The sequence below is a fragment of the Benincasa hispida genome, chromosome 4, assembly GCF_027475165.1.
Source record: "Benincasa hispida cultivar pf3 chromosome 4, pf3_genome.v1.1, whole genome shotgun sequence".
In the NCBI taxonomy this organism is placed as follows: Eukaryota; Viridiplantae; Streptophyta; class Magnoliopsida; order Cucurbitales; family Cucurbitaceae; genus Benincasa; species Benincasa hispida.
In genome coordinates this window covers 41353572-41425660 of record NC_143481.1, presented here as the reverse complement: position 1 = coordinate 41425660, position 72089 = coordinate 41353572, and the positions used below count along the sequence as shown (strand labels likewise).

The 72089-nt window shown below is 35.7% G+C and overlaps 2 protein-coding genes across 6 annotated transcripts; one reads left to right on the top strand and one right to left on the bottom strand.

Annotated features, from left to right (window-relative positions):
- Positions 1-38748: 38748 nt before the first annotated feature.
- On the top strand, positions 38749-39549 carry LOC150036708 (uncharacterized). Its single transcript, XM_090313217.1, has 2 exons — positions 38749-38771; positions 38931-39549. The coding sequence occupies exons 1-2, from the start codon at positions 38749-38751 to the stop codon at positions 39547-39549; spliced, it is 642 nt and encodes a 213-aa protein (XP_090169343.1).
- Positions 39550-54268: 14719 nt separating this feature from the next.
- LOC120076660 (core-2/I-branching beta-1,6-N-acetylglucosaminyltransferase family protein) lies at positions 54269-67022 on the bottom strand. 5 transcript variants are annotated; one of them, XR_005481596.2, is made up of 3 exons: positions 65589-66958; positions 61880-62004; positions 61491-61785 (listed from the first exon to the last, which is right to left on the bottom strand). XR_005481596.2 is itself a non-coding variant. In XM_039030544.2 (2 exons), exon 1 carries the CDS (start codon positions 66684-66686, stop codon positions 65616-65618), a length of 1071 nt encoding a protein of 356 aa, XP_038886472.1. In that variant the 5' UTR covers positions 66687-67022; the 3' UTR covers positions 54269-54632; positions 65589-65615. The 5 variants fall into 5 exon arrangements, 4 of the variants coding, with proteins under 4 accessions (XP_038886472.1, XP_090169412.1, XP_038886473.1 ...); XM_039030544.2 differs by lacking the exons at positions 61491-61785; positions 61880-62004 and adding an exon at positions 54269-54632 and having other exon boundaries at positions 65589-67022; XM_090313286.1 differs by lacking the exons at positions 61491-61785; positions 61880-62004 and adding an exon at positions 57331-57756.
- Between the last annotated feature and the right edge of the window lie 5067 nt (positions 67023-72089).

Here is a 72089-nt window from a genome sequence, read left to right as displayed (position 1 = left end):
ATTGTCCACATCGTTCATGGTCTAATCAAAAGACAACGGATCCTCTAAACCATCATCTGGTATGATGACTTGAGTTTCAGTTAAACCCATGTACCGGTCAGGCTATTGCACAACCCTCCCACTACAATGAGGCATTCTCAACTCTTGAGAAGGATGTGAAGTATCAGTTTCATCGACAAATCTTGTTGACGGGCCTACTCTATCAACAACTCTTGTTGAAGGACCTGCTCGATCAATAACTCTTGTTGATACATTTGTCGTTTCTTTGGACATTTCTTCTATTACTAGCTTACTGCGAGGTTGATGGTTCTTCATATAACTTTCCTCCAGGAAGGTTGCATTTGTTGATTCAAACACTTTATCTTTTTTAGGATCATAAAAGAGACCACCTTTAGTTTCTTTTGGGTAGCCTACAAATAGACATACTTCTAAATGGTGTTCCAACTTTTTAGGATTCTGCACCTACACATGTGTTGGACAATCTCAAATCCTAAAGTGACATAAATTTTCTTTACGTCCCATCCAGAGCTCGTAAGGCGTTTCAGAAGTGCTTTTCGAAGGAACTATGTTCAAAATATACACCGCAGTTTCAACTACGTGTCCTCAAAAAGAATTTGGTAACTGAGCGTAACTCATCATAAAACGAACCATGTCCAACAAGGTTCTGTTTCTTCTCTCTACCACACCGTTCTGCTGGGGTGTGCTAGGGGTTGTGAGTTGAGACTAAATTCCATGTTCTATCAAATACTTCTGAAATTCTATGTCTATATATTCACCACCTCGATCCAATTAAAATGTTTTAATCTTTTTACCTAATTAGTTCTGAACCTCAGCCCTATACTCTTTGAACTTTTCAAAAGTTTCAGACTTTTAGTGCATTAGGTAAATATGACCATACCTGGAATAATCATCTATAAAACTGATGAAATATTTAAACCCTCCTCTTGCTCTAACATATAGAGGCCCACGAAAGTCTGAATGAATCAGCTTTAGGGGTTCTTTGGCTCTAAGACCTTTTCCAGAAAAAAAATCTTTTTGTTATTTTACCCTCAAGACAGGACTCACATGGTGTTAATGAACTGTCTTCCAACTTATTTAGATGACCGTTCTTAACGAATCTCTCAATCTTGTTGAGATTTATGTGACCCAGTCTCAAGTGCCAAAGATAGGCATTTGGAGAAATTTTCCTCTTCTTATAAGTCTACACTTTTAAAATAGAAATGTTAATGAAAATAGATTTGACCTCAGTTGGTTTTAACATGAACAAGTTATTTTCTAATGTTGTAGAGCAAATCTGTTTATTTCCCATTTTGATGAACACTTCACCATTTTCGAAATAAACTTTATAATCTTGTTCTAGCAAACAAGAGACAGATATTAGATTCTTTTTCATAGAAGGAATATAATATACATTTTTCAAATAAATGTACTTATCTCCTATAAATTACTTCATATCTCCCACTGCTTTGGCCGAAAAAATCTCCCCGGTCCCTACCTTAAAGATTGTTTCACCTTCTGTCAACTGTCTCCAGGAACTTGTTTCCTGTGAGATAGTACATACATGATTAGTAGCACCTGAATCAATTATCCAGTTTTTATCGTTTTCCACTAAACATGCTTCAATAACATGTAAATCACATTTATCTTGTTGTTTGAATTCAGCATCCTCGTCTACATAATTCATAATTTTAGATGAGTTCGGAGATAAAGGACAGTCCTCTGTTAAAACTTTGTTGATATAATCAACTCCTAGTAATTTGTTTGTCGATTTGATTTTACTGTTATATACATCGGAAGTGAGTATACTAGAATTCGTCATGCTGATAAAATTCAAACAAATTCTAATTAGAAAATTGTAACTAAATCCAAAGTCAAGTTTTAGCAAAAAGTAATAATGTACCCATAACCATTATTTATTTGCAACGATATTTTAGTGAGTCAGAATATGCGCTACCGTGGAGCAGTTAGATACTCCTTCACTAAAACAAATAATTTTGACAAACACTATCCCCGGAACAACTCTTATTCCTATAATCGTTTAGTTATCGTTTTCGGTCAAGATCTTTACTAACAACTTAGTAATTCTTGTAAGTGTGACCCGCCATTTTCAGATCCTATAGGACAGTATGAATTTGTCTTTGAAATAGAAGACAACATCCCAGATGGAACTATAAGACCCTATTTATTTTATTTAAGTCCGGGTTGTTCCGAATCCTATGTTACAACCCTCCGCGGGGATAGCCGTTGCTAAATGACTAGCAAAGGGTCGTTTAAAGCTAACTAGCAGGCGCAACATAAGAATCTCACGATTCAGACTAATGGAGGAGATTGTAGGATATATTGACACATATCCTTCACCAACTTACTATGAACTACTTCCTCCGTTTACCTTGATATTGACTTATACATAACACTCTCCGTAGGGAGGCCACTTCTAGGGTGACACGAAGCGTCATATGAATCTCACGGTGTAAACTATATTGAGACGTGGCAGTTGAAATCTATTTATCATATAATAGACTTATGTTTGAATAACTTCCTCTTATTCATCAAAATCTAGATTTAAGCTAAAAATAATTTTCGTAGGGAGGCCAATTCCAGGGTGACCCGAAGTACCGCTTAAATCTAGATTGTGAACTCTTAGAGACGTGGGAGCTAAAAATAACGTATCATATATGTTATTAATCTCCAACTGAAGTTTTCTAATAACTCTATCATATAGAAGTTATTAAACTACCACTGAAGTATTCTATTTTGGGTAGATTTATACTTAGGTTCTTTTCGGCTAATAAAACAACCCTAAGTCTATGTGGTTTATCCAAGTATAACTCTTATAATTAGATTTTAACCTACGATGCCTAGGTGATAAACCATTTTATTACCTCGCTTCACTCACGTATGCTCATAAAACCAATTACCAACGCTCAATAATTCGACCATAATCCCCAGGTAGGAGGTGTTCCATAACCCGTCAACTTAAGTACCCACAGCCTTAGATAGGATTATATACTGATTGAGTTTGTAACCTTGGTTTTATAAGTTTTAACAATTAAAACAGGTGGTCAACCTACGTGAGCATGCAACTGTTGTTTATGGATTTTAAATGTCTAACCCAATTTTATAACAACTTATAAAACTTTAGACATGCTAAACATCCATAACATACATGAGGCATTCAACATTTAATATAACATTTATATTAAATACAAGAAACACTAACATGCATACTATATATTATAATAATTATAACATACTTTCAATGCATATTACATGCTTCCTATGGTGGGATTTTAAATCTAAATGGCATACTATATGCACATACAAGATTTATTTAATTATAACATACATCAAATGCATAAATAATTAAATACAAACTAATATGATTTTAGTTTTGACAAAAAAAAATAATCAAACAAAATCTAATTACTACAAAACAGCTTCCAAACTGCTCCCAGACTGCTCGAACCGCTCCAAAACAAACTCAAGTAACTTGAACCAGACCCGAATTGTCTGAACTGAACCAGCCAAGTCTGAACCAGACCAGCCAAGAACCATTCGAAGCTGAACCGGACAAGACCACAAGAGAACCAGTCGAACCGGCAGCCCTTGCACATGTTTAACATCTCGCTATGTCTCATCTATTAGGGTTTAAGCCCTAAAGTCTTGTGTCCAGTAGTTTGAAACAACTTTGTACAAACACTTATGATGTATAATATAAATGATATTTACTTCACTACTTGACTTTGCACATTTTATTTTACCACAAACCAATAAACATAAAATCCCTAGTTATCTGTATGTGACTCAAGCATGTATGTGGTAACGCTACGGATGTGGCGCGCTTTGTGGAATGGTCATAAGTGTTGTGACTTGTCACAAATGGTCTGATCCTGATCATTCGTGTAGCGGACATGCGAGCGGGAGCGTCCTATACAAAGAGTTTTTATAAGACCTGACCACGAAGTGTTAACATCTCGTTATATAACACCGTTCATAACTGAGACTTCACTTCACTAGGATGACCATAGTTAACATGACCTCAATCCTGAGTGAGTTGGGAACTCCTGCCATTGAGGGCGGTCCTTTAATTTGCATGGGCGAGTGGCTAGAACGCCGACTCAAACCTAACATTTTGGGGATCCGTCTGAATTGTGAGCTGGGAACTCAGCTACACAAGATGGAATTCACTCCTTCCCCGAGGCAGGGGCAAGTAGATAGATAGCTCCCTTAAGGGCTGATTCAATGGCTTGAACAATGTGGCGCCACACACCTTCTCATGGCCCGAGAGGGATTCACACATAGTAGGACTATGTTGTTTGTTCATTAGAGGGATCAGTGGTGCTTAAGGAGGAAGATGTAATTACAGGGGCAAAATGGTAAATTGGCCTGTTGTAATTATGAGCATCTGTGAAGGGTCATCGTACTGATGATTGGTTATATCCAATGGATATAGAAATATATTTATGGCAAGAAGAATTCAACTGTCGGTCTTTAGTGGAATGTCTGACACTTAACGGATGGTGGATATCGTGACTAAAGAGTTTAGTCAGCTATTCACGTACTGTTGGAGCTTCGAGCCATAGGTCCATAAGGTCCCCTTGGTAGCTTGAATACAAGTTGAGAGTTAGTTTTTGGGTCAATTTGAAATGTTCAAACTGACAAGAGGGAGTTTGATTATATATGATATAATCGAACGAGTTAATTAAATATGATATAATTAACTTTATATATGAGATACATTAATTTGGAGGAAGTTAGATATAAATATGATTTATATCTAGTAGAGGAAAAAATATTATAATTAATATTTGATATTAATTTATAAGTTATGAATGTGATAAGATCACATTAATTGGACAGTTATAAAGGAAGTGGGAAGGTGCCTCTTTGTTTAAGATAACAGATGAGTGCATTATAAATAGCAGATGGTATGTTGATCTCGGTGTACGTGGTATTGTGAAAAAGATAGTGTCATTGTTTAGAGAATTAGTGCCTACGATAGGATTGCACGATCGCTTACATATACGATATTGCTAAGCGATTGCATATCGATTACACCATCGTGCGCTATTATCTAAACAATCATTTATCTTTTTCCTAATCAATCGTTTAGCTCCTGGTATTTACTAAATGATCGTATAAACGATCGCTTAGTTTTTCCTATGCGATCGTTTTGGACGATCGCTCACCCTTTTTCTGCACGATCGTATAGACGATCATTTACCTTTTCTTACACGATCGTTTAGACGATCGCTTACTTTTACTACACGATTGTACACTTTACCTAAACGATCAAGCATATTGTCTATGCAATAAACGACCGCATCTCCCACTTGCCAGTTTGAACATTTAACTCCGATGGTGTTGTCTTTAACTAAAACCGCATCTCGAACAAAGCCCACACTTTGGATTCTCACTCCAAGAATACTAAGGGCTCTAAGTGGTGTTGTCTTTTCCGATTCCTTCTGTCTGAGTGGTGACTGTTCGAGGTAGACATTTGGGCTTTAGACTCAAGAAATCTTCATCTGGTATGATTTCTTGATCCCTTTACCATTATAAAAATATGTTTGAATGTATAAGCGATAATTCTGTCACAATGAATTGAAAAGATCCGCTTCTGCTTGTAGGTATTTATGAATAAGAGTTCCTTCAATTGATCATGTACCCCATCGATTGCACGATCGCGTACCCCTTCCTTCACAAACCCCAACAATTGGTAACGGATAGTGGATAACAACTTATAAAACTTTAGACATGCTAAACATCCATGACATACATGAGGCATTCAAAATTTAATATAACATTTATATTAAATACAAGAAACTCTAACATGCATACTATATATTATAACAATTATAACATATTTTCAATGCATGTTACATGCTTCCTATGGTGGGATTTTAAATCTAAATGGCATACTATATGCACATACAAGATTTATTTAATTATAACATACATCAAATGCATAAATAATTAAACACAGACTAATATGGTTTTAGTTTTGGCAAAAAAAACCTAATTATTACATGACAACTTCTAAACTGCTCCAAAACGAACTCAAGTAGCTTAAATTGGACCCGAACCGTCTGAACCGGACCAGCCAAGTCTGAACCAGACCGACCAAGAACCATTTGAAGCTGAATCAGACCAGACCACAAGAGAACCGATCGAACTGACAGCCCTTACACATGTTCAACATCTCGCTAAGTCTCATCATTTAACAATGACAACCATCGTCTTGCATTTTGCCTGATCGTTTAGTAAATGCTTGATCGTTTAGCGTGCACAAAAGGTAAATGATCATTTAATGCCATCCCATAACATTCAACGCATCGCCCAGCTACCGCACAAAGGTATGCGATCGAGTAGTGCTATCGCAAAGCAACTCGACGCATCGCCTAGCTTCCACATAGAGGTAAACGATCGCGTAGTACTATCGCATAGCAACTCAATGCATCGTTTAGCCCCCGATCAAAGATAAATGATCGTAGTAAGCGATCGCTCAGGGCTATCGTATAGCTCTTCATAACTATCGCTTAGTTCTATCGTATAGAACCAAACGATCGCTTAACACCATCGTCTAGCACTGAATGTCATCGTTTAGTATCCATCGTAGCTAAACGATCGCTTAGCTCCATTGTATAGAACATCATTGCGTCGTTCAGCATCGTAGATAAGTGATTTATTTAGTTCCATTGCATAGAAACTTCAACGCATCGCTTAGCACTTTGTCTACACGATCGCTTAGCTTCGCATTTAAACGATCACTTAGCGTATCAGTAGCACTTCATCGCATCGCTTAGCGTGCATCATTGCTAAACTATCGCATAGTACCATCGTATATTAATTTCAACGTATCGTTTAGTTCCCACGCCAAAGCTAAACGATTGCTTAATGCTATCGTATAGAAAATTGAACGCATCATTTAACTCCCGCAGGTACATGATCGTCTAGTGCAGGATACCTCAATGATCAACGCCTAAAGCTACACGATCGCTTAGCTTTTCTTCACATCATCTAACGCATGAAGCTAAACGATCGTTTAGCTACTGAAGCTCAACGACAATAAGAGTAGAGGCTGATTTTCTGGAACTGCAACTCGGCCCCTTCGTTTGTTTCTACAATTTACAGCTTAATTTCAACCCTAATGACTCCAAATAAATTACAGACTCTTGGGAACACTAAAAAGCTCATCAAGCAAGAGCAAATTACAAATTTAAATGAGAAATTAAAGAGAATTAAACAGCAAAAACTCAGAAAACCATATCAGTTCACCAGTTTTATATTTCTCATATAAAACACCCACCAAACCAAAATTAAACCGAATTGAATGCTTATTTGATGCTCTGATACCAATTGTAGGATTGTATCAATAGCAACGAAAGCACAAGGATCATCTAAGCATTCAAATTCACTAATTTTGGCAAAATATAAAGCATGCTTTTCCAGAAAAAATGAGTTTCAAGACATACCTCTTGTAGAACTTCTTCAAAGCTCCATCTCCAGTTGCTATCTTCTCCATATCTTGCTGTAGACCACCTCAAGATTTTCCCCACTATTCTCTTAGTGCTCTAGATTGAGTTGTGGGACTCAACAAGCTTGAATCAAGGGATGGAGGAGAAAAGCTCATTGTTGCAACCTTGTTGATGAACCTTTCTTCAAACAAGTTTTTCTCTAAAAAACTCTATAGATTACATGCCCGATTTTCACTACAATCTCTTCATTATATTGCAGATCAACATGCAAAGAGAAGAGTTGCATGAGTTGCAGGTCATGCTTGGAGAAGACAACGCAATGTTAATGCTTCATGTGTGAGCTACTTAGGTGATGGATAATGGAAAAATCCATTTTTCCATTTTGTGTTTTTGTTTTTCAATTTTTCAATTTTATCTAAAAATCAAAATTTGATTTTAAAAATGAAAATTTAATAAATTAATTATAAAATAAAACTTAATTAATTTAATATCAAATATTAAATTAATTTTAATATATATCCATCTTTATATATTTAAATCACATTTAAATATATAACTTCTCCTATTTCGTTTAATTCTAAAATTAAACATAATTATATCTCATATAATTACCAATTCCCTTTATTCTAATTTGAACGTTTCAAATTAACTTATCACGCTATTCTAGAGCTAGTCCGTTAAGAGCTAGTAAGGGAACCTCGCAGACCTACAGATCATGGGCTCCAACGATCCGAGATTAATTGGCTAAACTCATTAAACCAAATTAATCTCCATTTGTTAACTAATGGGTCATTCCACTAAAGCCCATAGTTGCACTTCCCTCACTGTAGATATATTATGTCCACATGATTTAACCATAATCAGCAAGTCGAACCTTCACAGGTTATTTGTAATAATGGTTAGGTCAAATATCTGTTTTACCCCCGAGATTACATCTTATTCCTCAAGTCCCTACTGATCCTCTAATGAATAACTGGTTTATGATCCAATCACTAAACCAAACTCTCTCAACCTAGTGAGAAGGTGGGGCCCCTTGTTCAAGACCTGGATTTAGTACTTGAGATAACAACCTTTCTCTTATTCCTAAATAAGGTAGGCGTGAACTCCGTCTTGCACCCTATGACAAGTACTCTTACAATAGTCATGGGTCTTAGTTTATTCGATTTAGACTTTCACACAATTTATGAGATCAATAACAAGTTTATTGATTATAGAAAATATTTATCATTTTACAAACTGCGAGTTTTTAGGACATAAAACCCAACACTATCGATTTCTGGGTCGGCATTAAATTCTGGATCCGTTCCAGTACTCATACACCGTCAGCTGCTCTTCGCTTAAGCACACTGTACTCCAAAAACTTATCCTGCACAATATCACAAAAATATCAGCACTAAAGTCGCTAATCCCCGGCAACGACGCCAAAAACTTGTTGTTGTGTGGAATGACACCAAAAAAATGATATACGATGTCTTAATCACGCTACTCGATGATATATGCAATGCTACAAAATTTACTGTAGAAAGCCAATTAATGCGTTCATATAGTTTATATGTGTCACAAGTTTTCTCGCAATGAGACCAAGTATAATTCCACTGCAAGTTTCTCAGAATGATCTGAGGTCGAACACGAGGATTTGCGATGCTAATGCGACAACGAAGTGATATATGCGACCGTAGACAAATTAAGATTGTGAGGTGCAGAAGAGTAAAATGTGATGATAAATGAACAAATAGGTAAATAAATCTGAAGTTGTGCAAGTTGTGTATGAGAGAATGCGATGGCAAGTCTTATGGATAGAATCAGAGTGAGAACGGGTTTAGGGAAAAGAATATCGCAAGTTTGTCAATCCTATTGAGGACGCAACTAAGGTTCTGCCTCCCCTTGGCTTACACCTCTCGGTGATTGCCTACGTCACCATATCTCTATGATGATCAGGGACGAACGTTTCCAAATGCAAGGTTGTTTCCATCTCTAGAAATAATTCTTGCTTTAGTTAACACATTTTATCAACCTTCTTTTGAGAGGTGGATTAGCATCTTCACTTCTTCTCTCATAGATGAAGATGCCATTGAGCATACGTTAAATAAACTTAGCTGACTTTTTCAACATAGATTGGCTACTCGCTCAATCCTTCCCACACACCCTGGAGGTTTAGTGACTCAAGGTGAGAGAAATGGAAGATGAATGCGTTATGGTGACTAGAGAGATGAAGATGAAAATGATAATGATATTAATTGGTAAAGATAAGGCGTTTATTATAGAGACATGAATGAAAGACGGGAAATGAACAACAATCGATGAACGGAAAGTAAGAACAGTTGAGAGCAGCGTGTCAATGTCTTGGCATGGATCCTGATCAAAGCTATTTGCTTGTCGGCGTGATGGAGGAATGAGGTGGAGAACTTCCTTCTCAGAAGATTTCTCGAGGGAAGAATGTCCCTTGCACAGAACTTCTTTTTCGTCTCTCTTTCTGTGTGTTTCTCCTTTTTTTGCTGAGTGTTGATGTTGCTATTTATATACTTTAGCACCTCTTGCGTCAGTGGTCCCACTCTGAAAAGTTAATTTTTCCTGTCGAGGCTTGGTGGGAATGTCTGTTCTGCTCCACATTCAATTTGTCAGGTCGTACATCAGAAAAGTTGTACAATTTCCGAAATCCCTGAGAATGCGTTGATCTTTTTGTCCACGAGCAATCGTCGCATGCGGTGATACCTGTTACCTGCAAGACAAAGGTTTGGATATCCTTTTTGCCATCATAGGTCAGCAGGTGTGTTTCCGATACTTTTACAATCTTTGTGTTTCTAAGCCAATTTTACTATATTTGACGCAACATTTCCTTCCTATTGTCGCATATTCTATGTAAGATGATATAAATAAATTGTATTTCTACCAGTTATCACTACTCTAGAGCTAATCCATTTCCGAACTAGTAGGGGGACCTCATGAACCTAAAGATCATGGGCTCCAACGATCCGAGATTAATCGACTAAACTCATTAGACCGATTAACCCCCATTCGTTAACTAATGGGTCACTCCACTAAAGCCCATAGTTGAACTCCCGTCACTGTAGATATATTATGTCCACTCGATATAATCATGATTAGTAAGTTAACCCTTCACAGGTTGTTCGTAATAATGGTTGGATCAAATCTCTGTTTTACCCCTGAAATTACCTCTTGTTCCTTAAGTCCCCACTGTTCCCCTAATGAATAATTGTTTTGTGATCTAATCACAAAACTGAGTCCCTCTCATGCCAAATGAGAGGGTGTAAAAACCTTGATGCATTATTTTATAAAGTGAAATTATGGAGGAAATACGATGGTGAAAAATGCACTGAGCACTCAAGTTTTCTCAGCGAAATCCAAGTGTAAACCCCACTGAGTTTCCTGGTAAGTCCAGGGTCGAACTCAAGGAATTGGGAAAACAGGTTGCAGTGGTAATTTTTAGGAAAAATTTGCAGTAACCAAATAAATCAATAGTTGTTGAGGTTGTTGTTTGCGATACTGAAAAATAAACAAATGCAGCGGATTTGAGAAAAGTCTGATTGTGTGATAGAATATGTGATCATGCAACAACCATGCATAGCAAGTCATTTTCCAATGCAAATGCGATGCTCCTAAGTCTAGGACGCAGTTGAATGCAAAAGTGTCCATAGAGCTTATTCCTAAGTCTCTACTCTTTTCCTATGCGATGATGCATGATGCACAAAGGAAAGGTGACCGCACACAATCATATCCTATCTCCAGGATGCATGAGATGCATTAATAGTAAATAGTGCTTATTCCTAAGCTCCTATCTCTTGATTATGCATTCTAATCTAAATCTCTCGAGCCTAGATTCTAACCTGACTTTCCCAAGCCTAGATCCTGTCCTTAGACTACTCTCCCGAGTATCTCTAATGGACGAATGAGCATACATAATACAAGATAATCACATAGAATAAAGATTCTCAGTTGTGCTAGCTAAATGCTTCTCAACCCATTCAACAGATTTAGCTACTCATGCATAAATAACAGAGAGTGAATAGATATAGAGAAGTAAATTCCATTACGATAATGAGTTTGAGTACAAAATAACAATGGAAGATAAAGGTAGAGAGCCTGGTAGAAATTCCTTGCTGACCGAGGCTTTTACACTGTCAATCTCTATTCAGTTCAAAAGATATTCCTGCTTCCGCATGAGTCGTCCCTCTCTCTGTTCTTGAAGCTTCCGACGCTTTCCCAAGCTTACTGGAACGATCTGTCGGCACAACCTCCTTCTCTCGCATCTGCCTTAAAGTAAAAGAAAATCTAAGAACAAGGCTAAACTATGAACAGAACTTGTGAACTCGTGAGATGGTGAACCCCTTTTCTAAAGGATGCCTTCGGTATTTATAGAACTTCCAGGGTGAAAGGCGACTTTTCTCTCATCATTGCACAGATATGACGACTTTAATTCCTTTACTGATACGCCGAATATTTGTCACCGAAAAGTTGAATGTACTTATTATCATTAGTGGCTGTCAACTTAATTTGAATTCGACTGTCATCAGCTTTCTATCCCATCGTGATTAATTATGCCTTTCACCCAGATGCGCCCACCAAGTTGCGACAATCCTTCTTGAGCAAATGTTTGCAAGCACAATCACCGCAAAGCCTTGTGGTAATGCTGCACTCGACCAATGATTTCCTATGATCGCAATTTTCGCCTTGCGTCAACGCATATTCTGCATAAAAATACAAAAATCAACTATTCCTATGCGATGAATGCATGCGACCGCAATATTATAAATTTGATGCTTTTTGGACGAAATTTAACATGTGTTATCAACGCAAGCCAGTATTGTTTAAGAACTTAGCACTATGATAGTGTTCATTTCTGCCCGTTATCAGGCGGGATCCCTTGTTCAAGCCCCAGAATCAGTACTTAAGCGAACAACCTCTCTACTATCCCTAAAGCGGGTAAGAGGGAATTCCTTCTTGCACCCTATGTTCCTAGCTATCTATCCAGTCTTACCCCTGAAATAGCAGTCTTATTAAGTCGGCGCTGTTGAGCCAACCCTCAACTATGAAAATCTAAGAGTAATTCCAGATAAACAGGAGTTCAAAGTTAGCTCAGGATTAAGGTCAAGTTACCTAGGTTATCGCTTTGAAATAGTCAGTCTTAAATAGTAAACAGCGTTATAAAGTAAGAGTGACTCATTTTGTGGCCCGATCTTGTACACACTCTTTTGCACAAGGACACCCACACTCCTCATGTCCAACATGAACGAATTAGGATCACTTCGTTTGTAGTACTTTACAACTCCTCGTAACAACTACAAATCAGGTCGCATCCAATAGTGTTACCAGAATAAGGTACCTAACTTTAACCATATACTATAAATCATTTTGACTATTTACTCGAACCTGATCTACCTTTATGTCTCCACATAAAGTTCAAGTACTCATCCAATAGTCAAGGGACTTTTAAGTTTATTGGATTTCTATTTAAACAATAGATCTATTCAATAACACCTTTTATTGAATTTTCAGAATAAGTTCCATTGTTTACATACCACTAGTTTTAGGATATAAAACCCGACAAACTCCCACTTTGACTAAAACTTCAGTGGTAACTTATACATCAGATATATTAGATTGAGTTTCTGAGTTTTATAGAGAAATACAATAAACTAAGGCATCTCATACCTATCTTTTATCATTCGGTATCTCTATACCCGATATTTCTCCCACTTGCCCTAGGTTATCTGGTATTCCTAGTCCTACTAGGTAATTCTCAAACACTTTAGCAGAAAGAATCATTGTAAACATTGTTAGTATACAATAGGCTTTTGAATAAAATTATATGAGGATGGTATCTTAATCTCAATAATGGCCAGGAAGCACACTTTCCTCCCACTACATTAAGGTACTCTCAACACTTTGAGCAAGATGCATCTGATATGTCTCAACAACTCTTTGTTAACAGTAAGATCTATAAATCTTCAAACTTAATATACTTTGATCTATCCATTAAAATATTTGAATATTTACAAATGGCTTTTAACAATTCGATTCTTAACAGAGGTTGCTAGAACAAATATAATATTTTTGTAAAAAAAAATGAACATTTCATTTATCAAAAACATATATACAATTTGTTCTATACAAGATTTAACAGTTAAAAACAAGTAGCAACTTCCCCACTAGATGAACTGAGCAAACGGTCCCAAGGACAAGTTAGCCTGGCTACCTTTCTCTGCTCTTTCTTCGGCAAGATACTGAGGCAATATCTCCTCTACTGCCCTTCTTCGTTGCAGTGGAAACATTTCCCTTTGCAGCGTTACCTTTGCCTTTCTTTCCAGTAGGATTCTTCTTCCCTTTCCCTTTGCCTTTCTTCACAAGAATACTCTTATTCTTCGAAGAAGAGGCAACTTCAGCTTTGGAGGACATTCCTCCCTTCTCGACAGTAGTAACATTTACTTCTGACACCAAACCCTTTTTTCTCAACATTGTCTGATAAGCCTGTAGCTCATTCAGCAAAGTAGTCAAGTTGTATTCAATTTTATCAATGCATTCAGAATTTTAGAAAACTCTTCAGAAGAGATTCTAGAATAAAATCAACTTGATTTCTCTTGACCATGATAACACCATTTATTTCTGCCACATTAAAGTGCACCATCTGTTGGGATTGGTGTCCTAATTCTCCCGGTGTCTCGTTGTTTTGTAAAGATACACATTGTTCAATGAATAAATAAATGTTATTTAATTATGTCATTTACTCATATCCAATAAACAAAGCTCCTTGGTTATCTTATGTGAACTTAAGCATGTATATGTGATATACAAGTGGATCATGCCTTAAGTAATAACCTAAATCGGTCTGTAGTATAAAGATTAAGGTGGAATACCCTATCTTAGTGACACTACGGATATGGCCCACTTTGTAGAGGTTTGCATGTGTTGTAAACTACTACAGATGGTAGATCCTGATCATTCGTATGGAGATGTGGAGTGAAGGTGTCCAATACAAAGAGTTTGTATAAGACCTGGACCACGAGATGACTAGACTCTGTATATAACATCGTTGATACTAGAGACTTGCATCTCACCTAAACGACCATAGGTGCACGACCTCAATCCTGAGTGTTTTGGGAACTCCTGCCTTTAAGGACGGTCCTTTGATTAGTATGGATGAGAGTGGCCAGATTGCCAACTCAACATGCCTACCTTTTTGGGGACTTGTCTGATCTGGGAGCTGGGAACTCAATCCACAAGATGGAATTCACTTCTTTCTCGAAGCAGAGATAAGTAGAGAGATTTCTCCCTTAAAGGTTGATTTCGGGGCTTGAACATAGTGGCCATAGCTTCTCTTTCAAAGAGAAGACTCAGTCATAGTAAGACTATGACTTATGTTCATTAGAGGGATCAGTGATACTTAAGGAGACAGATGTAACTACAGGGGCATAACAGTTATTGGCCCACCTGTACTTACGAGCGATCTGTGAAGGGTTGTCGCACTGTTGATTGGTTAAGATGGACACATAATATATCTGAAGTAAAGAGAGTTCAGCTGTCAATCTTTAGTGGACTACCTAGCAGTTAACAGACGGTGGATCCCGTGACTAAATAGTTTAGTCAGTTATTCACATACCGTTGGAGCTTCGGAGCTACAGGTTCATGAAGTCCCCTTGGTATCTTGGATTCTGTTGAGGGTCAGTTCTTGGTGTTGATTTGAAATGTTCAAATTAACAAGAGGTATTTTAATTATATATGATATAATCAGTGTGATGTATAAGATACATCTAGTAGAGGACTGATGTAAATGGATTCATGGTAACTGTGATTTTAAAAGAAAAGTGGTTTCCTATTTTGAAAAGAATTTTTTACAAAAGATTGAAAAGGTTTTTTGAGTTTTCTCTTTGCATATAGAAACTCACAGTGGTCATCAAGTAAATACAGATTTACTAAACAACAACTGGGCAAGCTAAATGATCGTGTAATGTTTTCTAAACGATCGCATAGGTTTTTCTAGACGATTGCATAGCTTTATCTAAATGATTGGGCATCAACCTATGCAATAGGTCTCAGCCATCTCCCACTTACCCAGTCATGTACGTAATCGTTGTTTCTTCCATTCGTCTGCCTCATACCAAGTCCGAACAGAGCCCACCCTCTGGATTCTCACACCGAGAATACCAAGATTGCCTTATTGGTGGTGTCAGACTCAACTCGACACCATCGAGGTTTTTTGGAGGCCGTTCGTAGTGTTGTGGACGTCGTCCGTGTCGCTAAGGACGAGTGCGGTGTTCGTGCTATTGTGGAGGAGTTCGTGACAGAGGAGATCGTTGAGGAGAGCACGAAGTGTTCGTGCGGTGTTGTAGTCGTGTAGATTGAGTGTTCATGGTAGTTGTTGTTCGAGTGGTCACGCAACGGAGCGTGGAGACATTTCTGTCGATGTGTGTAGAGTTTGTCTCTTTATTCCTTTGTATTTTACATGTTGTAATTTCTGTATGAATCGCATAACCGTTTGTTTGAAGTCGACTATAAATGATTTGTTCATTCATGATTGTAATTTGGAATAGTCTTGTTTTGCTACTAATGGAAATCTCGATTCCGATTTCCTTCACCATCATGTCCAGGACATGTTCACAAACATTGGTCCCTAATTTGATGCGACTGTTGCAAACGTACTTAATGGCATCCCTCGTAGAGATTCCATAATGTCTTTGGCAGTACTCATATCCTCATGCTTCTTTTGTCAACAAATCAGATAAGCTGGTGAGGATATAAGCACAGGTTATATCATTAGCCTTAACCCATCTGTCATATACATCCCAAACATTTTGGTTTGTGTTAGAGCTAGGAATGGGAGGACAATCCTCAGTTAAGACAAACCACAAATCGTCTATCACAAGTATCATGTTCAAATTTGATTTCTAATTTACATAATTATCCCCAATGAATTTATCTGATGCCAACACTTGTATTAATGAACTTGTCATTCAGAAATTTAAATCCAATCAAGTTTTAGCAATTTTAATAATGTACCCAAGATTACTCTTTTGCAATGATACTACATCAAGATATTCTTGACTAAATACTATCTCCAGAATAACTCATATTTCGATAGTCATTTAGGTACCCTTTATGGCCAGACATTATTAACACTTAATAATTATGTAAGTGTAGGCCCGCCATTTTCAAATCTTATAGACTGGTATGAGTATCGCTGCGAAATAGAAAACAATATCCAAGATGGAACTATAAAACCCTATTCATTTTACTGAAGCCTGGGTTTTTCCGAATCCTATGTTACAATCCTCCGTAGGCATAGCCATCGTCAAACGACTAGCAAAGGGCCACTTAAAGCTAATCAGCAGGCGCAACATAGGAATCTCACGGATCAGACTAATGGAGAAGACCATAGGATATGTTGACACATCTCTTTCACCCACTTACTATCAACTACTTCCTCCGTTCACCTTAATATTGACTTATACATCCGCTCTCCATAGAAAGGTCACTCCTAGGGTGACACGAAGCGTCATATGAATCTCCCGGTGTGAACTATATGGAGATGTGGCAATTGAAATCATACACTGGATTTCTGTTTGAACAAATTCCCCTTATTCACCAGAGTCTAAATTTAATATAAAAAATACTCTCCGTAGGGAGGTCACTTCCAGGGTGACACGAAGTATCGCTTAAATCCAGACTGTGAACTCTTAGGGACGCGAGAGCTAAGAGTAACATATCGTGTAGGTTATTAATCTCCCGCTGAAGTTTTCTAATAACTCTATCATATAGAAGTTATTCACTACCACTAGAGTGTTCTAATGTTTATGTAACCTTATACTTAGGTTCTTTTACGACTAAATAAAAATAACTCTAAGTCTATATGGTTTATCCAAGTATAACTCTTATAATTGGACTTAAACCTACGATGTCTAGGTGATAAACGCTTTTATTACCTCACATCGTTCACGAATACTCATAAAACTGGTTACCAATGCTCAATTATTCAGCCATAATCTCAAGGTAGGAGGTGTTCCGTAGACCGTCAACTTAAATACCCCATCCTTCGACAGGATTATATACCAGTTGAATTTGTAACCCTAGTTTTACAAGTTTAACGACCTATTTTAACTAATTAAAACAAGTGGTTAACCTACGTGAGCATGCAGTTGTTCTTCGTGATGGATTTTAAATGTCTAACCCAATTTTATAACAGCTTATAAAACTTTAGACGTGCTAAACATTCGCAACATACAGGCATTCAATATCTACTATAACACTTATATTAAATACAAGAAACCCTAACATGCATAATATATATTATAACAAATTATAACATAATTTCAATGCATGTTGCATGCTTCCTATGGTGGGATTTTAAATCTAAATGGCATACTATATGCACATACAAGATTTATTTAATTATAACATACATCCAATGCATAAATAATTAAACACATATTAATATAGTTTTAGTTTTGGCAAAACCAAGCAAACAAGAACCTAATTATTACAAGTCCATTTTGAAAGAATAAAGGCATTCACAAACATATAGAACAGTTATGCATCTAGGAAAAAATTACAACATACTTTCTTAACCAAATACAAAAGGAATGAGAGACATACTTTTGAAGAAATTTTCTTCTAGAATTCTCTCGCTTTCACTGTTCAGCCAAACCTCTCGCTCTCGTGAGCAATTGAACAATAATCTCTCGTTGTTGTTCAGATCACGAACAATCTGCTCCTTGAACAAGCACCCATCGACACTACCACTCGACAACCTTGGTATTCTCGGAGTGAAAATCCAGGAAGTGTGGGCTTAGTGTGAATTTGGTAGAGGAAAGGAGGAAGAAAATGATCGAACTACACGTTCAAGTAAGTGGGAGAATGGTTTTGTCTATCGCATAGACTGAGAGTACTTGATCGTTTAGTAAATCTCGCTCTTGTGAGAATCTCCTAGCCAATCGCTTAGCAAATCTCGCTCGATCGTTTAGTCTCTCGCTTAATCGTTTACATGATCATTTAGTAAATCTCGCTCGATCGTTTAGTCTCTCGCTTAATCGTTTACATGATCATTTCGTAAATCTCGCTAGAACACGATCGTTTAGTAAATCTCTCATTTTCATTTAGCCTCTCGCTTTACACGATCGTCCAATCTCTCGTGAGCAAAACGATTAGTAAAATACTAAATAAAGCGATCGATCAACAAAATGAAAACATTTTTCATTTTTATCCTTCAGTTATTCAAAACTGAAAAATAATCTCCCACCTTCACAGTTAATGGAGAAAATAACCAACTACAATTATCATATAATTGTTTAATTATAAATAAATATAATAACTAATTTATCATATTATATTTATAACCTATAGTTTTAATATCACATCATATGTAATATTTAAACCATATTTCTTTTTCTCCTTTATTTAATATAAATCATATTTATATTAAATTCCTCCAATTAATGTATCTTATACATAAAATCAATTATATCACATATAATTGAACCAATTTAATTATATCATATGTAATCAAATTTCCTCTTGTTAATTTGAACACTTAAACTAACCCAAAAACTTATTCTCAACTTGAATCCATTGAGCTACCAAGGGGACCTTATGAACCTGTAGCTTGAAGCTCCAACTGTACGTGATAACTGACTGAACTCTTTAATCACAAAATTCATCATCCGTTAACTGTCGAGCACTCCACTAAAGACCGACAGCTGCACTCTTTTCACTATAGATATATTTCTGTTTCCATTGGATATAACCAATCAATAGTACGATAAACCTTCATAGATCGCTCGTAAGACAGCTGGACCATTTTACCTTTTTGCCTCTGTAGTTACATCTAACTTCTTAAGTACCATTGATTCCTCTAATAAACGATACATCATAGTCTTACTATGAGTGAACACCTTTCATGCCATGAGAAAGTGTGTGGTACCACATCGTTCAAGCCCTGAATCAGTCCTTAAGGGAGCAATCTATCTACTTACCCCTGTATCGGGGAAGGAATGAATTCCTTTTCATGTAGCTGAGTTCCCAGCTCCCCAATCAAACGAATTCTTAAAGTGGTAAGTTTGAGTCGGCAATCTGACCATTCGCACCCATGCAAATCAAAGAACCACCTTCATATGCAGAAGCTCCAAACTCACTCAAGATTAATGTCATGTTACCTATGGTCATCCTAGTGAAATGAAAGTGTCTATCATGAATGACGTTATATAACGAGACTAAACATTTCGTTGTCCGGTCTTATACAAACTCCTTTGTATATGACACCCCTACTCGCATGTCTACACATGAATGATCAGGATCAGACCATCTATAGCATTTTACAACACTTGTAACATCTACAAAATGGGTCGTATCCGTAGTATCACCAGTCGTAGTATCACTAGGATAAGGTTTCCCTGCTTTATCCATGTACTACAGACTATTTAGGTTATCACTTAAGGCATGATCCACTTGTATGTCTCCACATACATACTTAAGTTACAACGATAATCAAGGACCTTAGTTTATTGGTTTGTGGTTAATGCAACTAAAATATCCCATATTTGATAAACAATAGTGAAGAAAATATCTCATATTATTACATCACAAGCGTTTGTTCATATAGACATTTACAAACTATAGAACCCTACGAGATTTAAGGCATAAACCCTAACAATCTCCCACTTATCCTAAAGCAAATGGGTGTACAAGATAAAAACAAGTACAAAACAATAATTTAGGGCAATAAGGTCCAATACAAAATCTCCCACTTGCCCTAGTCCAACTGCAGATAGTTTCGTAGACCCATGCTCTGTAGGTGACCCTAAAAAACTGTAGCTATGAGAGCCTTCGTAAATGGGTCAGCAATGTTGTGCTACAAAGCGATCTTCATGACTATCACGTCCCCTCGATGCACATTCTCGCAGATGAGATGATACTTCCGCTTTATATGTTTGTCGCGCTTATGAATCCTAGGCTCCCTGGAGTTCGCCACAACACCACTATTATCACAATAAAGAGTGATGGGCCTAGACATGTTTGGAACAACTTCCAGATTGTCAGGAACTTCCTAAGCCAAACGGCCTCCTTAGCAGCTTCACAAGCCGCTACATACTCGACTTCCATCGTGGAGTCAGCGATGCACCCCTGCTTAGTGCTTCAAGATTCTACGGCCCCTCCATTAAGAGTGAACATTGATGCTGGAGTGGATTTTTTAGAATCTTTATCAGTCTGAAAATCAGAGTCCATGTATCCAGTAAGGATCAAATCCTTAGATCCATACACGAGCATGTAGTCCCTCATTCTCTGAAAATACTTGAGGATGTTCTTGACTGTAGTCCAATTACCCTGCCCTGGATTAGGCTGATAACTACTGACTATCCTCACAGCGTAGCAAATGTTAAGTCTAGTACATAACATATCATACATCAAACTGTCAACGACAGATGCATAGGGGACCTGTCTCATTTCCTCAACCTTTTGAGCTGTCTTAGGACACTTTTCCTTAGACAAAGTAACTCCATGTCGAAAAGGCAGTAGGCCCCTTTTGGAGTTCTGCATCAAGTACTTGATCAACATCTTGTCAATATCTGATGCCTAAGACAGCGCTACCACTTTGTTCTTTCGATCCTGAAAGATCCAAATTCCAAGAACAAACTAAGCCTCTCCTAAATATGTCATTTGGAATTAGGTAGCTAGCCAGTTCTTAACTAAAGCCAGTAAACCTACATCATTCCCAATGAGTAGGATATCGTCTACACACAACACTAGGAAAACTACCGAACTGTTGATGATTTTCTTGTAAACACAAGGCTCATCAATGTTTTGGTCAAAGCCGTAAGATTTGATCGCAGTATCAAACCTTATGTTCCAAGATTGAGACGCCTGTTTCAGCCCATAAATGGACCGATTCAGTTTGCAAATTTTTTGCTCTTGACCTTGGGCTATAAATCCTGCGAGCTGCACCATATAAATGGTCTCCTCAAGATTACCATTCAGAAAGACATTCTTGACATCCATTTGCCATATCTCATAGTCATAATATGGGACAATGGATAGAAGGATATGGATAAACTTCAACTTGGCAATAGGCGAGAAAGTCTCCTCATCGTCAACTTCTTCCACTAAGGTATAACCCTTTGCCACAAGTCGACTACTTAAAGGTGCAGACCTTCCCATCAGTATCCTGTTTCCACTTGTAGATCCATTTACAACCTATAGGTTTAACCCCATCAAGTTGATCTATAAGATTCCATACTGAGTTGAAGTACATAGACTTCATCTCAAGATCTATGGCTTTGACCCATTCATCCCAGTCAACATCCTCTATTCCTTCTGAAAAGACAACAGATCATCAACTTCGCCATCGGCTACCATAGGTAGGATTTCAGTGAAACCCATATAGTGAACACGTGGGTTTGCAACCCTCTCACTACATCGAGGTTCCCTCAACTCTTGAGGTGGATTTGACCTACTAGATGAACTTCCATCAACAACTCTTGTTGATGGAGCAGGCCTTTCAACAACTTTTGTTAAAGTTTCAGTAGTTTCGTTGGAAAGTTCACGCAACACGATTTTACTACATGGATTGTGCTCCCTCGTATGATCCTTCTCCAAGAAGGTAGTGTTTGTTGACACAAACACCTTGTTTTCCTTAGGATCATAAAAGTAACCCCCTTGTGTACCTTTGGAGTAGCCTACAAATAGGCACAGCCTCAAACGTGGTTCCAGTTTCTTAGGATTAGCCTCGAGCACATGTGCTAGACAACACCAAATGTGGAATTGACGCAAACTAGCTTTACGCTCATTCCACAACTCCACATGTGTTCTAGCAACACTCTTGGAAGGAACATTGTTGAGGATATAAGTTGCAGTTTCCACTACAAAACCCCAAAACGAGTCTGGTAAGGAAGCGTAACTCATCATTGACCGAACCATGTCCAACAAAGTTTTGTTTCTCCTCTCCGATACACCATTCTGCTGAGGTGTACCAGGCGCTAAGAGTTAGAAAATGGTTCCATGTTCTATCATATAGTTCTAGAACTTAGAATCCAAAAACTCTCCACCCCGATCTGATCAAAGTGTTTTAATCCGTTTATTCAATGCATTTTCAACTTCAGCCTTGAACTCCTTGAGCTTTTCAAAGGATTTGAACTTCCGTTGCATCAAATAAACATACCCATACCTGGAGTAATCATCAGTAAAAGTGATGAAATACTCATAGCCTCCCCTGGCTCATACATTCATCGGACCACAAAGGTTTGAATACACTAACTCTAGAGATTCTTTGGCTCGATAACCTTTTTCAGTAAAAGGTATTTTAGTCATCTAACCTTCAAGGCATGACTCGCACACGGGTAAAGAATTTTCCTCTAACTCGCTTAAAAGTCCATTCTTCACCAACCTCTCAATCCTATTAAGATTGATGTGCCTTAATCGAAGGTGCCAAAGTTGGCCATTTTCCTCAGAAGAAACCTTAGGTTGTTTATTTTGAGTTACGACAGTTTTAAACATCTCTATGTTATGGAGAAAATTTCTTGCTAATGGTCTTACCACATACAAATTATTTTCCAGTTTTTCTGAACAAATCTCAACACCATCTTTCAGAATAAACACTTTATTCACCGAAAAGTTGAGAGTATATTTACATTTAATCAGACACTTTACAGTAATTAAGTTCCACTTTAAATTGGGAATAACACATACATCATTCAAAATGAGAAATTTATTCTGTAAAGTCAAATGGAGCCTTCCCACTGCCACAATTGAGACAATGTACCCGATGCCTACTCTCATCGTCATCTCACCAGCCTCAAACTGGCGCCAGGATCTAATTCCCCTGGAAAGAAGAACAAACATGATTAGTAGCCTTAGAGTCAATAATCTAGGTAGAATCATTATTCTCCACTAAACAAGTCTCTAAAAGTAGTAAATCATATGTACCTTGTTTTTCCTTGGCCTTAGCCTTCTTCTTCTCCTTTAACCAGCAAGTAAAATTTCACTTTCAGTGCCCATCCTGGTTGCAATGGAAACATTTTCCTTTTTCAACGGGTGTTGGTCGCCTACCCCGCTGTGCAGCAGGTTGTGGGTTAGCAGGTGTCTTCCCCTTTCCTTTACTACCCTTCTTCTTCTTCCACTTAGAAGTGTTAGAAGTAGAAGGTGCACACTTAGTTCCTGAGGTCGAACCTCGATGGAACTTCTTCTCCTTTTTTTTTAGCAAGGATGGAATGTTTGCAACTCGTTGAGGAAAATTGTAAGGGAATAATCAACTTTTGTTCAACACAGCATTGCTGACAAAGTGCAGGAAGCTTTCTGGCAACGAGTGCAAAATTATGCTAACCTGACTTCCCTTATCGATGCAGGATCCATTCATCTCTACCACATTGAAATGGACCATCATGTTCAGAACGTGTTCTCGAACAGATATACCCTCCTCCATTTTGGAGTTTAAGATTCATTTTAGAGCGTCATGCTTGAGTTGTCCAAACGGTTGTCTAAACATTCCCTGCAAGGACTCCATGATCTCATGCACAGAGACCATAGGCTCATGTTTCTTAGCTAAAACGTCATTTAGACTGGCCAAGATATAAGCTCGAGCCTTCTCATTTGCCTGTGTCCATTTCTCATATGCCTCCCAAACATTTTGAGTGGCGGTCTGAGATGGAATAGGAGGACACTCCTCCGTAAGGACGAACCTCAGGTCATCGATGATTAGTATGGTATTTATCGTGTTTTTTCAGATAGCGTAGTTTTTGTCAGTCAATTTATTGGCATTTCATAGAGCTAACGTGGTTGTAGCCATTTTAATGTTGCTGAAAAACATGAGCAAACTTAATAAGTCTATGCATTACCACTTTTAACACCAATTTTTGTTTTAGCAAAATAGTTCTTATGTATCCTAAGTGAAAAGACATCTATTTTGCAATGATGCCCCAGCGAGGCAGGACAAAAGTCATCGGTGGGGTGATCAACTGCCCCTTCACTGGGATAAGACATTCTCAACCATTAGACAGGAACAACTTTTGTAACTGATTCTAACAGTCACCATTTTTCTGTCCAGAACTGTTAACCTTTAACAATTTCGCGTAAGTGTAAACCCTCATTTTAGACCATAGAGTCCCGCCCTAATGCACCCATTGTAGGAAAAAAAATAGATTGGGACAAGAGACTAAAATGCCCATATCCTATACAGGAGATCATATAAAGAGTCGTGCAAAATTGTCATCCCGTAGGGGAACACTCTAAAGGTGCCTCGAGACGATGCATAAAACGTTATCCAACCTAATGAGAGAGACTGTGGGATATGTTGTCACATGTCCCATTTCCACTTACTATGAACATTCTCTCCATTCACCTTGGTATTGACCTACCCAAACACCATCCTTTAGGGGGACACTCCAGGGGTGCCCCGAAGCCGAGGATAGATCTCACGGTTTGAACATTAGGTAGAAACATGAAGAGGTTTAAGTGAAGTATCATAAACTCCAATTACCTCCCACTGAATGTTCTACCTAGCGATTCATTAACTTAGACAATCCGGCTACTGATTTTATCTAAGTATGAGTTTAATTTGCCCAAAAAAAAAAAAAACTTTTGCTTTTGATAATTAAACAAGTTCGAATCAAGTCCCATTAAGCACTTTAACGAACTATCATCGAATTTGCATGCATGCAACAAATCTATCTAATTCACCTTTCCAGGTAGGTTCCCAGGTAGGGGTATTCCGTTTCCATCAGCTTAAGTACCCCAGCCTAGACAGAATCCGCCTTAGACAAAAGGTCCCTTATAGATAGATTTATTAGTCAATTTAATCCTATTAAACTGATTAAAATATTAAACCTTAAGTTTCTAATCTCATTAGAAATTGAACTTAGGTCTATCTCCATTAAATTTTAAAACTCTTTTAAAACATGATTCAAGCCTAAGTTTGCATGCATGTCTTTCTTATTGATTTTAGTTCTAATTTCCATTATAACACTTATAAAAGGAAACAACCAATCATCCACATTGCTAAGCTAGACTAGGTATTTATAACTCTTATAAAATTAACCTATGTGTCATACTTCATGCAATGTCCATTCGTTACTATATATAACTCTTATATAAAAATTAATGAACTAAGCATATATGCTTTCATACACCCTTATACTATAACACTTATAATATAAAGATGATGCATGAATATGCTTAATGTATGCATAAATATAACTCTTATATTATATGATGCATGAGTAATTTAATCATGCGAACTACTATATCATAACTCTTACAATAAGAGATGATGCATGACAAATGCATAACCTATGGTGGGATTTAAAACTATATGGCATACGACAATATAATAAAAACATACATCTTATGTACATTCACCAAAATTAGTGGACCGGGATGATTAGCCTAAAAAATCGAAAATAAATGTATCTATTACATTAAACCATCGAGTAAACCGGTTCAACAAGCGAACCGGGTCTTGAACCGCCCAGGCGAAGCCTTCTTTGTGATCGTCTAACAAAGTTGGTTGAGTAACCACGATCGTGTAGCAATGATCGAGTGTCTTTGACTATGTGATAAAGCATGAAGGCCACTCGATCGTGCAACACACCAAGTTTAAACACAAGCCTAAATGATAAATGATCATGTAGATGACTACTATGCTATCAAGCATGATCGTCTAAACAATCAAAGAATAAGCCCTAAGTAACATTTACCGAGCAATCATGTAGCCAGTGACTATGCAATGAAGCATGTTGGCCTACCCGATCATTTAGTGCGCACGCGAACCATACAACGAGTATCCCATACTCAACAATCGTTTACCCACATCGTCTACACGATCTGACCAATTTTTGGTCTTCTTCTTCATCGAAGTAATTTGCATCTCCATGCCTTGAAACTTCACCATGAGTGACTCGAATAAACTCAAACTCTTTGAATTACAGATTCGATAGTAAGTTAATATGCCCAAAAACATAGGGGCTCTTACAATTAACTTTGAAATGTAAAAGAATTTATTAACCAGAGGCAATCATCCCAAAAACTCCATTAATCCATATCCACAAACACATTTAACACTTAAACAGAATCTAGACATGCTTAACATCCATCATGAAAGTAAATGCAGATCTCTATAGCAATGGATTTGGAATATCAAAACCGGGCTCTGATACCAATTGATGGAACTCTTACAAAAGAGAACCTATGAGTAGAAGCAAGATCTTTTCAAGTCCATTGTGAAAGAATAAAGGCATCCACAAACATACAAAACAGTTATGCATCTTAGAACAAATAAAAACATGCTTTCTTAATCAAATACAAAAGGAATGAGAGCCATACCTTTGAAGAAATTTTCTTCTGGAATTCTCTCGCTCTTGCTATCCAGCCAAACCTCTCGCTCTCTTGAGCAATCAAACAGCAATCTCTCGTTTTCGTTCAGATCACGAATAATCTGCTCCTTGAACAAGCACCCTTCGACACTACCACTCAGCAACCTTGGTATTCTCGGAGTGAGAATCCAGGAGGTGTGGGCTCTATGTGAATTTCGTAAAGGGAAGGAGGAAGAAAACTACCGAACTACACGATCAAGTAAGTGGGAGAATGGTTCTGTCTATCGCATAGACTGAGAGTACTTAATCGTTTAGTAAATCTGGCTTTCGTGAGAATCACCTAGCCAATCGCTTAGTGAATCTCGCTCAATCGTTTAGTAAATCTCGCAAGAACACGATCGTTTAATAAATCTCTCGTTGTCGTTTAGTCTCTCGCTTTACATGATCATTTAGTCTCTCGTGAGAAAAACGATGTAAAATACTAAATGAAGCGATCGATCAAAAAAATGAAAACATTTTTCATTTTTATCCTTCAGTTATTGAAAACTGCCACCTTCACGGTTAATGGAGAAAATAACTTACCACAATTATCATATAGTTTTTTAATTATAAATAAATATAATAATTAATTTATCATATTATATTTATAACCTATAGTTTTAATATCATATCATATGTAATATTTAAACCATAGTTCTTTTTCTCCTTTATTTAATATAAATCATATTTATATCAAAATCCTCCAATTAATGTATCTTATACATCAAATCAATTATATCACATATAATTGAACCAATTTAATTATATCATATATAATCAAATTTCCTCTTGTTAATTTGAACACTTCAAACTAACCCAAAAACTGGTTCTCAACTTGAATCCACTAAGCTACCAAGGGGACCTTATGGACCTGTAGCTTAAAGCTCCAACGGTAATGAATAACTGACAGAACTCTTTAATCCCAAATTCCACCATCCGTTAACTGTCAAGCACTCCACTAAAGACTGATAGCTGCACTCTTCTCATTACAAATATATTTTTGTGTCTACTAGATATAACCAATCAACAGTACGATAACCCTTCACAGATCGCTCGTAAGTACAACTGGACCAATTTACCGTTTTGCCCCTGTAGTTACATCTAACTTCTTAAATACCATTAATTCCTCTAATGAAAAATACATTATAGTCCAACTATGAGTGAACACCTCTCGAGCCATGAGAAAGTGTATGGCGCCACATCGTTCAAGCCCTTATGGGAGCAATCTATCTACTTACCCCTGCATCGGAGAATGAGTGAATTTCTTCTTATGTTGCTAAGTTCTCAGCTCCCCATTCAGACGAATCCCCAAAGTGGTAGGTTTGAGTCAGCAATCTAACTACTCACACCCATGCAAATCAAAGAACTGCCCTTATAGGTAGGAGTTCCCAACTCACTCAAGATTAAGGTCATGTTACCTATGGTCATCCTAATGAAATGAAAGTCTTTGTCATGAACGGCGTTATGTAACAAGACTAAACATTTCGTGGTCTGGTCTTATACAAACTCCTTTGTATAGGACACCTCCACTCATATGTCTCCACATGAATGATCAGGATCAGACCATCTGTAGCACTTTACAACACTTGTAACATCTACAAAGCGAGTTGTATTTGCAGTTTCACCAGGATAAGGTCTCTCTCCTTTATCCATATACTACAGGCCACTTAGGTTATCACTTAAGGCATGATCTACTTGTATGTCTTCACACATATGCTTAAGTTACAACAATAACCAGGGATCTTAGTTTATTGGTTTGTAGTTAATGCAACTAAAATATCTCAAATTTTATAGACAACAGTGAAGAAAATATCACATATTATTACACCACAAGCGTTTGTGCATACAGGTGTTTACAAACTATATGATCCTATGAGATTTAGGGCATAAACCCCAACAGTTACAACTCCCTCCTCAATTAATTTTCAAATAAAATTAATTAAATTTTAAAAATTTTAATAAATAACAATTATTTAATAAATTATTTAGTGTCTGTGCATATATATATATATATATATATATGTTAACCATCTAATCATATAATATATATTAAATTATATGTTACATCAAATATAACACAAAACCTATAATCCTTATATTATATCAAATACAATATAACCTATAGTTTTTATTTCCCTCAATAATGTACGGTATTAAATATAAATCACATTTATATTAAATAGAATTATATAAATCTCATCCATATAATTAATATTTGAATTATATTCAAATACTTAATTCCTCTCAAAATAAACTTTATATTATTATGTATCAAATACATTATATTAATTATATCACATATAATTAATTCCCTCAATTAATTTGAAAAAATCAAATTAATCCAAAATTAATTCTCAGTAATCAATGCTGAGCTATAGAGGGGACTTTCCTGTAGATTGAAGCTCCAATGGTACTCAGATAATTAGTTAAACTCATTTAATTAAATTACCAAACATTCATTAACTGTCGGTCACTCCACTAAAGATGGACAACTGCACTCTTCGCACTATAGATATATTTCTATGTCTATTGGATATAAATATTCAACAGTACGATGACCCTTCACAAATTTCTTGTGAGTACAGCTGGACCAAAATTATCATTTTGCCCTTATAGTTACATCTAATTACTTAAGTACCACTAATCCCTCTAATGAACAACAAGTCATAGTACAACTATGACCAAACCACTCTCGAGCCAAGAGAGGGTGTGACGCCACATTGTTCAAGTCTCAGAATCAGCCCTTAAGGGAGTAATTTATCTACTTACCCTGACATTAGGGAAGGAGTGAATCCTGTCTTATATAGTTGTGCTCTCAGCTCCCCAATCAAACGAATCCCCAAAATGGTAGGCTTATTAAGTCGACGATCTAGCCATTCTCGCCCATACAAATCAAAGGACTACCTTCATAGGCAGGAGTTCACAACTCACTTAGGATTCAGGTCATGTCAACTATGATCATCATAATGAAATGTAAGTTTTTATTATTAACGGCGTTATATAATGAGACTATTCATTTCGTGGTTCGATCTTATACAAACCCCTTTGTATAGAATACCTCCGCTCACATGTCTCTACACAAATGATCAGGATCAGATCATTTGTAGCACTTTACTACAATAATAACATCTACAAAGCAGGCCATATTCGTAGTGTCACCAAGATAAGGTATTCAACCTTATCCATCTACTACAGACCATTTAGGTTATCACTTAAACATGATCCACCTGTATGTATCTACATATATGTTTAATCTACATAAAATAACCTTGGATGTTAGTTTATTGGTTTTGTGGGTTAATGCTACTAAATGATAAAATATCTTATATTTTATTAAATAAATAAAATTGTTTCTACGTTACAATTACAAACTACATGACTCACGAGATTTAGGACATCAACCCTAACAATCTCTCACTTGTCCTAAAGCTAGTGGGATGTACATCATAAAAGTCACACTAATAAAAGTATACAAAATAGTAAACTGAGGCATAAAACGCTTCCAATACAAAATCTCCTACTTGCCCTAGACTAGATGTGGCTTGTCCCATAGATCCATAATCTGCAGGTGACCCTCAAACACCTTAGCCTTGAAGACCTTTGTAAATGGATCAACAACATTGTGCTCCGAAGCAGGGATATGTATGAAGATCACGTCCCCTCGATGCACAATCTCTCAAATGAGATGATACTTTCACTCTATGTACTTCTCGTGCTTGTGAATCCTAGGCTCTTAAGAATTAGCCACAGCACCACTATTATCACAATAAAGAGTGATAGACTTTGACATGTCTAGAACCACTTACAGACCAGTTAGGAATTTCCTGAGTCACACAGCCTCCTTAATAGCTTTACAAGCCGCTACGTACTCAGCCTCTATAGTGGAGTAAGCAATGCGCCTATGTTTGGTGCTTCTCTAGACTACTACTCCTCCGTTAAGAGTGAATACTGATCCTTATATGGACTTTCTAGAATCCTTATCAGTATGAAAATCAAAGTTTGTGTATCTTGTAAGGATCCAATTCTTAGAACCATATATGAGCATATAGTCCCTTATTCTCCGTAGATACTTGAGAGCTGGGAACTCAATCCACAAGATGGAATTCACTCCTTTCCCGAAGCAGGGATAAGTAGAGAGATTTCTCCCTTAAGGGCTGATTTCGAGGCTTGAACATAGTGGCCATAGTTTCTCTTTCGAAGAGAAGACTCGATCATAGTAAGACTATGACTTATGTTCATTAGAGGGATCAGTGGTACTTAAGGAAACAGATGTAACTACATGGGCATAATGGTTATTGGCCCAGCTGTACTTACGAACAATCTGTGAAGGGTTGTCGCATTGCTGATTGGTTAAGATGCACACATAACATATCTGTAGTAAAGAGAGTTCAGCTATCGGTCTTTAGTGGAGTGCCTAGCAGTTAACAGATGGTGAATCCCGTGACTAAAGAGTTTAGTCAGTTATTCACGTACCGTTGGAGCTTCGGAGCTATAGGTCCATGAGGTCCCCTTGGTAGCTTGGATTCTGTTGAGGATCAGTTCTTGGTGTTGATTTGAAATGTTCAAATTGACAAGAGGTATTTTGATTATATATGATATAATAGGTATGATGCATAAGATACATCTAGTGGAGGATTGATGTAAAAAAGATTTAAATTAAGTACCATGGAATAGAAAAAGAACTATGGTTTATATGTCTCAATAGATAAAATATTAAAACTATAGGTTATAAATATAGTATGATAAGTTGGTTATCATTTATATTTACAATAATATTAATTATTGGATAATTAATTCTTTTTCTTTTAAATAACCAAAGTAGTGGGTGGTTATTGGATCATGGTAACCGTGAGTTTAAAAGAAAAGTGGTTTCCTATTTTGAAAAGAAGTTTTTACAAATGATTGAAAAGGATTTTTGAGTTTTCTTTCGGTGTATAGAAACTTAAGAGGTCATCAAGTAAATTCAGATTTACTAAACGACGATTGGTCGAGCTAAACGATCGTGCAGGTGTGAGCTAAACGATCGTGCAGTGTTTACTAAACGATCGCATAGCTTTGCTAGACGATCACTTGCCCAAGGTAAACGATCGTGTAGAGTCTATACGTGACAGACCGAGCTAAACGATCACATAGCTTTATCTAAACGATTGGGCATCGACCCATACGATAAGTCTCTGTCATCTCCCACTTGTCCAATCGTGTACGCGATCGTTGTTTCCTCCATTCGTCTGCCTCATTCCAAGTCCGAACAGAGCCCACCCTCTAGATTCTCACACCGAGAATACCAAGGTCGCCTTGTTGGTGGTGTCAGACTCAACTCGACACTGTCGAGGTTTTCTGGAGGTCGTTCGCGGTGCTGTGGAGGTCGTTCGTGTTGCAGAGGAGTTCGTGACCGAAGAGATCGTTGAGAACGAGCGTGAAGTGTTCGTGCGGTGTTCATGATGTGTTGTGGTCATGTATATCGAGCACTCGTGGTTGTTATTGTCTAATCAGAGTCGCGCAACGGAGCGTGGAGACGCATTCTCCTATGTGCATAGAGTTTTACTCTCTGTTCCTTTGTATTTTACATGTTGTAATTTCTATATAAATCGCATAACCGTTTGTTTGAAGTTGACTGTAAATGATTTGTTGATTCATGATTGTAATTTGGAATAGTCTTGTTCCGCTGCTCATGGAAATCACATTTTTTATTTTCTTCAGTTATTCCTAAAAACTCGTGGTTTGTAAACAATAAACTCATTCTGTAAATCGATAAAGTTGTTATCGAATATATGAATTGCTTATTTCGTTTTAGAAATAAATTATTGTATGAGTACTTGAACTTTATGTGGAGACATAAGAGTGGACAAGGTTCGAGTAAATAGTCAAAATGATCTATAGTATACGAATAAGATTGGGTGCCTTATTCTGGTAACACTGTCGGATGTGATCCACTCTGTAGTTGTTACAAGGATTTGTAAAGTGCTACAAACGAAGTGATCTTGATACGTTCATATGGTGACATGAGGAGTGAGGGCGTCTTGTGCAATGAGTTTACATAAAATCGGACCAAGAAATAAGTACTCTTACTTTATAATGTTAATATTGTTTAAGACTGACTATTTCATAACGATGACCTAGGTAATTTGACCTTAATCCTGAGCTAACTAAACTCCTGTTTATTTTGGGATTATCCTTAGTTTTTCCTAGGTGAGGGTTGGCTTAATAGCGTCGGCTCAATAAGCCTCCCCTTTCAAGGGTAAGAACGAGTAGATAGCTGGGGACAGAGGGTGCAAGATGAAATTCACTCCTACCCACTTTCAGGGATAGTAGAGAGGATGTTCCCTTAAGTGTTGACTCAGGTCTTGAACAAGGAACCTCACCCTCTCATTGGCCAGAGAGGGACTCGGTTTGATGATCAGATCACAAAGCAATTGTTCATTAGAGGATCAGTGGGACTTAAGGAACAAGAAGTAATCTTGGGGGTAAAACAGCCATTTGACCCAACCATTATTATGAATAACCTGTGATGGGTTAACTTACTAATCATGGTCATATCGAGTGGACACAATATATCTACAATGAAGGGAGTACAACTACAGGCTTTAGTGGAGTGACCAAGTAGTTAACAAATTGGGGTTAATTCGGTGTAAAGAGTTTAATCAATTAATATCGGATCATTAGAGCCCATGATCTGTAGATCCATTAGATCTCTCTACTAGCTCACAAATGGATAATCTTTAGAATAGCGTGATAAGTTGATTTGAAACGTTCAAATTCGAATTAAGGGAATTAGTAATTATATGTGATATAATTACACATTTAATTTTGAAATTAAACGAAAATGGAGAATCGATTAATGTTTGAATATGATTTAAATATTAATTTCATGGAATTGGTGATCAATTAATTTAATATTTTATATTAAATTAATTAGAATTAATTAATTGTTTATTATTAATTTTATTAGAAAAATTAATTATTGAATTAATTTTTGTAAATTCAATAAAATCTCAATTTTAGTTAAAGAATTATAATTGGAAATTTTTTTAATTTTGAAAGTCAAAATTAAAAAGAAAAAGAAGAAAATTGGAAAAAATGGAAAATCCAAAAGTTGGATTTCTTCACTTTTTAACCAAACTGCTCAATCACTTTCCACTCTCTAAATTTCAGCAAATTTCTCAGTAGCAGGTGTAATTCATGCTTGGTTCTTGTTTGCATGACAGTCATGCAATATATAGATCAATTTCTTAGTGGAAATGAGCATGCAAATTGATTGAATTTTCTAAGTAATTCTAGAGGTTGAAGAAGTCTTCAACCTCAGTAAACCAGTGATCTTCTTTCCATTTTTCCCTAATTCAAGCTTATTTTGAGTGTCACAACTCAATCTAAGGCTCCAAGAGAATAGTATGAAAGACCTTGTGGTTGTTCACAACCAAAGGAAAAGGAGATTGCATCCGAAGATCAAGATTCAAGAGGTTCTTCAAAGGTTAGTATGAAACCTTCTTCTTAATTCTCTGTGAACATGCTTATTTTGATGTCAAAATTAAGGAATTAGAATGCTTAATGATCATGTTTTCTTCCGCTACATGTTTCTATTTTCTAGCAATTGGTATCAGAGCATCATTTAAGCATTCAATTCGAGTTAATTTTGGATTTGTGGGTGTTTTTCATAAGTTGTATAAAAATGGTGAACCGATATGGTTTTTCTGAGTTTTAGCATCGAATTATCTTCAATTATATTGTAATTCTTGTAATTGGCTCTTGACTGATGGGCCTTAATGTGTGATCAAGTTTCTGTAATTCAATTAGAGTCATTAGAGTTGCAATTAGGTTATAATTGAAGAAAGAAGTGAAGAAGGTCGAGCAGCAGAAACTGGATTTTCAGCCACTACCCAATACTCGATGGTACTCGATGGCATTATTTGATGGTATTTTGGTGCATACTCGATGCACGATGCCATACTCGATGACATACTCAATGGTACTCGATAGCATTTACTCGATGGTATTTTGGTAAATACTCGATGCACGATGCCATACTTGATGGTACTCGATGGTATTTTGGTAAATACTCGATGCACGAGGATACTCAATGGCATACTCGATGCTCGATTTCATATTCGATGCTCAATGGCATATTTCATGTTCATGCTCGATGGCATACTCGATATTTGATGGTACTTGATGCTTCGATTCAGCCCAATTTTGAGCATTAGAACGTTCTATGTGCTTGCCTCTCCGGTGACTCCTAATTCGAGAGGTTTGGGTCCGGTTCAGGGTAGTTCGAGCGGTCCAAAATTATTTTGGACCCAGTTTTGGTTATTATTGTAATAATTAGACCTTTGTTTGCTTGAGAATGCCAAAGCTAAACCATATCAGTTTGTTTTTAATTATTTATGCAGATAGTATGTTGATAGACAAAATTTATATCTATATTATATTATATCGCCAAAAACTTGTAATGATTTAAAATGAATGAATGATGCGCTATTGCTCAAGTTGCTTTGCGATAATGATTTATAATATGCGATACTACGTTCTAAATGATGCGATGATGCTTAAATGCTTCAGAGTATGCGTTCATGTAGTGCGTGTCATAAGTTTTCTTGCACTGGAACCAAGTATAATTCCAACGTAAGTTTTTCAGATTGACCTGAGGTCGAACACGGGGATTGTTGAGTTTAATGCGATACTAATGTGGTATATGCGACCGGTTACAATAAAGAATAATGAATTGGGTTTGAGAAAAGTAAATTGCAATGAAAAGTAAATTGTGGTAAAGAGTAAAATGCGACGGTAAATAAATTGCGATAAAGTAAATTGCAGTGATAAAAAAAAGGTGTTGTAAAGTAAATTGCGGTGATAAAATAAATGAATAAACTATTAGTATACAGGTTAAGGACTGGCTATGAAGTTGTGCAAAAGAGTCTAATGAATGCGATGGCAAGTCTTGTGAAATAAATCAGAAAGAGAATGGGTTGAGGGAAAGGACATTGCAAGTTCGTCAATCTTGTTGAGGACGCAACTAAGGTTCCGTTTTCCCTTCGCTTACACCTTTCAGTGATCGGCCGCATTCCCATATGTCTATGGTGTAACAGGGATGAACATGATGAACGCAAGGTTGTTTCCATCTCTGGAAATACTTCTTACTTTAGTTAATGTATTATTCCAACCTTCTTTCGATAGGCGGAATAACATCTTCACTTCTGCTCTCATGGGTGAAGATGCCGTCAAGCATGCTTTAGCTAAACTTAGCCGATTTCCTTAACAAGGATTAACTCACTCGCTTAATCCTTCTCCTTTACCCAGGGGTTTAGTTATACATGATGGAGAAAATAGATGATGAATGTATGGAAAAGAATAGAGAAATAACAATGATTACAATAATGATATTTAAATCTAAAGATCAACATTTGTTACAGATGGTGAATGAAAGATTAAAGATAGATGAACACAGTAGATGAATGGAAAATAAGAACAAATATGGAAAGAGTGTCAATGTCTTGACACAGATCCTGATCGGAGACGTTGTGCTTGCCGGCGTGTGGTAGAAATGGAGTGGAAAGCTTTCCAGGTAGAAGTGACCTCTTGCACAGAGCTTCTTCTTCGGGAATGGAAATAATTACTTGCTCAGAGAGTTACCTCTCGGTCTTGTCCCGTCGTTCTCCCAGATTTTCTCTGGATTGTCTCTTCAAACCAACCTTCTTTTCATTGAATTTCAGGAAACTATTTATAGACCTTGGCTTCTTCTGTGTTAGTGGTCCCACTCTGATAATTCCTGCCATATCATAATGGAAATGTCTACTCTGCTCCACGATTGAATTTTTCAGAATCGTACAATAGAAAAGTTGTACAATGTCAGAATCCTTGCGACTGCGTTGCTCTTTACATCTTCGATCGATCGCCGCATGCGGTGTAAGTGTTTTGATCTTCTATCGATTACTGCATGCGGTAGAAATGCATTGATCGCTTGAGTCCATGATCGATCGTCGCATGCGCTGCAATTGCGTTGTTTTTTTCGTTCTTGATCAATTGCTGCATGCAATGTGGATACGTTGTTCATTTTTGTCCTCGAGCAATTATCGCATGCAGTGACCTATTTCTTGCAAAACAAAGACTTGGACATTCCATTTTTCCATCACAATGGGGTTAGCAGGTGTTCTTACGAGACTTTACAATTTTCGTATTTCTAAGCCAATTTCTATACTGTCAACACAACTTTTCCTTCTTTTTTCCGCATAATCTAAATAAAATGGCATAAATAACTTGTCTTTCCACAAGTTATCAAATGTCATGTAGATTTAAAATCCCACCATAGGAAGCACATTATATGCATTGAAAGTATGTTATAAGTTGTTATAATATATAGTATGCATGTTTAGGGATTCAGATGTTTTAATATAAGTGTTATATTAGATCATGAGATATCTAATGTATATTATGGATGCAAAAACGATGTCCAAAGTTTTATAAGTTATTATAAAATTGGGTTAGACATTAAAATCTATAACAAAGATAAGTTGCATACTCACGTAGGTTAACCACTTCTTTTAATAGTTAAAATAGGTTGTTATCTTATAAAACTTGGGTTACAAACTCAACTGGTATATAATCCTGCCTAAGGCTAAAGGTATTTAAGTTGACGGTTACGGAACACCTCCTACCTGGGATTATGACCAAATAATTTAGCGTTGTTAACCAGTTTTATGAGTAATACGTGAGCGGTGTGAGGTTTTAAAACTGGTTTATCACCTAGACATCATAGGTTAAATCCAAATATAAACGTTATACTTGGATAAACACCTAGACTTAGGTTGTTTAATTAGCCAGAAAAAACTTGAGTAAAGATATACCCAAACAAATGTTAGGACGCTTCAATGGGAGTTTAATAGCATATATGATAAGTTATTAGAACACTTCAGTGGGAATTTTAGAATGCTTCAGTGAAAGATTAATAACATATATGATATGTTATTTTTAGCACTCGCATCCCTAAGAGTTCACATCGAGATTCATGCTTCGCTTCATGTCAATTATACCTCGATTGCTCCATTCGAAAAGTGTTGGCATGAATCAAGATCTAGGTGAATAGGGGGGAGTTGTTCATAGTAAAATCAAAATGTTATGTTTTGGTTTTTAAATCTCACATCCTAAGATGTTCACACCGTGAGATCCGTGCAACACTTCATGTCGATTATACCTCGACTGCTCCATCCATAAAGTATTTGCATGGGATCAAGGTCAATGTGAATGAAGATAAGTTATTCAATGTAAAATCAAATATACAGTATATTGATTTCAACTCTCATGTCCCAAGAAAGTTCACACCGTGAGGTCCATACAACATTTCGTATCGATTATACCTCGACTGCTCCATTCGAAAAGTGTCTATATGGGTCAAGATCAAGGTGAATGGGGGAAGTAGTTCATATTAAGTGGGTGAAAGATATGTATCAACATATCCTACGGTCTCTTCCGTTTGTTTGGACCGTAAGATTCCTATGTTGCATCTACTGGTTAGTTTTAGGCGACCCTTGCTAGTCGTTTAACGACAACTATCCCCTCTGAGGGTTGTAATATGGGATTCGGAACAACTCAAACTTCATAAATGAATAGGATTTCTTAGGTCTTTTTCCAACCTTTACTTTCCAATTCGGTAGCCTCATTGAGGCCTACCTCTAAGGTCTGAAAATGGAGGGTTACACTTACAGAATTACTAAAGTGTTAGTAAGTTCTGACCAAAAACAGTAGCTAAATGACTATCAGAATATGAGTTATTCTGGAGATAGTATTTAGTCAAGAATGTCTTGCTTTAGTGAAGGAGTATTTGACTGCCCTCGGTAGCACTTATTCTGATCATTGTAGTATTGTTACAAAAATAATAAAATATTGGGTACATTGGGTTTAAAAGCAATTCACTAATAAAGAAATTTGTTTATATTTTCATAATGACGAGTTCATTAGTTCAACCGTTGGCTTCTGATAAATTAATCGGGGATAATTATGCTACTTAGAAATCAAACTTGAATACAATACTAGTGATAGATGATCTGAGGTTTATTTTGACAGAGGAGTGTCCTTCCGTTCCTAACTTAAATGCAAACTGAACTGTTCGGGATGCATACGACAGATGGATAAAGGCAAATGAGAAAGCTCGTGCCTATGTTCTTGCCAGCATATCTGATGTCTTGGCTAAGAAACATGAAAGCATTGCTGAGGAGATTATGGAATCTTTACATGGGATGTCTGGACAACCGTCCTTTTCCCTAAGGCATGATGCAATCAAATACGTTTACAACTACCGTATGAAAGAAGAAGCCTCTGTTAGAGAACACGTCCTGGACATGATGGTCCATTTGTACGTGGCAGAGGTAACTAGAGCTGTCGTGGATGAGGGAAGCCAACTCGGTTTTATTCTAGTGTCTCTTCCGAAGAGCTTCTTGCAATTTCGCATCAACGCATTAACGAACAAGATAGAGTACAACCTGACTATACTTCTCAATGAGCTACAGACTTTTCAGTCCATTTTGAGAACAAATGGACTAGAAGCGGAGGTAAATGTTGTCGTTGTTGATAAAAGAGGATCATCCTCTAAAAAGCCTGATGTTGCTTCTTCTTCTAAGAATAAGATTATTCCAATGAAGAAGAACAATGGGAAAGGGAAAAAGAAAAATTCAATTGGTCGCAAAGGCAAGACCAAAGTTGCAAACAAAGGAAAATGTTTCTACTGTAGCGAGGACGGGCACTAGAAGAGAAACTGCACACAATACCTTGTAGATAAAAAAGCGAAGAAAGCAAAAAAAGGAAACTAGTTCCTGAGGATTGCTTGCAATGAGATAATACTCCGGGTTGTGAACATGGGAGAATATCTCAGAAAGACTAGTAGATTGATGCCCTAAAGTCTCGTGTTCTATAGTTTGTAAACAGTTTGTACGAACGCTTGTGATGTATAATATATGATATTTTACTTCACTTCTTGTTTTTACTCAGATGTTTGCTTTATTTGCTTTTCCACAAACTAATAAACATAAAATCCCTAGTTATCTAGATGTAACTTAAGCATGTATGTGGTGACATACAAGTTGATCATGTCTTAAGTGATAACCAAAATGATCTATAGTATATGGATAAGGAGGGAACCATTATCCTGGTAATGCCACAGATGCGGCCCTCTTTGTGGAATCGTCACAAATGTTGTGACTTCTCACAGATGGTCTGATCATGATCGTGTAGGGGACATGCGAGGGGGGGAATTCTATACAAAGAGTTTGTATAAGACCTGACCACGAAGTGTTAACATCTCGTTATATAACACCGTTCATGACAGAGACTTCACTTCACTAGGATGACCATAGGTAACATGACCCCGCCATTGAGTGGTCAAGTCACTGACTCAAACCTACCACTTTGGGGATTCGTTTGATTTGGGAGCTGGGAACTCAACTACACAAGATGGAATTCACTCCTTCTCCAAAACAGGGGCAAGTAAATAGATAGCTCCCTTAAGGGCTGATTCCAGGGCTTGAATGATATGGCGTAACACACCTTCTCTTGGCCCGAGAGGTGTTCACACATAGTTGGACTATGTTGTATTGTTCATTAAAGGAATCATTTGTACTTAAGGAGTGAGATGTAACTACAGAGGCAAAACGGTAAATTGGCCCAGTTGTACTTACGAGCATCTGTGAAGGGTCATCGTACTCATGATTGGTTATATCTGATGGACACAAAAATATATTTGTGGTAAGAAGAGTCTAGCTGTTAGTCTTTAGTTGAATACCTAGCAATTAATGGATGGTGGATCTCGTGGCTAAAGAGTTTAGTCAGCTATTCACGTACCATTGGAGCTTCGAGCCACAGGTCCATAAGGTCCCCTAAGGTAGCTTGGATAAAGTCGAGAATCAGTTTTCGAGTCAGTTTGAAATGTTCAAATTGACAAGAGGGAGTTCGATTATATCTGATATAATTGAACTAGTTAATTATATATGATATAATTGACTAAATGTATGAGATACATTATTTTGAAGGAAATTAGATATAAATATGATTTATATCAAGTAGAGGAGAAATTACTATAGTAGATATATGATATCAAACTATAGGTTAAGAATAAAATATGATTATATTCATTTATTAATTAATTGGTTAGTTATGTGATAACTGGACAGAAATTTCTCCTAAATCGTGCGTTAATGGGAAAATCAATTTTGGTTATTGTAACTAAAGAATAAAATAAAATTGGTGTCATTTTGCAAAGAGTTCGAAAAAAATCACTCAAGGTGTGGAAACGTAACGATCGTGTAGCTGAGAGCTTATACATAGCGCCTTATCGCCTAAACGCTCGCACACCCTACATACTAAACGATCGCACGTGTTCTCTAAACGATCGTTTAGCTTTTATAAATGATCACTTAACGCGTCGAGTTTTCTAAACAATCGCTTACTCTTTACTAAATGATCGCTTAGTAAAACCTACACGATCGTGTACCTTTCTCTAAGCACCCGCTATACGATAGCTCTCTCCCACTTGCTTGTCGTTCTACACGATTGTCCCTTTCCTCCTTCCTCTACCAATTCCATCAAAGTCTAATCTTCGAATTCTCACTTCAAGAATACCAAGGGCTCTAAGTGGTGGTGTCATCCCCGATTATGCTTGTTCGTGCGCTGCCATTCGTGTAGACGATCATGTTGCTGGTAGCCGACTATTTGCTGGGCAATAAAGATCGTAGAGGGTTTACTTCCATTGGATTGAGTTTGAAGTGAAGACGGTCTTCAAGTGGTACGTTAACTCAATCTATTGTATTTTATTTGTGAAAGCATGCCTATGATTACTGTTAAAATGCATACCTGTTTGTTAGAATGTGTGTGTGGTAATTCGATTACAATGAAATAGGAAAGATCCGAACGCGCTCATGGATACTCTTGTTGAAGAGTTCCTTCAATTGGTATCAAAGCTAGGTTAGCATAATCCTACATTCTTTGTCGGAGAGCTTCCTGCACTTTGTTAGCAATGTGATTCTTAACAAAGTGAAATATAACCTTACAACTCTCCTCATGGAGTTGTAAATGTACCAATATTTACTGAAAAGTAAAGAGAGGAAGAAGGGTGAGGCAAATGTTGCTTCATCCTCCAGGACGTTCCATAGAGGTTCGACTTCAGGAACAAAGTCTACACCTTAACTCTGCAAAGGGGAGGAAAAAGAAAGGTGGTAAGGAAAAAGGGAAGGCACCTGCTAACCCGCCGCCTGTCGCCCTAAGAAGGCATACACCGTCGGTTGAAAAGGGAAAATGTTTCCACTGCAACCAAGATGGACACTGGAAGTGGAACTGTCCTTGTTGGCTTAAGGAAAAGAAGGCCGCCAAGGCTAAGGCCAAGGCAGATAAAGGTAAATATGATTTACGTGTACTTGAAACTTGTTTAGTGGAGAATGATGATTCTGCCTGGATAATTGATTCGAGCGTCACTAATCATATTTTTTCTTCTTTTCAGGGGATTAGATCCTGGCGACAGCTAGAGGCTGGTAAGATGACAATGCGAGTAGGCACCGGGCACGTCGTCTCAGTTGTGGTAGTGGCAGGGATCTAGTTAGCTTTACAGAATAGGTTTCTAATTTTGAATGATGTATATATTGCCCTGAACTTAAGAGGAACCTTATTTCTATAAAGTGCTTGCTACAATGTAAATACATTGTTTCTTTCAATATGGATATAGTATTTATTCATAAAAATGGTGTTCATATTTGCAGCATATCTAGAAAGTAACTTGTATGTGCTAAGGCCGTTAGCCATTAGTTCCCTCCATAACATAGAATTGTTTAAAACTGTCGTAACTCAAACTAAACGTTGACGTATTTCTCCAATAGAAAATGCCTAATTTTGGCACCTTCGTCTAGGGCACATCAGTCTCAATAGGATTGAGAGATTGGTGAAGAATGGACTTCTAAGTGAGTTAGAAGAAAATTCTTTACCAATGTGTAAATCTTGCCTCGAGGGTAAGATGACTAAACAACCTTTTACTGGAAAAGGTTATCGAGCCAAAGAGCCTCTTAAGTTAGTACATTCTGACCTTTGTGGTCCTATGAATGTGCGAGCTCGAGGTGGCTATGAGTATTTTATCAGTTTTACTGATGATTACTCTAGATATGAATATGTTTATCTTATGCAACGGAAGTCTGAATCCTTTGAAAAGTTCAAAGAGTTCAAGGCTGAAGTTGAAAACGCATTGGATAGACGGATTAAAACACTTCAATCAGATCGAAATGGAGAGTTTTTGGACTCGGGGTTCCAGGACTATTTGATAGAACATGGAATCGTTTCCCAACTCTCAGTACCAGGTACACCTCACTAAAATAGTGTAGCGGAAAGGAGAAATAGAACCTTGTTGTACATGGTTCGTTTGATGATGAGTTACGCCTTCTTACCGGACTCGTTTTGAGGTTTCGCAGTGGAGACTGTGGTATACATACCCAACTGTGTTCCCTCCAAGAGTGTTGCAAGAACACCTCTGAAGTTGCTGAATGGCCGTAAAGCTAGTTTACGTCACTTCCGCATTTGGGGTTGCCCTGCAAACATGCTTAAGGAAAATCCCAAGTAATTGGAACCACGGTCGAGGTTATCCCTATTTGTAGGCTACCCCAAAGGTACACGAGGGGGTTATTTTTATAATCCATCGAAAAATAGGGTGTTTGTTTCCATGAACGCTACTTTCCTGGAGGAGGATTATATTACAGAGCACAGTCCATGAAGTAAAGTCGTGTTGTGTGAGCTTTCCAATGAAACTACTGAAACTTCAACAAGAGTTGTTGAAGAGCCTGCTACATCAGCAAGAGTTATTGATGGGAGTTCATCTAGTAGGTCGGTTCCACCTTAAGAGTTGAGGGAGCCTCGACACAGTGGAAGGGTTGCAAACCCGCCTGTTCTCTATCTAGGTTTCACAGAAATCCTTGCTATGGTAGTAGATGGCGATGTTGAGGATCCGTTATCTTATTAGAAGGCAATGGAAGATGTAGACCGGGATGAATGGGTCAAGTCCACGGATCTCGAGATGGAGTCGATGTACTTCAACTCAGTATGGGATCTTGTAGATCAGTCTGATGGGGTAAGACCTATAGGTTGTAAATGGATCTACAAGCACAAACGGGGTGCTGATGGGAAGGTGCAAATCTTCAAGGCTCAACTTGTGGCAAAGGGTTATACCCAGGTAGAGGAAGTCGACTATGATGAGACTTTCTCGTCTGTTGCCATGTTAAAGTCAATCTGCATCCTCCTGTGTACTGTAGCTTATTATAATTATGAGATCTGGCAAATGGACATCAAGACGGCCTTTCTGAATGGTATTCTTGAGGAGACCATTTACATGGTGCAATCTGAGGGATTCATAATCCAAGGTCAAGAGCAAAAAGTTTGCAAGTTGAATTAGTCCATTTATGGATTGAAACATGCGTCTAGATCTTGGAACATACGGTTTAATACTGCGATCAAGTCGTATAGCTTTGACCAGAATGTTGATGAACAAGAATATTTTTAGGTCTACAAGAAGATCATCAACGCTTCGGTAATATTTTTAATGTTGTATGTAGATGATATACTACTCATTGGGAATGATTTAGGTCTACTGACTACAATTAAGAACTGGCTAGCGACCCAATTCCAAATGAAATATTTAGGAGAGACTCAGTTCGTTCTGGGTATACAGATCTTTCGGGATCGTAAGAACAAAGTGCTAGCACTGTCTCAGGCATCGTTCATTGACAAGATGTTGCTCAAATACTCGATACATGACTCCAAGAGGGGCCTACTGCTGTTCAGGCATAGAGTCACTTTGTCTAAGGACATATGTCCTAAGACACCTCAAGAGGTTAAGAAGATGAGACGGGTCCCATATGCGTCTGCCGTTGGCAGTTTGATGTACACGATGCTTTGTACTAGACTAGACATCTGCTACACTGTGGGCATAATCAGTAGGTATCATTCTAACCCAAGCCAGGGTCACTGGATCGCAGTGAAGAACATCCTCAAGTATCTTCAGAGAACGAGGGACTACATGCTTTTGTATAGATCTAAGGATTTGATCCTTACTGGATACACGGATTCTGACTTTCAGACTGATAGGGACTCTCGCAAGTCCACTTCAGGGTCAGATTTTACTCTTAACGGAGGAGCTGTAATGTGGCGAAGCACTAAGTAGAGGTGCATCGCTGACTCCACTATGGAGGCAGAGTACTGATGACTAAAATTAAGGAGCGCAATAATGCAATGCATGTATTAGGTTATGCGTTGGTTCTCATGTGTTGGTGGTCATGCGTTGGAATGGAATATATGCATTGATCCCATATGCAATGACCATGAATTCCTATCACAAGTTTTCTTGTGCTCTCGCCAAGTATAACGAGAACACAAGTTTCTCGAGTGATCCGAGGTCGAACTCAGGAACTTGTAGCTAAATGCTATGCGGTAACATGTTTGCAGCGTATAAATAAAAGAATGATGAGGGTTATGGGCTAAGCACTACTCCTACTCCTAACTAACAGATTAAGCGGTGGAAGTATGAATGAGAGGTAGAGATACGGCTATTGTTGACGCGTAGTAAATGCATAGGAAAATAGATAAAATGGTGAGGATGTCTTCATCGCAACCCTAAGCTTGACCGTAAGGGTAACCCCAGCCAACGTAATCTTATGCGATCATGCTATACACACCCGACGAAGACGCATGCGATGTGAAATAGCAAACGGAGCTTATTCCTAAGCCTCCATTCTTGCTTATGCGATCTTAATCTAGCTCTCTCGAGCCTCGATTCTAACCTAGCTCTCTCAAGTCTTAGGTTCTTTCTTTAGACTCTCTCTCAAGTAGCTCTAAAGGGGTGATGGATGCATACACAAGATAAGGTAATCACATAAGACTGGCTGACGTAAGATTATTCCTATCTCTAGTGAACACTTACTTACATTGCTTAATGAAATCAACTACTTACCCTCCCGGGCAGTTGGTTGCTGTTGATTCTACTCATAGACAAGCATTGCGTCCGCCTATAGACAAGCGTTGCTACAGCTTCACACTAAGCAAATAAGGTTTTCTCACAAGACTCACGCTACGCATACCTTCCGGTGGTTTGCTACATGCTTCATATCCCTAATCAACATGGCTAAGTATGCGATACTCTAGCAATCTTACTCAGTGATGCAATGAAAGTAAAGGATATTAAGTAAATGAAGATGGAGATGGAATCGAAGGAAAATACAGAAATGCATTGGTCACAAAATGTATTAATTCCTTAAGCCAAAATGTAATACAATACAAGGGAAGAAGAGAAATGGAGGCTAGTTGGAAGCAATGTCTTGCTCCCAGTAGATGTGTGTCAAGGCTGTCAGTCGTGCCATGGATGGGCAGTGGAGCAGACTCTCTCGAGCTCTAACTCCGGCGAAGGCTCCAGTCGTCACTCGAAATGGATAAAGGAGATGAAGAACTCTCAAGCTATCTTCTCACGCTTTGGTCTGGATCACAAGGATCTATCCTCAGGTAGAAAACCTTGGATGATCTGAAATTCGCTCAACGGCTTCTATTTATAGAGCTTGATCGCCGAAAATATTAATGGACCTGCTCTGAATCTGACACTCGTGGCGTGATGGTCCTTTTCTGAATCTCTGTTGCTAATGACGTGGTAGGTGAAATGTCAACATCATCTTTTTGATAATCCCAATGTATGCATTCATGCTTGCATTCCACCAACCTTGCGGCCGCCCCTTCTATTATGGTTATCGTTATATAGCCGCAATCTCTCTGCGATGACCGCATTCGCTTGACGGCCGCAACTTCTCTGCGATAACTGCATTCACTTGACGGTCGCAACTTCTATGCGATGGACGCATGTGGATAATGACCGCAACATCCATACGTCAAACATATGCGTTCGCCTCCGCGATGGAGAGATTCCTTGCTTGCGGTCGTCTTTGCGATAGCCCGGCTTTCACGTATGCGTCTGCTTCCTACGTTAGCTACAAAGATAGACAATTGAACGCATAATAGTGGGTTAGCCAAGATTCTTAATGTCGATCAACGTAAACTCGTTTTCTCATGAATTCCTAACATAATCGCCACATATTCTACTCAACAGCTCCCATAATTCTAAATAAAAGGCCTATAATGTCATGCATTTCGGCCCATCATCAAGTACGTAGCGACTTGTGAAGCTGCTAAGGTGGTCGTCTGGCTCAGGAAGTTCTTGACAGAACTGGAAGTTGTTCCAGATATATCTAAGCCCACTACCCTCTATTGTGATAAAAGTGGGGTAGTGGCGAACTCCAAAGAGCCTAGGAGTTACAGGCGCGGCAAACACATAGAGCAGAAGTATCATCTGATCGCGACGTAGTGCATAGAGGGGACATGAATTTCACGAAGATCGCTTCGGAGCACAATGTTGCTGACCCGTTTACGAAGGCTCTCACGACTAGAGTTTTTAAGGGTCACCTTCAGAGCATGGGTCTACAGGATCGCCCGTGGCTGGACTAGGGCAAGTGGGATATTTTACTATATTGGGCTTTTATGCCCTAGTTTATTGTTTTGTACTAGTTTTATGTACACCCCACTAAGCTTTAGGACAAGTGGGAGATTGTTGGATTGATGCTCTAAAGTCTCGGGTCCTGTAGTTTGTAAACAGTTTGTACAAACGCTTGTGATGTATAATATATGATATTTTACTTCACTTCTTGTTTTTGCTCAGTTGTTTGCTTTATTTTCTTTCTCACAAACTAATAAACATAAAATTCCTGGTTATCTAGATGTAACTTAAGCATGTATGTGGTAACATACAAGTGGATCATGTCTTAAGTGATAACCAAAATAGTTTGTAGTATATGGATAAGGAGGGAAACCTTATCCTGGTAACGCCACGGATGCGGCCCTCTTTGTGGAATCGTCATAAGTATTGTGACTTGTCACAGATGGTCTGATCATGATCATTCGTGTAGGGGACATGTGAGCAGGGAAATTCTATACAAAGAGTTTGTATAAGACCTGACCACGAAGTGTTAACGTCTCGTTATATAACACCATTCATGACAGAGACTTCACTTCACTAGGATGACCATAGGTAACATGACCTCAATCCTGAGTGAGTTAGGAACTCCTGCCATTGAGGGTGGTCCTTTGATTTGTATAGGTGCGAGTGGCCAGGTCGGTGACTCAAAACTACCACTTTGAGGATTTATCTATTTTGGGAACTGGGAACTCAGCTACATAAGATGGAATTCACTCTTTCCCGAAGTAGAGGCAAATAGATAGATAGCTCCCTTAAGGGTTGATTCCAGGACTTGAACAATGTGGTACCACACACATTCTCTTAGCCCGAGAGGTGTTCACACATAGTTGGACTATGTTGTATTGTTCATTAGAGGAATTACTGGTACTTAAGAAGTGAGATGTAACTACAGTGGCAAAATGGTAAATTCATCCAACGTACTTACGAGCATTTGTGAAGAGTCATCGTACTCATGATTGGTTATATCTGATGGACACAAAAATATGTCTGTGGTAAGAAGAGTCCAACTGTTAGTCTTTAGTGGAATGTCTGCCAGTTAACGGATGGTGGATCTCGTGGCTAAAGAGTTTAGTCAGTTATTCACGTACCGTTGGAGCTTCGAGCCACAAGTTCATAAGGTCCCCTAGGTAGCTTGGATAAAGTCGAGAATTAGTTTTTGGGTCATTTTAAAACATTCAAATTGACAAGAGGGAGTTCGATTATATATGATATAATTGACTAAATGTATGAGATACATTATTTTGGAGAAAATTAGATATAAATATGATTTATATCAAGTAGAGGAGAAATTACTATAGTAGATATATGAAATCAAACTATAGGTTAAGAATATAATATGATTATATTCATTTATTAATTAATTGGTTGGTTATGTGATAATTGGCTGAAAATTTCTCCTGAATCGTGCGTTATTGGGCAAATCAATTTTGGTTATTGTAACTGAAGAATAAAATGAAAATTGGTTTCATTTTGCAAAGAGTTCAAAAAAAATCGCTCAAGGTGTGGAAACGTAACGATCGCTTAACTGAGAGCTTATACGATAGTGCCTTATCGCCTAAACGATCGCACGCGTTCTCTAAACGATTGCTTAGCTTTTCTAAACGATCACTTAGCGCACTGAGTTTTTTAAATGATCGCTTACTCTTTACTAAATGATCGCTTAGTAAAACCTACAAGATCGTGTACCTTTCTCTAAGTGACAAGCACCCGCTATACGATAGCTCTCTCTCACTTGCTTGTCGTTCTACATGATTATCTCTTTCCTCTTTCCTCTACCAATTCCATCAAAGTCCACTCTTTGGATTCTTACTCCGAGAATACCAAGGGCTCTAAGTGGTGGTGTCGTCCCCGGTCCTGCTTGTTCGTGTGCTACCATTCGTGTAGACGATCGTGCTGCTGGTAGCCGACTATTTGTTGGGCGATAAAGACTGTAGAGGGCTTCCGCTGGATTGAGTTCGAAGTGAAGACAGTCTTCAACTGGTACGTTAACTCAATCTATTGTATTTTATTTGTGAAAGCATGCCTATAATTACTGTTAAAATGCATAAATGTTTGTTAGAATGTGTGTGTAGTAATTCGGTCACAATGAAATAGGAAAGATCTGAACGCACTCATGGAAACTCTTGTTTAAGAGTTCCTTCACATATCGTGTTTCTCCGATGGATATGCATATAATTAATGTGGACAATAGATATTTGGGGGCGTTGGTTGATCTTCGTTCACAGACATGTACGTGTATGGAGTTTAATTGCCTCGAGATCCCATGCTCCTATGCAATATCTGCAGCGACCCTAAGAAACATTAATGTACAAACATTATGTGCAAAATGATTTACAGTTGAGTGTGTGCTTGCTGCTTACGTCAAACCAATCTTCTCATTCAGACACAGTCAAGAATGGGTTGGAGATGTTAGAGATTTTGAACCAATTCTACCATCGCAAAAGATTGTAAGTGTAGGTTGACGTCAAACCGTCAGGATACCTTCAATTGGAGAGGAGCCATGATAAATATACAGGTATACACGATGTGGTCAGAGAGGACATAACAAGAAAACGTACAAACAAACATTGATAACACCTGGTACTAGCCCATCTAGACTAAACAATATGTAATTTTCGCTTCATTTTTGCTGCACAACACCAATTATACTATACAATATGTAATTTTAGCACCAATTATACTGTACAAATTTATACTATATAATATGTAATTTTAGCACCAATTATACTCTACAAATTTATACTATACAACATGTAATTTTAGCACCAATAATACTGTACAATATGTAATTCACAAATTTATCTAAACGATCGCTTAGTTATTTATTTGCTTGTTAAATGTACAACACCAATTGTATTCTACAAATTTAGCACATATTTATCTAAACAATCGCATAACAAAATCTAAACGATCGCATAACAAAATCTAAACGATCATTTAACAAAAACTAAATGATCGCATGACAGATATCTAAACGATCGTATAACAGATATCTCAACAATCATATAACAAAATTAAACGATCGAGTAACAGTTAGCCAAATGATCGCATAATAGATATCTGAACGATCACGTAACAGTTAGCTAAACAATCGCTTAGTATTCTCTAAACGATCACATAACAAAACCTAAACGGTCGTTTAACAAAAAATATATGATCGTATAACAGATATTTAAACGATCGCATAGTAGATATCTCAACGATCGTATAACAAAAACTAAATGATCGCGTAACAGTTAGCCAAACAATCGCATAATAGATATCTAAACGATCGCGTAACAATTAGCTAAACGATCGCTTAATATTTTCTATATGATCGCTTAGTAATCTTTATCTGATCGCTTAGTACTATCTAAATGCTCGTTTAAAGTATTCGTAGAGATGCATTCACCAAACGGTCTAAAAGCTTTTTAAAAATTGGGAGTAATTTTGGAATTTCGCATGGGAAAAGGTCAGTGGTAGAAAAGTTTTTAGAAAGAAGTCATTGGTAGAAAAGTTTTTGGGTTTTGGGTCATTTGTGAAATTTTCCAAAAATCAAAGTCTAATTTTCCTACTTTTCAACATTAATTTCTAATTATACTTTTTTTCTTAGATTCTACATCTATTCTTTTGATTGTGTGTGATATTATTTTAGATAGTATTTTTTCAAAATTAAAGTTAGATTGTTGGGCCCAAAAGACAATCAAGCCAAAGTCCACTTAAAGCCCATGAAAACTCTATAAATAGGCTTTACCCTTCATTTTGGAAGAGATTGGGAGAATTTAAAACCGAAGCTTCAAAGTTCTCAGGTTATGAAGACCAAGATTTTGAAGCTCTGAAGATCCAAAGGTTAAAGCGTTGAACATCATAAGACTAATGCTTTGAAGTTTTGAAAAGTGTAACTCTCATGAAAACCTAGAAGACACAAACTTCTCTTAGGTTCTTAAATTCTTAAAGACTTCGAAGTTGAAACTCAAAAAATGCTTGGAAAGAAAACTTTATTTAACGTAAGAGAGAAACCATCAAATGATCTTTTACTAGCTATTATATTCACTACTCACTATACTGAAATAAATACAGATACAAAATTCATACAATGAATTAAACTTCTTCAGAAATCTTGTCGTATAGATAGTTTTATCGAAAAGATATTGATCTCAACAAATATTTTTTAAGTATCATAAAAATTATTTAAATTAATAATTAACTTTTTTAATTCCAAGTTAATTAGATGTTGTTATTAATATTTATAGTCATATTAGAATTAATAAATAATAATTTTATTTTAGGAATATTTATAAAAGATGTGAAAGATATTGAAAACCCTCAGACCCTATGACTTATAATAAACACATTGACGAATATTTCACAACGATAGACATTATAAGAATTCCGATTAGATGTGAAACCAAAGAAGGTTGGGAGATTTTTACTTAAATAGATTTTTTTTTCAAGGAAAACAAATATTCAAATTTATTTTGTTATTTAAAAAACAAACAAACAAACTTAACCAAATTCCTCATTTTAAAGTCTCTTGAATTCAGAATTTAGAAAACTGTAAAACTTTTTTAAAAAAGCAACATATGCGGTTAGCATTGTGAAATAGACTCTAAAATAAGGATATTTATAATACATAACGGAATAAGAGAAAAAATCTAAAAATATATTATATTTTTAAAATATTTATAAATATAAATGAGGTGACTAGTCGATCTTTGTTTTTTGTTTTTTTAATTTTCAATTTCGTCCTCTATTGTCTTATTTTGTTGTACACATTCTTTTTTTAATCTTTTAATTTTCTTTATTTTTTTCGATTTTTGCTTCTTCCGTCCCTTTTTCATTTTTTTCGTTTTCTTTTTTTTCTCTTTTTTTTGTTTCTTCCCTTTCTTTTTTTTATTTTATTCTTTCTTTTATTTTTTATTTTCTTTCATTTCCTTCTCTTTTTTTCCTTTCTTTTCTTTTCCTTTTTTTTTTATTTTCTTTCATTTTCTTCTTTTCTCCTTTCTTTTTTCTTTTTTTTTTAATTTTCTTTCTTTCGTCAATTTTTGTTTATGCCTTTTCTATTTTTATTTTCTTTCTTTGGTTTTGGCTTATTCCTTTTTTTATTTTTATTTTCTTTCCTTTTTTCAATTTTTCACTTCTTCCTTTTCTTTTTATTTATTTAATTTTTCTTTCATTTATCCAATTTTTACTTCCTTTTTTCTATTTAATTTTCTTTTATTTCTTCAGTTTTTGCTTCTTCTCTTTTTCTTATTTTTAAATTTTTCTTTCCTTTATTTGAATTTTTTCTTTCTCCCCTTTTTTCACAAGAATTATAAGACTGAGTTTTATACCCAAAACTTGAAAGTACTCAATTCATAAATGACTTAATACCAACAAGTCAATCATAAAGTTTGATTATTATAACAAATAGTAAATATAAATAGCAAATGATCAATGATAGCCATTAATATTTTCTATTTCTATCATTGATAGCTTAATCTTTGATTATATTTTCATAACTTATAGAAATCTATCATTGACAGCCAACTTAGTGAATTTAATTAATAAAGTTGAATCTCGAACGAAAATGTAAGTAGAATGCCTAGAAGTTATCAGTAATAGCATGTGCATCAGTGATAGAAACTATCATCGAAAAGAAAAGAGACTTATAAATGTTTGGGAAGGACAAGAAATGGGCAAAAAAGTGTTTAGTGGCTATGATTGATAGAAGCTACTAATGATAGCATGTTAGCAATGATAGAATTTAATACTAATAGCATGTTATCAATGATAGAAGCTACCTGATAACATGTTATCGGTGATAGAAGTTACCTGATAACACTTTAACGGTGATAGAAGCTACCACTAATAGCACATTATTGGTGATAAAGAACTATCACTAATAGCATGATATCAGTGAGATCATTGATAGCATCTTATCAATGATGTTATAAATGAAGGAAGCTATCACTGATAACCACAATATGTGTAATGTTAGTGATATCGATGATAGAACTTAGGTGATATCTATATATCGAGTTTCTTTCAAAGGTGATAACTAATTATAGAAGTATATCATTGATAGTCTTAAGTGTTAATATTTCAAGGTTGATTTTAATTGATGAAAGTCTATCCGTGATAGCGACTGATAGCTGCTATTAGTGATAGCCATGATAAAAAATTATTGGTGATAGCTACTATGATAATCAAAGTTGTTGGTCTTCTTTCAAAGTTGATCACTATTTATAAATATATCATTAATAGCCACTGATAGCCTTAAGTTTACTGATAATTGATAGCAAATTAAAAGCTAATATTTCAAGATTGTATTAATTTTTCTCAAATTAAAAATTATCGCTAATAGCAACTATCATCGATAGTAATTGATAGAAGCTATCAACGATAGCAACTAATAGCAAAGTGGCTATCATTGATAGCAAAATAGTAGTTAGGCATGGGTTTTAAGTCTTTTATCATTTTTTATCTATATATACAATTATTTTATCTTTGTACTATATATTCTATTATTTTGAGTTTGAATTCTATTTATACAACTAACCTATAAAAGAACTACATGTAAACCTACAATATATTCATTATTAAGCAGTTTTCAAATATAGAAAAATGAACCAAAATATTTATAAATATAACCAAATTTCAATGTTTAATCACAATTGATCCCAAATAGGATAATATTTTATTATTATTTATAAATATTTTCAACAATTTTATCATTTAAAATAATTTTCTTTAACTATTTATGATATTTTATTTATAAAAAAAGAAATGTTTCAATTAAGTGTTTGACCATTTGTAATTGTGTTCAATTCATAAATTATTTATACAATTAAAATGCTACATGAATTAGTTATATAGTATACAAATTATTTATAAATTTTGAACATCCTTTTTTTCTAGGATCTTTTACGTAACAATTACCCCCAGTATGAAAAGCATCATAAGCATAAGTATAAATAAACTTCTCTGGATTATTACATTCAAAATAAAACCAAACCAAACCGAACCGAACCAAATAAAAATGGAAATTTTCATATACAAAAAGCAGTGATTCTTCACGCTGCTTTTTTCCTTTGTCCCCCAACTCCAAATACATCAAACACTCTCTCCCTCCCCATTTATTTACATTTTGAACCAACAAAAAAAAAAAAAAAAAAAGTAATGAAAAAAGATGTACAATTTTATCAGCTGGAAAGCTATGAACTAACTATACAGAAAAACACACCCTGCAATCTATAGAAATTGTTAGAAGCTCACTCTTACTTCAGGGTTGGGTTGTGACAATTCCGCTTCACAACTCTTCAGAATCCATAAGCCCTACCACCAGAAGCCACCGATCGGTATCAAGAGAATGAAGAGTTTAAACTTTTCATAAGCGAGAAAACTTGTAGCACTACTACGAGAATATCATATCCTCTTTCCTTACATTAGAAAGTTGTCTTCGTAAATATTAATTTACCTCCACTAATTTCAATAAACTTCAAACTGTTTTTAAAAGCATACTAACATTGTAAACAATAAATCAAGAAAATTTTCTCCTTCATAAACCATGTTGATGAAACTTACTTAACAAATGACGTGTGATTTTGAAATAGTTAAAATCACTTTTGTCATGTTCAAAAAGATCTCCAAACATGTTTTTAATCATTCAAAATCAATTCTAATAATATGAAAATCACGGAAACCAAATATTAAATTGATTTTGAATTAATAAAGATGATTTTGAATATGACAAATTAAAGAATACGTACAAATTCTTCAACGTGCAAAAGTTCAGTGTTATACATCACCTAATGCCCTCTTAACATTTTGTCCATGAAAATTAAAAAGACTAACGTATATGATCATCCTTCATTTATATAGCAATCTAAAACACCCAATAGTAGCAAACAAGTGAATGACGCAGCTTCTCAGTAGATTATTATCTCAATCTACATATGGCAAGTGTGTTGGTAGAGCCACGAGAACAGAAAATGGGGTATCGAACTAAGCCGCACTTTCTTAGTTCGACAACAAGTGAGGGTAGAGAAATATGAAGAGGTCAAAAGCATATGCTTCAACCAATTGAACTAGGCTAAACTTGTCGAGGATTCTACTATTACTATAGTAAGAACGCTGCTAGCCATTGATTCCGACTACCGTTACAGAAGGGACTATCAGAAATAAGGTATTTCCAAATGAAAAATGTGGGAAATGGGGAATCATCGTCACAAAGCAAAATCAACTTAATAAACACAGCTTTGAGGTTAGAAGACAAGAAACTCATTCCTAAGAACTTAATTGATTTATTGAACACAGCATACAGTGAGAGATTTCTCATGGGCTCTGAATATGCTTTTAGCCACAACAGTAACCCACCGTGTAAATCAGAAGGGCAAAATTATTACATGCCACCTAACAAGCTTAGACCTTTCACACTGCTCAATGCCTTCCCACAAAAACAAAAACTAAAACTAAAAACTAAAAACTAAGGTCTTTGTTCTAAAAGATAAAAGCTCTAAATTTCTTTTACAAATGCACAAAAAGAGAAAGCTCTTGAATAATAATAATAAACTGACCCTAGGATGAAGATAGGGGAAGCATCATTCTCCTCTTTGTATGGCAATGGCATATGATATGGTTCTCATTCTAATGCAGATAACAATGGACTAGATATAAGATTTAACAATGGTATGGTAAAGTAACTACCCTGAATTGGCTCCTTGGTAAAAGGGAAAAATACTAAACCCAAATATTTCTTATAATGTAATAATTACCGTAGGAACAATTCAAACCTCTAACCTCAAAAAAGGAGTAGATACATTGATCACTAAAATACACTCACATTGGCTATGAACCCAAATTGTTTCTAAAATCATGGATGGGGATACTAGCTAGTGATATTAAATAATATTAAAATCGCTTATAAGTTTCCTAGGTAGTAGAAATGCACATATACAGGGTCAAAAGTAATAGCAGATTGTGCAGCTAACTTTTCAGTTAAGCAATAAAGAAATATCCTTACAAACTATGTTTTCCTAAGAAAATTTAGTTGTCGCATTGTGTTTTTTAGCTATTTTTCAAAATAATGAATCCATTTTTCGATTGAGCAGCTACCATAGCCATCTTCAGGTGGTAGGTAGGCCAAGAACTTAAGCTATAAAAAAGAATAAAAAGAAGCTTAAGAAAAACAAAACAAAACAAAAACCAGTAGAGTGGTAGAGTCGCATGGGAATGGAAAAGAAACGTCAATGGTCACATGACCTATGGAGAAAACCAAGAAAGCACCAACCAGCTCCCAAAAGCAGAAGCAGGTATAGAATGTTTAATGAAAAAATTGGATTGATATCATAAGTTTAGAAAATATCTATGGAAATATTGTAGTTTTGAAGGTGTTTATAAAAGTATTGTAGTTGTGGTGATATGATTTTTGGTCTGATTGTTGAGTTTTTTCAACACAGCCAATTTGTTTGTTTTTCTTTTCTATTTTTGGTTTTTTATTCTTTTTTTTTTTTTCCTATTTTCATAATGGTTTAGGTGTAATGTCTAAGTGTGGTGGAGTTCCCAATTTTGTTACAAAGTTGTTAGTTTGTTTAGATATTTTGTTAATAGTTTGTTTTTATATACTTTGTTAAAACATAGTTAATACGCAAAATTCAATTGAGTAATAAAACCCTTATCATTTATTTTACACGTGAGAGAATGTTACACGGACCAATTTTTTTCTCCTATTTTTTGTTTTTTTTATCTTGAACAATTAGCTATTTTTTGTTTACCATTCTATTTTTTAACAATAAGAAAAACGTATTTTATTCATAATAAGATATGAACGGTAGTCGGTTCAATTTTTCGAACCAAACCAATGATTTTATAAAAGATGAATTCCAACCAATGTTCAATAAAGAACGAAACTAATTGATTGATTTTTATTATCAGTTTGGTTCTCATTTTTCTCATTTTTAACCATCGTCCTAACTTTATGAGACATTATAAAAATGACTTAGACATATTATATTAAAAATATTAAAGACAAGTACATGAAAATATGTATAGAAATTTCAATTGGATTCAATAATCTCGTACCTGATAGGTTAAAGCATCTAAAAAATGTATCTATACTGAACCGTAGGCTCGTCGAGCTAATTGTTGATCATTAACATGTCAAAATTGTGGAGTCATTGTTGGAAATCGTTTCTAACTCCATAACTGTAGAAGTATCAGAAGCTCAGCAATTTCACGAACGTCAGATTTTGTTGCTTTGCATAACTATCTATACAGTCATGCCAAACACGTTCCACCCAAAAATACCATCTCGCTTCATGGAGATTGGCTAACAACGGCAGGAACATCAAGTATACAAAATGACTTAATTTATCAGAAAACAAACTTCCACCCATTATCTATAGTATATATGCTTGCGTATATCTCATGACTGCTTCCTCGTCTACATCATCATCAAGCCCTGAAAATTGTGTACCTAGTCATGTGAAACTTAATCTTGGTTCTATGATTTTATTAGTAGGTGGGGTCACACCGAGCAATATTTGACAAATACTCAGCCAATCATCATGCATTATTATGATAACAAGCTCACTGTCAACAGTTAATATGAACAATACCTTTGTGTCTTGTAACGTGATAATGTACTCACTAGTAGACACATGAAACATATACGTCTCTAACCTCCATCTCTCAAAAAGCAGTGGTGAGAAGTCAATCTAACTAAATGAATCTCAATCTGCTCACTCTATGAAATCCCATTGTAGCAGTATTTTATGGTAGAGTGAGATAATGCAATAAACAAATCACCTCTTGACGTCTACAGTACAACTCACATGTAGTACAATCTTGACATACAACTGATGATATATGAATAGGTTCATCGTATAAAACATCAAAATCAATCGATCCTAGTTTAAAGTCATTATCTAAAAGAAAAAATATATATATTTATTTTTTTGAGTAAAACATAAAAATAAATTAGAAGGTAAATAATAAACTATAATAAAAATATTAACAAAATAAAAAAACTCTTAATTGTCTGATACCTGTTTTGTAATGAAGGAGACTTCCTTCGATTATGACTAATTGATTACAAAACCTACACCGTACTTGAACACTTGGTTCTATCTAGTCAATCTCATTATGAATCCTGAACTCTTTGATCTACAAGTTTCCTCAAAAGCGATAGGTCAACAACTAAGACAGACATATTAAGATGTGTGATCTAATAATCTTCAGACAATACAGGTTGAAATTGATGAGTAGCATGCAGCATATATTGACAGTTTATAGTAATTCTCAATGAAATCTTCGTAATTCATGTTAAATCGTATGCAAACTGACATAAAATGTGATCATAGAATGTAAAACGTTTGTCAATTGTCACATGAACAATATCGCTTGTACCCATTTAGCCTTAATATTTTAACATTTTCTCTTTTAGCATTAAAGTTATGACATCCGATTTTCACATGAAACACACATTCATATCGATCATATAACGTACTTCATATTTACTGGATCTTGCAACCTATTTCAAAATTTTGAAATGTGTGTACCTGAATATTTATTCACTTATGGGCATTTAAGGCAAGAACTATCCTCATACTATAATAAACATCTCTTGCTACAGTAAATACTATTTCAAAATCTCCATTTGCTACAGGATTTACTATTTGCTACAATTTTTACTATTTACATTCATCACTTTTTTTCTTTATTACAGTGTTTGTTATTTTCTTCTCAAACTAAATAGTTTACACTTCAAATACATATTATTATAACTCAAACTAAAATAATCTACACCTTAAACACAAACTATTATAATCCAACTATAATAACCTAAGACTATAATAGTCAACTTGTTGCCTCAAACACCCCCTTAATATTATAAATATAATCTAAACAAATTGTTGGTTAATGAAAAAAAAACATTTATTACTAAAGATATTTATCTTGACGCTCCAAAACAGCTCTTATTTCTTCTCTTCTTTTTTCAAAATAATTTATGCATTTGTAAAATATTATTTGAGCAAGAGGATTTATCAACAACATTCAAGCTCCTTTGAAGACTACATTGATGTACTCTGAAAGATTTGTCGTTATCCACCCATACCCAAACCCTCCATTTTGAGTCATTTGCTCAATGCCGATGTTGAAAAAAAAAAAAAAAAAAAAAAAAATATAATTTTGATTTATTCTTTTAATGCCCTTGATGTTTTTATGTCAGTTTAGCTATGCTTGTTTTAATGAGTGTTTTTTAGTTGTTTGAATACTAAATTAAATGTGATAATTTAAATTTGAGTTTAACTATAATAAAACTGAAAATTTTATACTTTGAAATTTACACTAAAAAATGAAATAAGGTTAAGAATAGGTTAATTTAAATCTATCCTAATTTAAAAGTTGAAACTTCAATTTAAAATTAAAACATATTAGTTTATGCCCAAAGAAATAAAATTAAATTTTAAAAAAAAAATAGTGGTGGTGATTGATTTAACATGTTCCTTTACAAGAAAAATGATCGAGACTTCAACTTTCGATCTAATTTAGTTTAATAAATTAATTTTTTTCATTAATTTATCAAGTGATCAAATCTCGATCTTTCATTTGCCACACTACCATATTTTTTAAAATACTTTCAAAACCATTATATTTTTCTAATTATTTTTTCAAAGTACAATAATTATAAACTATCCTTAATTTTATCAAATTTTCTCTCATTTCTATTCCTTTCTCCTCCCTCCAAGTTGACACAAAGTGACATGTAAAAATCAACCACCATCATTATGTTTCTTTTTTTCTTTGGCATAAACCACCCTATTTTAATTTTAAATAAAAGTTTCAAGTTTTAAATTAGGATAGATTTAAAATACATGTATTCTCAACATTCTTTCCTTTTGTAATGCAACTTTAAAAGTTAATTTTTCAGTTTTACTAAATTTAAACTCAAATTTAAATTACCACCTTTAATTTATCATTCAAATAATTGAAAAATACTTGCTAAAATAAGCATAGCTAAATCGAAATAAAAAAAAGTTGTACCATATTTATAAGAATTATATTTATCATGCCAAATGTCAATTCCAATTCGCAAATCCAACAAAGTCATTGAAGACATCAAAAGAATAAATAGAAGTTGTATCAATATTTTTTACAACATTGGTATTGAGCAAATGACTCAAACATGCGATGAAAGGTTCAAGTACGAATGAATAACGATAACTTTATCAAAGTGCATCAATAAAATCCTCAAAAAGAAGTTTGAATATTGCTAATAAATGCTCATTCAAATAACATTTTACAAATGCATATACTATTTTTGAAAAAAAAAAGTAAGAATAAGAGTTGTTTTGGAACATCGAGATAAATACATCTGATGATAAAAAAAAAATTAGTAAAACAACAATTCATCTCAAATGTATTTGTAATATTAAGTGAGTAAATGAGATACGCACATGAAAAAATTTTGAAATGGGTCCTAACATCTAGTAAACATGAAGTATCGTCAAATGATCGATATGAAGGTGTATTTCATGTGAAAACCGAACGTCGCAAACTAAATGCTAGAAAAAATGTTCAAATATTGAAGCTAATTAGGTCAAAGCAATATTGTTCACATAACAAATGGCAAGCGTTTAGCATCCATGCTTGCATTTTAGGGTGGTTAACGCTTGCATTTTATGGTGGTTTGCTCATGATTTAATATGAACTACGAAGATTTCATTGAAGATTCCTATAAATTGCAAACATATGTTGCAGGCTACTCTTCTCAATTTCAACCGGTACCATATGAATATTACTGGATCACGCATCACCCATCGTTGTTGAGGAGATCTAGTAGACCAAAGAGTTCACGATAACATGGACAAAACCCAATGCTCAAGTACCGTGAAGATTTTGTAATTAATTAATTCATAATCAAAGGAAATGTCCATTATAAAGACAAGTATCAGTCAGGACCTTTGATTGTTCATATTATCCTATAATTGATATTTTTATTGTGAAATTAATATTTTTATCATAGTTTAGTATTCAAATTCTAATTTATTTGTATGCTTTACCCGAAAAATAAATAATATTTTCTTTTAGATCATGGCTTTAAACCCACGATCGATTGATCCTAATGTCTTATATGATCAATCTATTCATCGATCATCAATTGTATGGCAAAATCGTACTACAAGCAAGATGTACTCTAGACGTCGAGAGACGGTTGTTTATTGCACTATCCCACTCCATAGAATACTACCACTATTTATACATCAGTATTTTATGAGGTGACCAGATTGGGATTCATTCAGTTAGATCGGCATCTCAAGATGAAAGCTAAAGACGCATATGTTTCATGTGCCTACTAGAGACTGTACTATCACGTTACAAGACACAGAAGTATTATTTAAGTTACCTGTTGACGACAAGCCTGTTACCAGAGTAATACATGATGATTGATTGAATATTTGTCAAACACTACTCAGTGTGACCCCACCTGCTCATAAAATCAAAGGATCAAGATTAAGTTTAATTCGGTTAGGGACACAATTTTTCAGGCTTGATTCTGATGTAGAAGAGGAAGATATTACAGATGATGGGTGAAAATCTATTTTCTGACAAATCAAGTCACTTCGTGTATTTGATGTTCTTGCAATTGTTAGTCAATCTCCATGAAGCGAGAGAGTATCCTTGAAGTGAAGCATATTTGGCATAACTGTATAGACAGATATGCAGAGCAATAAAACTTTGACCTTTTTGAAATTGTTGGACCTCTAGTAATGGGCTCATTAAAAATTTCTAACTATGACTTCATAGATCTAACATATCAATGATCATCAATTAACTAGACGAATCTACAATTCACTATAGACACATATTTGATCTGCTCTAACCTAATCAACTACGTGAATACTAAACCCAATTGAAATTTTTATACATATTTTTTATGTACTTGTCTTTAATATTTTTAATGTAATCTTTTAAAATTATTTTTTTACATTTCTTAAAGTTAGAACGGTTAAAAATGAAAAAATTGAAAATCAAACTGATAATGAACCGAACAAAATAAAAACCAATCCATTGATTTTGTTCTTTATTGGATATTTGTTTGGATCTTTCCTTTATAAAATCATTGGTTTGGACCCAAAATCGACAAAATAGAATGACTATGATCCCTATCTTACTAATAATAAAATACATTTTTCTTATTATTAAACAATAGAACGGTAAACTTTTACAAAAACGTCGAGTGTAAAAAGAAATGGTCGAGGGTTCAAGAGAGAGAAAAGTAGAAATAAAGTGGTTGAATGTTAACACTCTCCCACGTGTAAAATAAGGGATAAGAGTTTTATTAAACTCAATTGAATTTTGCGTATTGACAATATAAAGAGCTATAATTACATTTAGCCTGCTTTAACAAAACAAAGTATATCAAAATAAACTACTAACAAGTTATTAACAAAAGCATCTAAACAAACTAACAATTTTGTAACAAAAATTGAAAACTCCAACAATACACAACACACCTAAACCATTATAAAAAGAGGGGAAAAAAATAAGAAAAAACCAAAACTAGAAAGAAAGAAAAATTCAAACAAATTGGAAGTGTTGAACACTCAGATCACTATTTAAAAAAGGGATGGTTGAGACTTCAACTCTTGATACTCTTGATCTAACTTAGACGACAAATCAACGAGACGTCAGGTCGAGTAAGTTAATTTTTTTTATTATCAAAACCTTATGAATACCCCTGCCACACTACCACATTTTTTAAAATATTTTCTTAATTTTTTTTTTCAAAATACAACATGAAAATAAAAGATCCATGTTTAATTATTAATATTCCCCGAAACATTAAAAATAGAAACGAAAGCCAATGACGACGAGTGACGCCACTTGGGGACCAGGGCCTACCATTATAATAAACAATAACATCATACCATGCGCCTGCGATTCAATCCCACAAGCCATAGATGCGGTTTATTGGGTTTTGTGAGGTTTATAAAACGACAAAAAAGGTTTTCATATCCATTCCTCCCACCCAACTCAATCGCTCTTTCCTTTTCTTTCTTTTTTTTTCTATTTGTATGAATTGATGGATATCTGGTTGGCCATCCTACATCAACATCTACTAATCATAGTCCAAGTTTACCATTGTTCTTAGTTCAACAATGGTGGGAATTTGAATTCTAATATTTTGGTCGAACCATAATGAGTTAACTTCACACTCAAATGTTGTAGAATCAATAGGTTGTCCCATGAGATTAGTTGAGATACGCATAAACTAGTACCCAGACATTTCAAAAAATCCATCTTCCAACTCTTACACAACATGCACTAACAAAGATCCAAATGCTTCCTAAAGCGACCAATTGAGAGTTACTCTTACGGACTTTAACCTTCCAAAGAGACGGGAGAATGAAGTTTATAGCGGTAGACTAAGGCATTTAACGGGCAAAGATTCACAAGTGAGAATGTAGAAAACCTCGAGAGTCTACATGCAATAAGTCATAAAAAGAAGAGCTCAATGTCACGGGTCTTGTTGGAGAGCAATCAATCTAATAGTTGATTTGAACCAAATTTCTGCTGTAATTATTCAAATGAATTAGGGTGGCCTTCTAAATGTTGTAATTATATAAAAGAATAGCAGATTGTGCAGCTAACTTTTCACTAAACCAATGAAAAAATATCCTTACAAACTATCCTGTCCTAAGAAAAATTGGTTGTTACCATGTGTTTGTTTAGCTATTTTTCAAAATAATGAATGTAGTTTTCGCTTGAGCAGCTAGCATAGCCATCTTCATGTAGTAAGTAGGCCAAAAACATAAGATGGGAAAAATATAAAGAAATGCTATTAAAACAAAATAGAAAACCAGTAGAGTGGCAGAGTCACATGCTAATGGAAAGAAAAGGCAATGGTCACATGACCTACGGAGAAAACCAAGAAAGCACTAAGCATGAGCAGCTCCCCAAAAAACCCCCACATTAAGCAGTAGCATAGCAGAAGCAGGTAGAATGTTTAATTATTAATATTCCTCGGAACATTCAAAAAAGAAACCAAGACCAATGACTGGGGGCCAGGGCCTCACCATTATTAATAAGCATAACATAATACTATTCGCCTGCAGTGCAATCCCACAGGCAACAGACGCGGTTTATTGGGTTTTGTGAGGTTTAAAAAACAACTAAATGGTTCTCATATCCTATTCCTCCCACCCAAACCTACTCCACCCAACTCAATTCCTCTTTCCCCTTTTTTTTTTATTTGTATGTGTTGATGGATATCTGGTTCGCCATCCTACCTCAACATCTACCCATCATAGTCTAATTTTACCATTATTCTTAGTTCATGGATTGGCTTAGAAGTAAATAAGAGACATAATCTTGATAAAGAACTAAGAAATCATAGGTTTAATCTATGATAGTCACCTATCTAAGATCAGACAGATCGTTTCATGAGATTAATCAAGGTCTACGTAAACTATTTCGGACAGTCACAGATAGCAAAAAAAAAAGAAGAAAAGAAAAGTTAAGCTATACTCAAATTAAACCAAACTTCCCAAATTTGATTATCAAAGAAGTTGATAGGATCTGAAATTCTAACTACCTGACTTTGCGCCCTAGTTTGAACCAAACTATTCTTTTAAATTTATTTTCATTTTTCTACCCCTTGTACCATTCTAATCCCCATTTATACTATTCTTCAAATACTTCTAATCAATTTCAAGTTTATTATGAAACTGAAAGAACCAAATTATTAAAGCTAAACAGCTACCAAACAACAAGCTATTTTCAGAATAATCAAACCAACCAGTTCTATTACTCAAGTCAACCAAACCAACTTGATTCAATCGTTTTAATAGCTTTTAAATTTTAGGGTTTTACCAATAGTTCAGTCAGTTCAATCCAGACTCCCTTTTCTTGACAACCTGATATTATCAGAATTCAGAACCTAAAACAAAACTTAATCACATGCTGACCTAGAAAAATTTTCTAAGATAAAAAAAATGTAAAATTATTTTTAAAAAATAATTTAAAAAAACATTGATAAACTTTTATAGGTGTCAATTAGTGATAGACTTGTACCAATTTTCGTCGCTATAGTATCAATGTTAAGTTAAATTTCTGTCCGTTTTTATCGGTGTCATAAAAAAGGATTAAATTTTGATATTTTGTGTATAGAGTTTTCTTATTTTTCTATTATTGAAAATTTTCATGTATGTAATTAGCAAAATAAGAAGAGAAAAATAAACAAAGCAATCGTGATTCGTGCAGAATAAACAATGCTTAGTTGCTTACCGGTAGGAGAAACAAGACGACAGTACTTCAGTCCCGGAAAATGACGTCATCGGCGATTTGCATCAACGGCGTCAAGGATTCCGGCGAGAATTTTCTGGCAAAGAAGTAAGAGTAGCTCGAATTCGACCGCCTCAACGTGTGTATGAGCGCCGGTGAGACCTCTTCCGGCGAGTACAAGTGCGGATGTCCATCCCAACATCCTGTCCAATTAACCCTAGTTAGCGTGTAGTGACTGCAGCCTTCCGGATCCTTCATGGACAACAATGTCGGAAAGTAATGTTCCTCAGGGTAACACGGTTCCTCGCCCAAGCACGGCAGTTCAAACTTCTTCCAGATTTTTCTCTCTTTCACCACCAGCACCGCATGGTTGCGAGTCAAAGTGAAGAACTGTGATCCGACTCTGAATCGCTCGAACGGCACTTCAGGGAGCATCGCAGTGGCTCCCCTAGCAGTGTACCGCTCGTATAGATTCGGTTCATCGGAGAGGATTTCGATGTAGCTTTTGTAATTAGACTTAGAAGAGAAGGATCGAAGAGATGCAATTGAGTTTTTAAACAAGAAACTATACATAAAATCAAATGAATGGATAGGAATACAGTGTTGAGAAACTAGGGCAAAGTAGAGGTTCAGTGGGTCGTCGATGACGGCGCGAGCGAGAAGCCTACGAGCAGCGGAAATGAGAGTCGGCGAAGCACGCTGAGTCTTCCTGGCGGGAATGAATCGGCCGTCGAAGACGCCGCCGGGAGGGTTTAATTCGACGGTTGGATCAGCGTGGATGTAGATATTGTAACGCAATCCATGGCCGTGGAAGAACCGTTCCCACAAAGGGGCGAAGGAGAGGTCGGAATTAGTAAGAAAGAGAAACGCAATCTTGGGTTTAGGGTTTGAAGTGATACCTAATCGCGAAATGGACGAAACACCGTTGCCGCCGCCGCCGCCGCCATGGGAGTTCTGTAACTGTAAAGTGGCTGTGTGGAAGAGAGCAAGGTCCTGAAGATCGCCGAAGAAGGAGAATTGGGATTGCTTAAAAGGGAAGACGAAGAGAAGGCTAAAAGAAAGAAGAAGAGCAAGTGGAAGAAGAAATGGGGAAGAAACCATGGCCAGAAAGAAATCCCCAAACACGAAAACAGAGAGATTTGGATTTGGGTTTGTTAAGAGTGAATGAAATGGATTGATATTTTCACACGTGGGTGATTGGGAAGAAGGAAAATGAGAGGGCAAGTGAGGGAAAAGAAAGAAGATAGAGATGAAGAATTGGGTTTTTGGATTTGGTGGAGAAATAGTGAGAAGCAAGCAAGAAATGGATCAGAAGATGGTGAAAGTGAAGCAAAGAGGGGATTTGATGGGGAAAGGGAAAAATGGTGGTTTTGTTTGGTGGAAGTGATAACGAGGATAAAGAATTTTGTTGCCTCTCAATTTTTCTATTTCCATTTTAGGTCACTATTAACCCATCTAATAATTTAGAATTTTTTTTTTTCTTCTTCTTCTTTTTTTCTTTGACAACATATGGGGTAGGAATCAAATGGGCCTTTTATTTAAATATTACAATTTGAAAAAGTAATGGATGAAATAGGATACTTTTAAAACTACTTACATAATCTAACTAAATTCATGGGTCGAGTTTTGAACCCTCTACCTATGATTTTTAAATAGCAACTCTACTTCTCAGATTGTCTCTTGCTCTCTATCTTACTCTCTTCTTGCTTTCTACCTTACTCTCTTCTTCTCCTTCATGTGAATCTTTTCTCTCCACACTTCACCCTTCTCTAATCACAAATTATATAGGTTTGTCCATTCACTTTACTAGATTTTTGTTTTTTAAAAATAATTGTAAATTTTGTATCTATTCTCATATTCTTATTTCTTTTTTTATAATTTTTATTGTTGTTCAAGAAACAAAGATTAATTAAAAAAAAGTTATAAATTATAATATTATTTTATTTTTGTAGTTTTTGTTGTCGGATAACAAATAAAAAAAAAAAAAAAAGAACATTGTCACTTTCAAAAAAAAGTAGAGCCATCATTAAATTTGTAAGTTTAATTAGTAATGTATTGTTTGTCTTTTTTTTCTTTTAGAAAATGGCGAAAAAAAATTTTAGATTTATGTTGTTTACAAATGGTAATGTGATTGATGGAGTTGATTATGACCAACCACCATGTGGGGTTTTAGCATAAATGTGAACGTTGGGTTTGTTTTTTAACAATTTATTGAAATGGTGGGGATGCCACTTGGTGTAATATGAGAGCAAATCAGTTAGAAATAATATATAAACATCCTAATCTAACACCATGAGGATCAGTATAGTTTATGTCATTTTTTTTTTCTAATGAACAAGCAATGAACTCGATGTTCTCAATCGCGATACCACTCCTGAAATTAGTGCATTTATATGTTAATGTAAGTAGGGTGGGGTTAGATATAAACTTGAATGCACTCTTTGGTCAGTTTGAAGATCCGACTCAATGTATTGACCCTGATCTTGAATCGGTTGCACCACCATGTGATGACGAAGATATATGGCTACAATCAATACGGGGATTTTAGAACAAAAACAGATAATGAATTTGAAGAGTTGGATATTGATGGTCATGAACACGAGTTACCTTTAGACACATTCAACGATTTGAATATGAATATAATAGATAACAATCGAGAACATGACCCAATTGTAGCCCCTGTGGATGTTGACAATACCCAATTGTATCAGGGATGATTTGTCAAGACAAAGAAATGCTACAACACACAGACAAATGTTTTTCAATGAAGCAATCATGCCCCATATGAGATTTAGGATCGACACTGACGATTTGAGCAATTCAGTGTAAGAAGTGGGAAGAAGGTTGCAAATGAAAACTTCGTGCAACAAAGAAAAAGTCTCATGGCTTGTTTGAGATCACTAAGTATGTTGATCAACATACATGTTTTTACTCATAACTTATTCAAAGTCATGTGCAGTTAAATTCATTGATGATTGCACTAGAGTTTTGTGATGTAAGAGAAAAATGATCCATCAGCGTGGCACAACTACAGTCCAACATAAAAACAAAATTTGGATATTATGTTCCTAACCATAAGATGTGGGAGGGCAAAAAAAAGCATTGGTTAAAGTGTTCGATGACTGGAATGAGTCATACAAATTGTTACCCAGGTGGTTGTATATGGTTAAGCAGACCAATCTCGGAACACGTATGGAGTGGATAGTGAAAAACGTCAACTGAATGACATGTCATCCTTACTTCTGTATTTTTGGGCATTTGGTCCTTGTATATAAACTTTTAATAGATGTTGGTTGGTGATTCAGATAGTCGGTACCCACTTGTATGAAAAATATCGAGAAAATTTATTGATTCCTATATCAGTTTATTTAAACGAGCATCTTCTTCCCCTTGCATTCGTCGTTGCAGATGAGCATAGAATCATAGGGATGGTTCTTGAAACATCTGAGAGAAATTGTTACACACAAAGAGGTGTGTTTAATTTCATATTGACAAGCTGGCATTATCTCAGCCGTGAACAATCCAATAAATGGTTGGACAAGACCAAAATGTCACCATCAATTCTGCTTACGATTATCGTCAGCAACTTCAATAAAAAAAAATACAAATTCAACACATTAAAGAACTATGTTTATCATGACGGATATCAATTCCAAATTCGAAAGTTTAATAAAGCCATTGAGGACATTAAAGGAATGAATTGGAGTTATCTAAGTTTTTTTTTTTTACAACATCGATATGGAACAATGGACTCAAGTACACGATGGAGGGTTCAAATACGAGTGGATCACAACAAGTCTATAAGAGTGCATAAATGGAGTCCTCAAAGAAGCTCGAACATTGCCGATAAATGCTCTTGCTCAAATAATATTCTTCGAATGCATAAATTATTTCGAAAAAAAAAAAAGAAGAAGAAATAAGAGTTGCTTTAGAGCATCGAGATAAATACAACGATAATTTTTTTTCTTTTCTTTTCTTTTTTTTTTTGTAATTAACAAAGTTTAAAATATATTTATAATACTAAGTGAGAAATAAATGATTTACAAGATCTAGTAAACATGATGTACAGTCATACCTTCAATATGAAGGTGTGTATCATGTGAAGACCGGACGTCACAACCTTAATGCTAACGGAGGAAATGTTCAAATACCGAGGCTAAACGGGTTCAAGCGGTACTATTTATGTAACAAGTGGAATTTGGCATTCCATGTTCGCATTTTATGGCAATTTGATTACATTTAACATGAACTACAAGTATTTTATTGAGGACTACTATAAACTGTCAATATATGTTGCATGTTACTCCCCTAAATTTAAACTTTTTCCACATAAAGATTATTGAATCACGCACCCTAATATGTCTGTCATACATGCTAACCCATCGTTGTTGAGGATGAAGAAACTCTAATTAAAAGGACCTATGAGCAAAAGCGGATCGTCCAAACTCCATTGTAAATGAACGCATGTGTTTACAATCATACAAAACAGATTATGCACAAATTTTAAGTTACAACTTGCTTTCTGAATTAAATACAGAGGATAAGAGACTGTACCTTTAAAGAACCCTTCTTCAAGTATATCCCCCGATCAAACACGAACACGATGAGCAAGATGATCTCCCTCGAACAGCAACAAGCAGAAACTCGTTCCTCGAACAAACCGGACACAACCACAAGATTACCTTGGGATTCTCGATGTGAGAATCCAAGAGTGGTGGGCTCTGGCTTATTTTGGCTTGAGGGAAGGATTGGAGTTTAGGAGGAAGACGATCAATTTGAGAACAACACTGTCGCGTAGACGAAAAAGTCTATCGTATAGGCTTTACTTGATCATTTAGGCTCTCTAAAGTTATCGTATAGTAAAACTCTTTTACTTGATTACTAATAATGTCAATCGTGTGAGATTTTTTAAATCAAAATTCATTTTATCTCAATTTGCCATAAAATCATATAACTACTCACTAAGGGTGGTTATGGAGAAAAAAGAATTAATTATCATATAATTAATAAATTATAAATAAATACAATAACTAACTTATCATATTATATTTATAATCTATAGTTTTAATATTGCATCAAATAAAATATATAAACCATAGTTCTTTTTCTCTATTGCATGACATTTAATATAAATAATATTTATATTAAATTTAATAACTATGAATTTAATTCATAGAAATTGTATTTGAATCATATTCAAACATTAGTCCCTCCAATCAAATAATAATGTATCAAATACATTATATCATATATATCATATATAAATGAATTAATTTAATTATATCATATACAATCAAATTCCCTCTTGTTAATTTAAACATTTCAAATTAACTCAAAAATTGATTCTCAACTTGAATCCATTGAGCTATCAAGGAGACCTTATGGACCTATAGCTTGAAGCTCCAACGGTACGTGAATAACTAATTAAACTCTTTAATCACATTATCCACTACCCGTTAACTGTCGAACACTCCACTAAAGATACAGCTGCACTCTTTGCACTACAAATATATTTCTGTGTCAATTGGATATAACCTATTAACAGTACGATAACCATTCACAAATCGCTTGTAAGCATAGTTGGGCCAAATTACCATTTTGCTCCTATAATTACATCTAACTTCTTAAATACAATTGATCCCTCTAATGAACAATAGATCATAGTTCCATCATGATTTAGCCCCTCTCAGGCCAAGAGAGGGTATGACACCACATTGTTCAATACCCGGAGTCAGCCCTTAACGGAATGATTTATCTACTTACCCCTACTTCGAGAAATGAGTGAATTCCATCTTGTGTAGTTGAGTTCTAAACACTCCAATCAGACGAATCCCGAAAATGGTAGGCTTATTAAGTCGATGATCTGGCCACTTTCACCCATGCAAAAATAAGGACCTCTCTCATAAGCAGGAGTTCACAACTCAATCAGGATTAAATTCATGTTACCTATGGTCATCATAGTGAAATGAAAGTCTCAATTATGAACGGCGTTATACAATGAGACTAAATATTTTGTGGTCTGGTCTTATACAAACTCCTTTGTACAAAATATCTCCGCCCGCATATCTAATACATGAATGGCTATGATCAAATCATTTATAGCACTTTACAACATTTGTAATACCTACAAAACGGGTCATACTCGTAGTGTCACTAGGATAAGGTATCTAGTTTTATACATATACTACAGACTATTTAGGTTATCACTTAAAACACAATCCACTTGTATGTCTCCACATACATGTTTAAGTTACAACGATAACCATGGATCTTAGTTTATTGGTTTGCGGTTAATGCAACTAAAATATCAAATATTTCATAGACGGGAATAAAATATCATATATTATAAATCACAAATGTTTATTCATACAAGTGTTTACAAACTATAGAACCCTGCGAGATTTAGGGCATCAACCCCAATAGAGGAAACCTGGTAAACCAAAGAGTTCACAATACCATAATGAGATAGATCGGACAAAACCAAGCGCTCGACTAGGATGTGTG

Coding starts and splice junctions, on each gene's coding strand:
- LOC120076660 (XM_039030544.2), bottom strand. CDS start 66,686: ATGGTTTCTTCCCCATTTCTTCTTCCACTTGCTCTTCTTCTTTCTTTT.
- LOC150036708 (XM_090313217.1), top strand. CDS start 38,749: ATGACGAGTTCATTAGTTCAACC. Junction 38,772..38,930: donor ACGAGTTCATTAGTTCAACC/GTTGGCTTCTGA, acceptor TGCATACGACAG/ATGGATAAAGGCAAATGAGA.